The following is a 55,801-nucleotide window of genomic DNA, read 5'->3' on the forward strand; positions in this document are numbered from 1 at the left end:
CTGTAAATCGCTGATAACATATCGGTTCACAAATCTCGATGGAAAATGTGATTGCTTTGGGTTGGCCTTATTTCTTTTAAAAACATGCTGTTCAGAGAGATAGTAAGCCTGACTAAAATTCTATTTTACTCTGTTGAGGAAAATCCAAGAAAAAGGAAAATGGTACAACAATAAAGGATCACAAGTTTCACTTGCACAAGGGAAAACCGATTTGAAACGGCGTTGGGACACAAACAGCAGGGATATGAATTTTGAAATGAGTGATAGTGAAGACATCAGGGTCCATACAGGCAACTGCTTACTAAGAAATAACTTATAACTTATACGGTGCACCATATAAGTGACCCAGTCATCTGTATTGGTCTTTCCACTCCCGTGCTTCCATGAATTTCTGTAGTGTAGTAAAATACTGCTCTTGAGTTGGCAAGTCTATGCAAACAGCTTACTCAGTGTTTATGTATACAGGGCAGTAGCTTACTACTTTTTAAAAGGTTAATCTACATTCATCCTCTTTTTTAAAGGGTGGGGCAGATTCTCATTCAAGTGCAAAGGCCCACTCATATAAACACAACTACCAACTTAACATCCAGCCAACCAGGGATCCTGGCTGCCCCTCCATTCTGTCACATTCGCTCAAAAGTTGTGAGATCTAGAACTTCATCTGCCACTTACTTCCACAAGAGATAAGACGAGCCAGCTCTCTTGGAAGTTTTCAGAAGGGGTACAGTTGTCTTTTCACTTGCAATGCAGTCCACTCGGATGTGCTTTTCTTGTGTTGGGACTTTTAATATAGTACAGTATTGTGTCGTTTCAATGGCGAACCACCTCTGTTTCTCACTTGCCTTGGAAGCCCTGTGCTGGGGTCACTATAAGTCGGTTTCAACTTAACAGCTTACACATATATACGTATTGTGTGGTTTTATTGTTAGGATTAATTGCACACTCACCCTTCTCTCTCACACACGCATGCAGCCACAAAATGGTGGAGGCGAGCCTTGCCGGAATGGTCCGCAATCCCCCACACTGAAAAGCCACACCGGGCACCAAAAATCATGGTCACCGGCACTCCTGGCTCTCTGAAGGAGGGAGGAGTCCCAAGGATGCCAGCACAGGGGGCAATGAATGGGAGTGCTAAAAGGCGCATCCCTCAGCTTGCCATGTTCCACCGGAAGTCTATTGTTAGGATTCACTGAATGTATTGGCTCAGTGGTTCTTCATGTATTAATATTTGTAAACCATTTTGATTCTAAGAAAGACAATACATAAATAATTAAACAAATACATGTGGAATCTCTGTGCGTTAAGTGCCGTCGCTTCCGACTTATGGCGACCCTATGAATTAATGACCTCCAAAACATCCTATCATTAAGAGTCTCGCTCAGGTCTTGCAAACTGAGGGCCGTGGCTTCTTTATTGAGTCAATCCATCTCGGGTTGGGTCCTCCTCTTTTCCTAGCATCCTCTTTTCCAGTGACTCTTGCCTTCTCGTAATGTAAAACACAGTGCCTCAAAGCAGTCAAAACAACCATGATTCTTGTAGCCCTTTAAAAACTAACACATTTTCTTGCAGAAAGAGTCAACTTCATCAGAGCGTGAAGTGTTACATTCACAGGCCACATATACACTCACGGAGGCAGTGATGTTGTGAAAAACCTGCCCGACGGCCCTGCCATCTAAGACATAGGTGTGCTATTTTAACTGGCAAGGGACCAGAGGGGGGATTACTTTAAATTGTGAGATATCCACTCCCGGTCCCTATTGAGACCAGTTTTGATAGCGTGAGCCTCTGCATAGCTATTCAAACATACCAACACAAAGATATATTTCAAAGGCATTTATCATGGTCCTTTTTGTCTTCTGTGTTCCGACAGTAACCACTTATCAAGACAGATCAGTCTAGGTTTGCCAACTCCAGTCTAGGGTTGTTGGAAAATTCCTGGAGATTTAGGGGCAGAGCCTGGGAAGGGTGGGACGGTAGCTGCTTCTAATGCTACAGAGTCCACCCTCCAAAGCAGCCCTTCTCTCCAGGGGAGCTGATTTTCGTCCCCTGGAGATGAGCTAGAGGTTGGCCATCACGGGTCAGTCACACAGCGTCTTGCTTTTAAACAAAGGGATTTGGGCTTCTGAAATACCGACTTAGTAAACAGACCCATTGAAATGTCTGCAAGAGCACAGAGTTAGAAAGAAAGGCGGTGCGCCGGAAGAGTAAGCACCTGATCTAAAAGCCTGGCCCTCCTCCCCTTGTGAACTGCTTTTTGGGCCTGGGCCGGGTGCGGGAATTCATGAATTCATTTCCTTGTGCAGCCGAGAGGGAACGGCATTCCTGCGTCCGGACCCTCCGCAATGCTTTCACGCCAGGCAGCGCCGATGCCCCCCGAGGGCCGCGCCCTTCTCCCCCACCCCACTACCACACCGTGCCGCCGGTGGCTTGCGCCTGGCCCGCGGGCAGTGCCAGATTTCGATGAAGAGAGGCCCTAGGCTATTCCATTTGTGACTGGGAGGCCCCTCCCAACCCCCCACCCTCACGGCTAGAGGAAGATGGAAAGAGGGTTTTTAACAAAATTCAGTGAAGCCGAGGATGATGGCGGGTGTTTAAAACCCCACACTTCACAACTCCTCCTCTAAAGGACATAAGATGTCATTGTTAAATACTGTAGCGATGGGGGGGGGGGAGCAGAAATGTTAAAATTAACACTGTGAAAAACTTTTGCCATAACTGAACTTTGTAAACCTTTTGTGGAAGCAGGAATGTTTCGGGAAATGAAATTATTCTGAAATGGAGTGCAAGGAACCTTACTGAAGGGCCATTTAGAGACTACAGTGTGTTATGACAGCATGTGTAAGAAAGAAGAGTTGGTTTTTATATGCCGACTTTCTCTACCACTTAAGGGAGACTCAAACCGGCTTACAATCGCCTTCCCCTCCCCTCCCCACAACAGACACCCTGTGAGGTCGGTGGGGCTGAGAGAGCTGTGACTGGCCCGAAGTCACCCAGCTGGCTTTGTGTATAGGAGTGGGGAAACCAACCCGGTTCACCAGGTTAGCGTCCGCCGCTCAGGTGGAGGCGCGGGGAATCAACCCCACTTCTCCAGATCAGAGTCCACCGCTCCAAACCACCGCTCTTAACCACGACACCACCCTGGCTCTGACAGTGTAAATAATATTATTCGCCTTGGCCGGAGGCCCCCTAGATGATGAGGCCCTAGTAGGGTGGCCAACCTCCAGGTAGTAGCTAGAGATCTCCTGCTATTACAACTGATCTCCAGCCGATAGAAACCAATTCACAGTGGGTTGCCTTGTTAGTCTGCCTGCAGTAGTCGAAAAGGGCCAGAGTCCAGCAGCACCTTAAAGACGAACAGAACTATTTTCTGGCAGGGTAGGAGCTTTCGTGAGCCACAGCACACTTCTTCAGATGAAGAAGTGTGCTGTGGCTCACGAAAGCTCATACCCTTAAAGTTCGTCTTTAAGGTGCTGCCGGACTCTTGCTCTTTCCTACTCCCATAGAAATCAGTTCGCCTGGAGGAAAACGGCCGCTTTGGCCATTGGACTCTATGGCACTGAAGGCCCTCCCCTCCCCAAGCCACGCCCTCCTCGGGCTCCGCCCCCGAAACCACCTGCCGGTTGCAAAGAGGGACCGGGCAACCCGAGGCGTCAGCCTGCCACGCCTAGAGGCAACTCCGGCGCTGCCCGCGAGAGAGGGGGCAATTACACTCTGCACGGGCTCAGAGGTCGGAACCCCCGGGCGGATCCCGGGGCGCGAGGAGGAGCGGCCGTCCGGCTCGGTGGGAGGGGCGAGGGAGGGATCCCCCCCGCCCCCCCCCCCGCCGCCGCCGCCGCCCTTCGGCGGCTCCCCGCGGCCGCAGTCGGCCTGCGCCATCGCCGGCGGCCGGGCGGAGCGCGGCGTTGGGTAGGTGGCGGGGCGGGGGGTGAGGGAGGGGGCGGAGGGGCGCTGGGGGAGCGGGCTGGGGCAGCCCCTCCCCTCCCCTCTCCGCCCTGCCCGTCGGGGGCGCGCCCCCCGCCTCCGCAGCCGGTCCGGACCCCGCTGCGCCTCGGCGCTCCGACCAGGGGAAGGGAGGGGAGGGGAGGGGAGGGGGGGCGGCGGATCTGGGAAGCGCCCCCGCTTGCCCGGCCCGCCGGAGCGGCCGCCTTGCAGAAGGCGACAGAGGTAGGCGGGCAGGCTGGCCTCCTCCTGGGAAAGAGAGCAAGGAAGGAGAGATCTTCCATCCCTCCTTCCATCCCTCCCTTCATCCCTCCTTCCATCCCTCCATCCATCCCTCCTTCCATCCATCCCTCCATCCCTCCCTCCCTTCATCCCTCCTTCCATCCCTCCCTCCCTTCATCCCTCCATCCATCCCTCCCTCCCTTCATCCCTCCTTCCATCCCTCCATCCATCCCTCCCTTCATCCCTCCTTCCATCCCTCCCTTCATCCCTCCATCCATCCCTCCTTCCATCCATCCATCCCTCCCTTCATCCCTCCTTCCATCCCTCCCTTCATCCCTCCTTCCATCCCTCCATCCCTCCCTCCCTTCATCCCTCCTTCCATCCCTCCCTCCCTTCATCCCTCCATCCATCCCTCCCTCCCTTCATCCCTCCTTCCATCCCTCCATCCATCCCTCCCTTCATCCCTCCTTCCATCCCTCCCTTCATCCCTCCATCCATCCCTCCTTCCATCCATCCATCCCTCCCTTCATCCCTCCTTCCATCCCTCCCTCCCTTCATCCCTCCCTTCATCCCTCCTTCCATCCCTCCATCCATCCCTCCCTTCATCCCTCCTTCCATCCCTCCCTCCCTTCATCCCTCCCTTCATCCCTCCCTTCATCCCTCCCTCCATCCCTCCCTCCCTTCATCCCTCCATCCATCCATCCCTCCTTCCATCCATCCATCCCTCCCTTCTTCCCTCCATCCCTCCCTTCTTCCCTCCACCCCTTCATCCCTCCATCCCTCCATCCTTCACCTGCTCAGCCGCGATCCCGGCTTGTTTCTCCTCGATCCTCTTTTGTGTCTGGTGCTTGCAGCAGCCCGGGTAGAGCCCCCCCCCCATGCCCCCTCTTGGGGTGCGCGTCCTCCCCCCCTCCCCAGGCTGGGAGGGGGCTGTGCCCCAAAGAGAGGGTGCTCGAGGAGGAGGGGAGTGGTTTCTCCCCCTCCTGCACGGAAAACGGCGGGGAGCCTATGAGGGGAGGGGGGGTCGCGAGGCGGAGGGACGGAGCCGGCCAGCTAGCAGCCGGGCGGTGCGGGGGAACGGGTGGCGGCGACCCAGCCGGCTCCCATCCGTCCTCATTTGCCCTCTTTCCCCTTCCAGGAACCCCTGCATCACTGGAGGACCGGACCAGGGCCAGGCTGCGGAAAACGGGGATGACAGCGCCTCCGCGGAGGGAAGGGAGGAGATCTCCAGAGCAGGCAGCGTCGCCAGCGTCTCGCCGCCCCCCACAGCTGGCTCAAAAACAGTGGCCTTTTAACCCAGCTCGGTTGGCATAGCCTTGTAGGAATACCCTCCTCCCCCGCCGCCAGCCCTGCCTTGGAACCGTCTGCGGGGCCCATCGGAGTTGAGGAATCGACCAGGGATTGCTTTTCAAGGCCGTGGGAGCCCCCCCTCTCCCGGCAGGAGCTTGGCCAGCGGCTCCCCCCACCCCTGCAGCGGGACTTCTGTTTCCTGCAGTGGAACCTCCTTTCGATAACCCGAGGCCAGGCTGTGGGGTTGTGGAGGTTTCTATGCAAAGGGAACGGTGCTGTTGGAAAGGCAGGCTGGAATTGGTGGGCGCTTGGGGAAGACTTTTTGGGAGGCCTTGAATGAGACAATGCCACCCCACACACACACACACACAATTTGACAACCAGGAACACTGAGCATTTTTGCTGAGAATTTCTCCCGTTCCCTTTTGGCTTCCTCCTGCATTTAGGAAGATTACCGGCACATCGGCAACAGGGCTTTGCTTTGTTTCTCCCCAGGCAAGCCCTTTCTGGGACATGTAATGTCTGCTGGTTGGCATTGTTGTTTTGGGGAGGTTAGTGAGTATTTTTCTCTGAACCTCAAAGGCCAAATAGTAATGGGGCGTGCCTCTAAAACCTGTTTCCGCCGTTCTGCTCTTAAAAGACTGGCCGGTCCGGCAAATGTATAAACTCTTGCGTTCTGCGAGAACAGTGGGGCTACTTGCCTCCTCAGCTGATTGAGAAACTGTCTCTCTTCTCTGCCTTCCTCAGTCCGTAAAGCTAGAATTTCCTTGTGGGGCTCAGGATGTGGGGAAGAGGCTGTCTCCTTTTCGAAGCGCCCTGAAAGGGTGAGCCCCATGGGTGCTCCAGAGCCTATGGAGAGGACACCGCCTGGTGACCCAGCCTGCCTTGACTCTTCCATGCCCAGTCGCCAAGAGCTGGCACTATGGCACGGCACAGCACGGGGACGCTGGTCTTGGCCAACGGACTGGGCTTCCCACCCAATAACGTGGCCCGCGTGGTGGTGTGGGAGTGGTTGAACGAGCATGGGCGCTGGCGGCCCTACACCGCGGCCGTCTGCCACCACATCGAGAACGTCCTGAAAGAGGATGCCCGTGGGAGTGTGGTCCTGGGGCAGGTGGATGCCCAGCTGTCTCCGTACATCATTGACCTGCAATCCATGCATCAGTTCCGTCAGGATACAGGTAGGGAGAGGCGGAGTGCTTGCCTAGCAGAGACGAAGAGGTAGCCCCATCCCTGTTGGGCACTGATCCCGGTTTATAAAACTGTTTGGGCTGCATGTACCGGTGTGTGTTTGTGTGTTGCTTTGCGTGAATGCCCCCTCCATTGGGGAAAAAATGTCTGCCTGGACATAGAAAAGCAGGACATTGTAGATCTTACTCCCTGACATTCTAGATTTCTGCATGCAGGGAGGGTCCTTCATGGGAAGCATTCAGCATATTCTGTCCCCTACTGGCATTATAGGAGAATATCAGTGGAATCCGCTGGAAGTGTAAGCACTGGGAACTTGGGCTGCTGTGTGGGGCTGGAAGCTCTCCAGATATCTGAAGAGGGAGACTGAGTAGTTTTTCAGCTGTTTAACTCTGGAATCTGGTTAAATGCTAAGGCTATGAGAGCCAGCGTGGTGTAGTGGTTGAGCGGTAGTTTGGGGTGGTGAACCTGTTCGATTCCCCTCTCCTCCACATGAGCGGTGGAGGCTAATCTGGTGAACCAAGTTGGTTTCCCCGCTCCCACACATGAAGCCAGCTGGGTGACCTTGGGCAAGTCACACCTCTCTCAGCCCCACCTACCTCACAGGGTGTCTGATGTGGGAAGGGAAGGTGATTGTAAGTCGGTTTGATTCTTCTTAAGTGGTGGAGAAAGTCGGCATATAAAACCCAACTCCTCTTCTTCTTCTATCTCCCCTGGAGAACACATGAATTGGTATTTTAATTTATTTCACAATATTTATAGTTCACAGCTTTGCATCAGACGATGGCTCAAGGCAGCAATGGAAATAATCATAAATGTAACAATAAAAATGTAAAAAACTTGAAAAGGTGATAACCAAAATGTAAAACCAGGGATAAGATTCTTCTGAAAGGGCTTTTGGAAAATTTTTTTAAAAGGTCTTTAGTTGGTACTGGGAGACCATCAGTGAGGAAACCAAATGTGACTCCTCCTCTGGGTAAGCACAGAGCACTGATCTTTCCCTGCTATAGCTAGTCTCCCTGGGCCTGGAGTCGGAGAGAAATGAGCAAATTGTTTGCATTCAAGGAAAGCCTTCTTCCCCCACCCCTTCTCTTTTGAGAAATCAGCCCTTGCAAATGCCCTCAGGGATATCTGTGGGGACTTAAGAAGGGGTTTTGACTTGGCAGCGAGGATACTAGCATGTCTGCCTTTTCCCATTCATAAACTAAAATCAAAGGAAAATCAGATTTTTTTTTTTAACCACAGCAAAAAGCACCTTAAAGACTGACAGATTTATTGTGGCATCAGTTTTTGTGGAGTAGAGCCCATTTTGTCGAAGGCATCTGTTGTTGTTTGCGTTGAAACAGACTAACACTGCAATCCTAATCAGAGTCACACCCTTCTCAACCCGTTGACTTCAACGGATTGAGAAGGGTCTAACTGTGTTTAGGATTGCACTGTAGCATCCCTCCAAAACAGATCTTCTAGATCTTACGATTGCTGGAAAGAAAGGCCGAGATCAAAATTACATGCACCTCTGTGTACAGGGCGGCTGTAATGGCCGCTGTCTCTCTGCCCTCTCTTTCCCGCTCTCCTCCCAATTGTAAAATATATAACTGTGTGTAAAATATATAACTGTGCAGGAGTTGATGTGATGTGGCACATCATCAGGGTTTAGCGCCAGCATCTGTTTTTAGTACCAGCATTAAAGGTCAGGGTGGCTCTGGGCACGTGCAGAGTGTCTTCTGTTCACCATTGGACGCACGCATCTAGCTGGCACACACATCAGGGGTTAGAGATAACAGTCTGGGACCTACAGTTCACACAGGGGAGGGGGCTGTGGCTCAGTGGTAGAGCATCTGCTTGGCATGCAGAAGGTCCCAGGTTAATTCCTTGGCATCTCCAGTTAAAGGGACTAGGCAAGTAGGTGAATGTGAAAGTCCTCTGCCTGAGACCTTGGAGAGCCACTGCCGGTCTGAGTAGACAATACTGACTTTGATGGACCAAGGGTCTGATTCAGTATAAGGCCGCTTCATGTGTTCAATAGCCTTGACCCCAGCACCGCAGAGCTCTGTTATCTGCCCTTGTTGACTGGGCCAAGCCGACACTGTGCTCTATGGCTGCGCGGGCACTTTAGTCTTTTGATACATGATTGTGGAGGTGGTTGATTGTTTTCTAGGACACTGAAAGGATAAAGGGAGTGCTTTCCTTGGTGCTTGCCCCAAGTCGTGACCAGCAGTGCAAATGCACTTTCACTCATGGCTCGAGCACATCAGGCTGCCTTCACACGATAGCAGGCAATGCATACTCCTGGACTGAATAGAGAACTGGGGTTCCTGTCTCATTACCGTTGCTGATTTCTCCGTGCCTACTACCCCTCTGCATATCACAGCTGATCCAATCACATCAGCTAATGTCATTTACTTGCTTTTGATGTTTACATTGCCATTGTGTGTCTAATTCACTCTACTTAAAGATAGATGGACTCACATTCTAGCTGTATCTGAAGAAGTGAGCTTTGGCTCATGAAAGCTCGTACCCTGCCAGAAATTTTGTTAGTCTTTAAGGTGCTACTGGACTCTTGCTCTTTCACACGATTGGTCTCTCAAGGTCCTTGTTGTCTACACTGACAGGCATCAGGTCAAGCGGTTTTCCCGGGGTCTTTCATATCACCTGCTATCCAGTCCTTTTAACTCTGGATTGAACCTGGGGCCTTCTTCACGTAAAGTCCCACTGAGCAATGGCCCCCACCTCACAGCCTGCCAAATTCTTGCAGATTTCCAAGAGTGGGAAGGAAAATCTGGTTTCTGGAGCCCCTTGTGACTCTGGCTGGTGGCTGTTGCACAGAGAGACCTTTCATCCCAGGTTTTGCAGGTTTTTAAAAGTCTTGTTAACAGTGGTTTAGAGACAGCTGCAAATCCTGATGCTCCCCATTCAAATCTTGCCTCTGTCCCAAAGGGCTGAGGAGGAAGTAGGAAAGCTGCTATTGTTGCTAAGCCTCACCTGTCCCATCTTCAGAGGTTTCTTGGTAGGCAAGCCCATAAGAAAAGTATGTCTTTATTTTGAAATATCTGTCTCTCGCCTCTCCATAATAGATGTTCAAGGCAGCTCACATTGTGTTGGATCCTGCATATCTGTTCCACTAATGGGGGTGCTTCCAGCTTGGTGTAGTGGTTAAGAGCGGTGGTTTGGAGCAGTGGACTCTGATCTGGAGAACCGGGTTTGATTCCCCACTCCTCCACATGAGCAGCTGAGGCTAAACTGGTGAACTGGATTTATTTCCCCACTCCTACGCATGAAGCCGCTGAGTGACCTTGGGCTGGTCACAGCTCTCTCAGCCCCACCTACCTCACAGGGTGTCTGTTGTGGGGAGGGTGAGGGAAGGTGATTGTAAGCCAGTTTGAGTCTTCCTTAAGTGGTAGAGAAAGTCGGCATATAAATAGCAACTCTTCTTCTTCCCCTGGTCCAAGGACCTTTCTTCTCTCATAAGAGGCTGTTGCAAAGGAGAAGGCGCCCTGCCCAATGGTAAAGCACCCCCATTAGCGGAATAGATCCACAGGAGTGGACATGTTTATGAAGGAGAGGAGTATTCATGGCTACTAGTAAAAATAGATACTAGTCATGATGCATAGTCATGATGCATAGCTATTCTTTCCAGGATCAGAGGAGCATGCCTATTATATTAGGTGCTTTGGAACACAGGCAGGATAATGCTGCTGTGGTCTTGTTTGTGGGCTTCCTGGAGGCACCTGGTTGGCCACTGTGTGAACAGGCTGCTGGACTTGATGGGCCTTGGTCCGATCCAGCATGGCCTTTCTTATGTTCTTATGATCCAATCCAATATTATTATATTAATAATACCCACATTTATGCTACTGTACTATTCTGCACACTAAAACACCAATCACATCAAAAGGATTCCATTTTGAAATATTCTAGATATCAGTTCCAGCAACCAAGAAGTAAAGTCCATATTTGTTAGATTCAAGTCCGGTAGCATCTTAGAGACCAACGAGATTTTTGAGGTATGAGCTTTCAAGAGTCCAAGCTCACTTTGTCAGCTACAAGTAGGAATGGAGATTTCTGTGTCCCTATATCCCAGCTACCTTCTGAAACTATCTCAATATTTGTTGGAAATTAACTGAAGAGTTCCTACATTTTTTAAAAAAATGTTTCTGTAAGTTTGTCCGTGGCCTGACCTGGATGGCCCAGGCTAGCTTGATCTCCTCAGATCTCAGAAGCTAAGCAGGGTCAGCCCTGGTTAGTACTTGGATGGGAGACCAGGGTCATTGTCCAGAGGAAGGCAATGGTAGTACACCACCTCTGTTAGTCTCTTGCCTCAAAAACCCTACTGGGTTGCCATAAGTCAGCTGCGACTTGACGGCACTTTACGCTCAAGCATGTTTGTCCATATATGTTTGTTTAAAATATTTATATGCCTGCCTTTCTCCTGTAGGAGCCCCGTGGCGCAGAGTGTTACGCTGCAGTACTGCAGTCAAAAGTTCTGCTCACGACCTGAGTTCGATCCCAAAGGAAGTCGGTGTAGCCGACTCAAGGTTGACTCAGCCTTCCATCCTTCCGAGGTTGGTGAAATGAGTACCCAGCTTGCTGGGGGTAAAGGGAAGCTGACTGGGGAAGGCACTGGCAAACCGCCCCGTAAACAAAGTCTGCCTAGAAAACGTCGGGATGTGACCTCACCCCATGGGTCAGGAATGACCCGGTGCTTGCACAGGGGACCTTTACCTTTTTACCTTTCTCCTGAGCATCTCAGGACGTCTTCGCAATGTCCAAAGTCTTATTGTACCATTCCTGAGTTGTAGGTACATACAATTTTTCCAGTATTTTGCTCAAACTACTTTAGCAGTTAATAATACCTGTTATTGATATTAAGTTGCACATCCACATAGATTCAGTGCAGCAGAATATTGCTACTATGATGTGACAATTTAGAATAAACAACTAATTGGAAGCAGCAGTATCAATCAAAATGTTTATTTGATGTCATTTAAACTCCACTTTTCTCTCTAGTGGGGATCCAAAGTGATTTACAACATTCTCCTCTTCTCCACTTTATCTTCTGTCGGACCAGAACCAACGGCTTGAAATTAACTCGAAAGAGTTTTAGGCTAAACGTTAGAAAGAACTTTCTGATAGAGCAGTTCCTCAGTGGAACAGGCTTCCTCAGGAGGTGGTGGGCTCTCCTTTGGAGGTATTTAAACAGAGGCTAGATGGCCATTTGTCCGCAATGCTGATTCTGTGAACTTAGGCAGATCATGAGAGGGAGGTCAGGAAGGGCTATGTCAGTGTTTGGCTCTGGTGGCCCTTTCTTGCATGCCCAGGGTAACGCTGATTTCCACTTTGGGGTCAGGAAGCAATTTTCCTCCAGGCCAGATTGGCCAGGGATCCTGAAGGGTTTCCCCCTCCCATCTTCTGGGCATGGAGCAGGTGTCACTGTGGGTGTGCGGGGGGAGGTAGTTTGTGAATTTTCTGCGTTGTGCAGGGGGTTGAACTAGATGGCCCTGGTGGTCCCTTCCAACTCTATGATTCTAACCTTGTGATGGTAGGTTAGTCTTAGAGTCTGTGAGTAGCCTAAGCTTCCATGACGAGGTGAGGATTTGAAGGTGGGTTCCCCTGATACTAGTCCAACACGCTAACCACTACACTGCGCTGACACTTATACAGGCTTCCATCACACGCAGTCAGATCAGATGAATCCTGGCTCTCAGTGGTAGTATAGCCTTTTGACCTATACAAAGGCCAATTGAAACAGAAAAGTTTTTTCCCCTGACATCAAAAAGGCCATTTTGTTTATATCCTGCCTTGGGTCCATCCTCAAACTCCAGGTGGTGTCCATAGGGTTTCCAGAACATCTTTCATCCAGGACCTGGCCACACCCAGATCTGTTCAGCTTCAGCAAACTGACTGCATCACGTGCCCTTTTGATCCTGTTCTGGAGATGATAAAAGATAATCAAGGCAGTGCCAGAAAACATGTGTCATGAAGGGGGAGGGGAGGGGCTGCGGCTCAGTGGCAGAGCATCTGCTTGGCATGCAGAAGGTCCCAGGCTCAATCCCCGGCATCTCCAGTTAAAGGGACTAGGCAAGCGGGTGATGTGAAAGACCCCTGCCAGAGACCCTGGAGAGCCACTGCCGGTCTGAGTAGACAATACTGACTTTGATGGACCGAGGGTCTGATTCAGTAGAAGGCAGCTTCATGTGTTCATGTGAAGGCTGTTCCACAAACATGGTGCCACCCCAGCAAAGACCCCTTTCCCCGGTTAGGGTGTCTGGAAAACCCCTGCTCTCAAAGTGTTGTTTTTGATTCGGTTGTGTCGTCCCCCAGGCTGTCTCAATTACATGGCCTCATTAAGCACCTTCCTCATGAGACTGCTGAGTGGTTTTCCTCCTTGAAGTTCTCTGTTAAAACGATCTCCCTGCGTAGCAGCCCAAGTGCTGTTTGAGTCTCTGCAATCCTCATTTGGGGCGGCGATGCTCACTCTACAATTTCATAACCGAGCATAAGTGTGCTGTGTAATAAGAAGCTCCTTTGGATGCAAACAAATTTATTGTAACAATTGCATTTCTATTTGGAGCCGAAAGCTCTCCAAGGGAAAGAGCCATTTTGTCTGAAAGGGGGAAAAAATGTGCCCAATTATTATTTTTTCCTTTCGTGGTTTTAATGACCTGTTTCACCTCAAAGTAGACCATTCCTTTGAAAAACTGTCAAGACTTGAACTGATTGTAAATAATTCCTGCAATCTCATAGGAGATTGTGGTTGCATATTGTATCTGAGTGTTGCTAGATGTGATCTGAGAGTAGCAGACTGGCTTTTGGGGTGGGAGATCCAGGTTCAAATTCCTCTTAGACTACAAAAACCTGAACAAGTCATGACCCTCTTGCTTAGCTCAACCCTGGCTCAAAAGAGAAAATTTGCAGAGTGTTTAAGTGCTCTTCTGTACTGAAAAGGAAGCTCCTCTTGCACATACCCATAGGGTCTCCAGGTCCCTCTTTGCAACTGGCGGAGGTTTTGGGGCGGAGCCTGAGGAGAGCGGGGGTTGGGGAGGGGAGGGGCTTCAATGCCATAGAGTCCAATGGCCAAAGCGGCTATTTTCTCTAGGTGAACTGATCTCTATTGGCTGGAGATCAGTTGTAATAGGAGGAGATTTCTAGCTAGTACCTGGAGGTTGGCAACCCTATATATTCAGTATAATAGATACTTGCGCAGGGGTTTCATGGCTACACTGTTTAACTGAAAACTTGTTGAATTCAATACATTAACAATGTTTTGGTCGATTAAAATGTGTGCCTTCCTCAGCTTCTTGAGCAGCACATTTTTGTAAAACTATTTTTGATGTAAGCATTTGAAAAACCATTTGTGGCAGGCGCTTTCTTAGAGACATCCTTCCTTTTTCTATCTAATTTTGCCCACCTTTCCAAGGAATTCAGGGCAGCGTACATGATTTATGCTTCATTTTATCCTCACACCAGTGTGGTGAGCTGAGCGAGACTGAGAAAACGACTGGCTGAAGCTCTGGGCATTGTTGGAATCTGAATTCATACCTTAATGCATCATCTAATAACAAAGCAGTAATGGTTTCCCCCCCCCCCTTCAAAACGTTTGTGCAATTCATACGTAAAATGTTGCAGATTTAACCAAGTAAGCAACCTCACGCAATTTATTATTTATTCATTTGCAAAATTAATATCCTGCCTTTCTGCCCAGTCAGGGCCACAGGGTGGGTAACAATTAAAAACAGAGCATTATACCCATACATCACAGAGCCCGTTACAACCAACACAAAACTACCTATCTGAAAACACTGAAACAGCAATTACAACATTAAAACGCCAGACCAAACAGAAAATCTATACCTGGGGAGGGAGTTAACCGACTAGAATGTCTTTCATCAAGTTTCAGCTCAAGTCATAGTTAACCATGAAATGGACAAGAGTCCAGTAGCACCTTAAAGACTAACAAAATATCTGGCAGGGTATGAGCTTTCGTGAGCCACAGCTGATAAAAGCTCATACTTCACCCCAAAAGCTCATACCCCGCCAGAAATTTTGTTAGTCTTTAAGGTGCTACTGGCAAGGCTTCTTTTGTAGGCCTCGGCATTTTGGAAAGATCCATAACGGAGGAGGTGCCTTCCATAAAGATGCGGGATTCAGGTGCTACATATAGGGTTGCCAACTCCAAGGCAGGGGCTAGAGATATTCCAGAATTACAGTGGTCTCCAGATGACAGAGACCACATCCCCTGGAGGAAATGGTTGCTTTGGAGGGTGGACTGTATGGCACTGTGCCCTGCTGAGGTTCCTCCCTAAACCCTGCCCTCCCCAGGCTCGACCCCCAAATTTCAGGGAATCTCCCAACCTGGAGCTGGCAACCCTAGCTACATAGCTTTTGGCGAATGTTGTCATAACCATTTACAATACTCCACATTTTTCCTGGCCCCTGTTCAATATATGGTATTTATAAATCAAATTACAAAAAAGCAGGACATTTTAAAAGCATTTGTTAGAGTTATTTTTAATATGCTTCATAAAGATATCATCATATTAATGCAAGTGGAACAGCTGTTTGATTGCCTTCTGTTTATAAAATGGATTTGGGTAGTACCAAGAGGCCCATTTTGGTCACATTATGAGAAGACAAGAGTCACTGGAAAAGACAGTCATGCTAGGAAAAGTTGAGGGCAGCAGGAAAAGAGGATGACCCAACAGGAGATGGACTCAATAAAGGAAGCCACAGCCTTCAATTTGCAAGATCTGAGCAAGGCTGTCAAAGACAGGACATTTTGGAGTACTTTCATTCATAGGGTCGCCATGAGTCGGAAGCGACTTGACGGCCCTTAACACACACACAAGAGGCCCATTTAGGCAAATTCTGTGCATGTACCAAAACAGGATCCAGGTTCCTTTGCAGCTTATACATGTCCCATTGTTGTCAAATGTACTGCTCCCTATTGATCCTGTGCGACATGCATGCACCCGTGTTTTCTGGGACTGGTTTGTATGGACACCGTTTTTCTTGCCGTTGGTTGTATTTGAAACGTTCTCTAAATAAAAGTCAATCTCTTCTTAAGGGCAAAGCTGAGGGGATCCAAAGTTTGGAAGCTGAAAGTACTGTGAAAATGCTGACTGGCTGTTTGCCTGCCACAAACCACCCTCCCTGGTGCAGTTTCTCCGCTTAGAAACCAGCAGGTTGTAAGGGGGGGGGGAATCAGGTGTAATGTGGTTGTTTAAATATCCCGATAAATCACTGTCTCTTTTTTGTCTCTGTTTTCCCCCATGGAGTATGCCTAATTAAACTGTTGTTAGAGAGGTGCTAGAATGGTTTCTTCTCAAGGTTCAGTCAGCTCTCTTCCTTGGGTCTCTAGCAGGATAAAATGGAAGGCAGATGCCCTGTGCTTCTTTTGCCCATGCATATAAACACACGGATGTGAACGTGAAGCCCCGGGAGGGGTGTTGTCTGCCACTTTGCACACAGCAGCTGCTGATGTGCAAAGTTGCACTTTTGACAAAAGATTGTAAGACAATTTTTTTGGGGTAGTGTATCTTTAAGCCAACAACCACCCACTCTCTAGGCGTTGAAAGTATTGGAGAACAGGGTACGGCAAAGTCAATGAATACAGCAGGCAGTGTGTTTATTTTAAAAAAAAATATATTTCACACTGTCAGCACTTCGGGAGGTGGCTCACGGTCATAAAGCATAAAAATACAACATAGTAAAAAGGCAAGAGTATATATAATATAAAAACTCATCGATAAAACACCTGGCACTTAAAGTAGGAGTCCCGTGGCGCAGAGTGGTAAGCAGCAGTACTGCAGTCCAAGCTCTGCTCACGACCTGAGTTCGATCCCAACGGAAGTCAGTTTCAGGTAGCCGGCTCAAGGTTGACTCAGCCTTCCATCCTTCCGAGGTCGGTAAAATGAGTACCCAGCTTGCTGGGGGTAAAGGGAAGATGACTGGGGAAGGCATTGGCAAACCACCCCGTCAACAAAAGTCTGCCTAAAAAACGTTGGGATGTGACGTCACCCCATGGGTCAGGAATGACCCGGTGCTTGCACAGGGGACCTTTACCTTTTTAAAGTGAGATGGGGTTGCCAGAAGAATCTCGATAGGGAGGTTTGAGTCCGGTAGCACCTTAGACACCAACAAGATATTTTGGATAGAAGTTTTTTTCTTGAAAGATTACACCCAAAATATCTTGTTGGTCTCTTAGGTACTACCGGACTCAAATCCCACTGTTGTACTGCAGACTGATGTGGCTCCTCTCTGAAACTAACTCCATTCGGAAGGAGTTCCGTAAATAGTAAGCCGTTACCGAAAAGGCCCTACCCCTTATGACAGACTCCGGTAGTTATACAGACAGGAGCACATGGAGAAAGGCTTGTCTTAGGATAGTAACTGTCAAGACGAATAGTATGAGGAAGGCGAGAGCCCAGCCCATTTTAGTCCCTAAAGCTAATGACTGATGTCTTGGATTGGGCCTGAAGCAACGAAAGGGGAGGGGCCGTGGCTCAGTGGTAGAGCATCTGCTTGGCATGCAGAAGGTCCCAGGTTCAATCCCCGGCATCTCCAGTTAGAGGGACTAGGCAGGTAGGTGATGTGAAAGACCTCTGCCTGAGACCCTGGAGAGCTGCTGGGTCTGGTTCACTATAAGGCAGCTTTATGTGTTCATGTGAAAGAGCCACTTCTTTCCTCCCCCCCCATCCCCCACCAATGGTGTGATGTGTCCTCTGTCGCCAGCCAGAGATAGCAATCTGGCCGCATCATTTTGTACCAAATAAAGCTTGAAATTTTGAAACTGTTGTGGAGCGAAAACATCTGCCTACAGTCACCGGGGGAGACCATTGGGGTGAGGATAAGGATATGAGTAGGGTTGCCAACGTCCAGGTGGTAGTTGGAGATCTCCCACTATTACAACTGATCTCCAGCCAATAGAGATCAGTTCACCTGGAGAAAATGGCCGCTTTGACAATTGGACTCTATGGCCTTGAAGCCCCTCCCCAAACCCCACCCTCTTCAGGCTCCCTGTCGGTGGTGAAGAGGGACCTGGCAACCCTAGGTGTGAGTGACAGGTGCCTCTCGCTGTTCCTCCTTGGAAATCCCTGCGGTGATTCCCTTCCCTTGTGGACTTTGGAACATGTGTTTTGGGACCTCTCTTTTAAGAGCAGCCCTGCGTCGGAGTGGTAAGCTGATTTTACAGCAGTAGACATCCATTGACTCTGCTGGCTGGAAGTTTTGATCCATATTGCCTTCTGTGCTTCATTTTAAGAGTTTTTTTTTTTAATTGTTTGTATTTTAGTGCTTTTATCCACTTAAACTGTTGCAAGATATCTTTGGGGGCTAAATACAGTGATACAAGTTTTAGAGATTGAGGCATTGTTAGATCTGAGTAATAAAAAATAGCAAGGAAATTGTGAGATGCTGTAAAAAGAAAATCCAGCATGAAAGAAGAACTATGTTAATTTCTCATTGTTGTCAAATATCAAATAACCTTTTCTGGGAACAGCAAAAATCCTCCCCCCAAGTGGATTGTACAACAGTTGTTTTTACACACCCACACCGAGACTATATCAATCATATTTTTCAAGCTTTACCGCTCAGCCCTCATTGAGGGACCTTTGAGAAAAAAGGCAGAATAATTTCAAAAGTTTAGCAAGTGAGATATTTTTTGCTGATGTTAAAAAAACAACAACTACTCTTTTGAAAACTGGTCATTCAGCTTGTTCATTAAATGTCACGTTGTAATATGCTCCTCGATCCAAAAGTTATTCTGTTGGGTTCTGTAAAAGAGCACGCCCCTCTTTTCAGATGAAGCATTGGTCTCTTGAGTTTACTTTCCACTATTAAACTGACAATAGCATCACAATGGGAAAAATGAGAATCTCCTTTGGAGGGTGAATGGTTCCACTCTGTGGAATACTGCCTTATTAACTAAATTAACATATTATCAAAGAGCCTAGATAAATTAATTTCAGTGTTCAGATATATATTTATTGAGTGTTGTATATTATTTATGTTTTGGAATATGTATTTATTGGGTGTTGTATATTATTTATGTTTTGGAATAGCAAGGTAAGAGAAAGCGTTTCATACATTGTATGATTATGAGTTATTATAATGCGTCTTTCTGTAGTCAGCGTGGTGTAGTGGTTAAGAGCTGTGGTTTAGAGCGGTGGAGTCTGATCTGGAGAACTGGGTTTGATTCCCCACTCCTCCACATGAGCGGCAGAGGCTAATCTGATGAACTGGATTTGTTTCCCCACTCCTACGCACGAAGCCAGCTGGGTGACCTTGGGCCAGTCACACACTCTCAGCCCCACCTACCTCACGGGGTGTCTGTTGTGGGGAGGGGAAGGGAAGCTGACTATAAGCCGGTTTGAGTCTCCCTTAAGTGGTAGAGAAAGTCGGCATATAAAAACCAACTCTTCTTCTGGTTCAGAGGATGAAAAATGTTATATATGTTGTGTTTGTATTTTCTGTTACAACCTAATTTTAAAACAGTTTTGCAAGGGGTAAACATGATCCATCTAGAAATCAGATGCGTAGACACAGGCTTAATTCCAGCAATAAGCCTGCTATGGAAACACGGTGCCACTGCATTTCTAACACACATTTTCCTGGGAGTAAGCCCTATTGAATTGACCCGAGTGGGATTCTGAGTAGAGTTGCTTAGGATCGCTCTCATACTCCCTTCTTGCATGCCTTGATCTCTGGGAGAACCTGTTGTTACGGCTTGAAACAGAAGCTGGATTTGCATTGTGCTGAAGCAACTCCTCCAACTCTTCCCCCCCGAAAAAAATTATTATGGGTTGTTTAGCCTTTAAAAGCAACTGTGGGTTGGATATGGTGGATATGTGGGTGTGGACTGTGGTGCTGAAAGGAGATTAACTAGGTAACTTTTCTTCCATCAAAACCTGCCCTTCCTGGGTTGCTTTTCCCCAGATGAGAAAAAGACAAGCTAAGAGAGAATGCCTGTCTTTTTTCTGCCTGCCAACACTAAAAAGCAGCGATGAAGGAGGGGGGCAGTTTTAATGGGTGGAAATAGTGTCAGTGGAAAGAGTCCTTTCTCCAGCACTGCTGCCATGATAAATAGCGATTCTCTGTCCCCTCCTCTCCAATGGCTGCTTTTAAAAGGCTTAACTACATACCTGGGGAATCTGATTACAGATCTCCATTTTAATCTGTTTTTGGCTTCAGAAACAGGTCGCTGGACTAAATGGATTGGTCTGATCCACCTTGGCTACTTTTACGTTCTGATGATTAATTGTACAAGTTTTAGCCAATTAATTTATTGATTACGGTAAAATTTTGTGCATGAGTCAGACCTATAGTTCTGAAGCAGAAAGCAGGTTTCTTTTTTTTTTCAGATGATACATGTGCCTGTTTGGGGAAATAGTTAACTCTTCCTTCTCCAGCACCTCAAAAGAGGATTTCCCTTCCCATGCAAGACAGAAGAGGAAAGCTTTTTGTAAGGCGCCCTTGGAGGTTTTAAAATGTATTTATATTTAATTACAACGTTTATAAACGTTCCTTTCTCCCAGACAACTGGGACCCAAGATGGGTTTTTATTAATTTTTAAAAAGAAACATTTTTTGGTTAATCTGCTGTATGGTGAATTGGAAACACTTTTTTAGCCTAACTAATTACTCAGTTAAATGTTGCTGCCTGTGGCCCAAATTCCATGTGGGGGGAAAACTGGTTTCCGTGTAAATATTTCTGGCAATCATACAGATTTTGCATTTACTTTCAATCATGGAATGGAGAGGGTCTTGTATCAGGATCCTATCCCCCCCATAACTATGTCCCCCCCTCTATCCCCCTGACGAGCACCATGCTTTAAAAATAGTATGACATTAATTGCATGTAAATAAGGAAACAATCATGTAAGGTAAGTCAGGGTCTAACTCAGGGGTCCCCAACATGCCACCCATGTTGGCCATGGCACCCACCGACACCTTTCCTTGTGCCCACCAAAGGTTTTTAGAAAGTGGCCAAAGCCAGGTGGGTCTTTTGCCTAGCAAATCTTCTGATTGGCAATTGCAGACTTGATTAGCAGAGCCAGTTATGAAATGGAAGGGCCGTGGCTCAGTGGTAGAGCATCTGCTTGGCATGCAGAAGGTCCCAGGTTCAATCCCTAGCATCTCCAGTTAAAGGGACTGGGCAGGTAGGTGATGTGAGACCCTGCCTGAGACCCTGGAGAGCCGCTGCCAGTTTGAGTAGACAATGCTGACTTTGATGGCCCAAGGGTCTGATTCAGTATAAGGCAGCTTCATGTGTTCATGGCTGCTGTAGCTTATCTTCACACTCACACTAAAAATCCTTATGCTGTAGTGGCAGATTTTTGAAAATGTATTGGCAGCAGGTGCTACTACAGTACAAGGATCTTTACAGTATGAGTGTGAAGATAAGCTGCCGCAGCCATTTCAAAACTGGTTCAGCCATTTTGGGGCTGCACCTACTGCACTGTGTCAGATTTCCGAAGGAGCCCCCAGGCTGAAGAAGGTTGAAAGCCCCTGGTCTAACCAAACCTCACACTGTTTGCAGATGTCCACCCTGGGTCCTTTCAAGCAGAAGTGCTGCAGGAGTTCTCTGTTAAAACTCAGATTGTCAGGTGCATGGGAACCTGGTTTGGATTGGGACCGTAGTGTGCAAGGGGAGGGGGCTGAAGCCTCCAATGTTACTTTACTTACTGGACCATTGGGGGAAACAAATGTGTGCAGTTGTGCTTCATGTATACCAACAATGGGCTACACCTAAGTTTCTCCAACAGGGTGCAACAGGGTGTGGGTGTGGGTGTTTGTGAGTATGTATATTAATATTGCCATCAAGTCACAGCTGACTTAGGTGACCCCGTAGGGTTTTCAAGGCAAGAGATGTTGGGAGATGGTTTGCCATTACCTCCCTCCATGTCAGGACCCTGGTATTCCTTGGAGGCCTCCCATCCAAATACTAGCCAGGGTCAGGGCTGAGAGTGTGTGACTGGCCCAAGGTGACCCAGCAGTAGGGTCTTTGCAACCGGCGGGAGGTTTTGGGGGCAGAACCTGGGCGGGGTTTTGGGAGGGGAGGGGACTTCAATGCCATAGAGTCCAATTGCCAAAGCGGCCATTTTTCTCCAGGTGAACTGATCCCTATTGGCTGGAGATCAATTGTAATAGCAGGAGATCTCCAGCTACCACCTGGAAGTTGGCAACCCTACCCAGCAAGCTTCTATGGCATGAGTGGGGTTTTCAACCCGGGTTTCCCAGGTCCTAGTCCAACACCTTAACCACTACACCATGCTGGTTCACATTATATATATTATATATTTTATACACACAGAGAGAAGAGTCCCCAGCTATGCATAAATGTATCTATACTAACATAAATAGCCCCCTCCCCCTTCTGATAAAGTTTGATACTCCAGGAACAGTTTTATCACAGGGTCTGCCATTTATTTACAGAACTTCTGAGACACAAGATAGATTCCTCCCACTTTCCACTGCCAGGTATTAGGCTGCACATTGAACTTGCAGCCTGGATTGGGTCAGTTTGTCTATTTATTCAATGAAGTTGAGTCGCTTTTCTGTTAATATTAATATACAAAGTGCCATAGAGACTCTCGATGATGCTGTTAAAATAGTGAAAAACAGTTTAAAAACAACAACTCTTTATTTTTTAAAGAGAGAAAACTGTTTAAAGCATGGCAAAATATTGCAGTAACCTTAATCATTGGGAAGAGCTCTTGAAAACCAAAACACACAAAAGACATTGTGCTAAAAAAGCTGAATGCCTTGGGATACTTATAAATTGTACAGGTAATTGTTGCATAATTTATTCCTCTTCTACTAACCATGGGGTGGGATACACAGCTATGTGGGACTCTGACGTTGTACCCTCTGACTACCGAAAATCCAATTCAGCAATTCCATGTTCAGATTTCACCAGACGTTGCTTACATATTTGTAATCCTGTCTTCACACCGATATGGGCTGGAACTAGGGCTGCCAGCATCCAGGTGGCACCTGGAGATTTCCAGCTATTACAGTTGATCTCCAGACCCCCAAGATCAGTTCCCCTGGAGACCATGGCTGCTCTATGACATTATACCCCACTGAGTTCCCTCCCCAAACCCTGCCCTCCCCAGGCTAGACCCCCAAAACCTCCAGGTAGTTCCCTATCCATCGCTGGCAACCCTCGCTAGAACAGGATTGCCCAGTGTGGTGGTGTGGGTGCCATGGCGCCCACCAGTACTTCCCTTGGTTCCTGTCAAGCATTTCAGAATGAGTGTGGGGCCATTGTAAGGCGGTGTTTGTTATTTTCTGCCTTCATTCAAATGAAAGGGTTTTCCACTGGAGGATCAAGAGGACTAGTAAGCCCTTGGCCTTTCTTTAGCACATGTGTGGTTTAATTCCATCCTTCCTTCTTCCCAGGAGGTGTGAGGACGGAAATATTCCATTTGGCTCTGCTTCCTGTGGCTGCCATTTTGCGTTTGGCGTCCACTCCTGTGGGCGGCCCTTTTTGGATGGCGCTCAGTGCCCTCCTCAAAACGTCAAAGGTGCCCACAGGCTCAAAAACGTTAGGGATCCCTGGGCTAGAAACTTGATTGAATATAAAATCGTCTTAGCGAACTGAATTCTGCCGCCAGTATATCTGTGACATACACAGCACCTTCATCCCGAGCTAGGGTTGATGACCTCCAAGCGGTGACTGGAGATCTCCTGGGATTACAACGGATCTCCAGGTGACAGAGATCTGTTTTCATAAGAACATAACATAAGAACATAAGAAAGGCCCTGCTGGATCAGACCAAGGCCCATCAAGTCCAGCAGTCCGTTCACACAGTGGCCAACCAGGGGCCTCTAGGAAGCCCCCAAACAAGACGACTGCAGCAGCACCATCCTGCCTGTGTTCCACCGCACCCAAAATAATAGGCATACTCCTCTGATACTAGAGAGAATAGGTATGCAGCATGACTAGAATCCATTCTAACTGACAGCCATGAATACCCCTCTCCTCCATGAATATGTCCACTCCCCTCTTAAAGCCCTCCAAGCTGGCAGCTATCATCACATCCTGGGGCAGGGAGTTCCACAATGTAACTATGCGTTGTGTGAAAAAATACTTCCTGGATAAAATGTCCGCTTTGGAGGGTGAACTGTATGGCATGATACCCCATTGAAGTCTATCCCACCCCCTCCCCAAGCTCCCCCCCCCCAAATCTTCAGGTATTTCCCAACCTGGAGCTGGCAACCCTATCCTAAGCCCCTGCCGGCTACATAACTGCGTTGCCTGAAGGAACCTGCTGACAAAATCTTTGGTGTCTGTCATGGCTGATTTGGTCCGAAGAACTGCATCCAGGCAGAAACATCTCTCTTGGCAATGGTGCAGGCAGCATTTGCCAAGGAGGAGAGGTTGGGTTAATGTGAGGCCTTCCGCTGCCTTCCGCCTCCCCGGGCCTGCCTTCTCCAGGGGAGCAGAATCGCTGCCTCAGCAAAAGCTCCCAGGCTTAATTCAATTCCTTCCCTTCTGCCAGCCCTCTCAGGAGGCAGTTGATTAATTACCATAATTATGGCAATTAATCGGGCTGGACAAACAGACACAGGGAGGTTTTTGTGGGATTGGTTCTGCCAGGCCATGGGCAAGAGGGAGGCAAAGCTCTGTAAAGTTAGGGAGGGGGATGGAGCCAGGTGAACTGGCTCAACTTTGTGACACGAATCCTTTGTTGCAAAGCCAAGCCAAGCAATGGCTCAATGGCTGAGCAGTGGCCTGGCATGCAGGAAGTCCCCGGTTCAAGCCCCCTGGTATCTCCAGTTATCCGTTCATTGGTGACGTGGAAGACCTCTGCATGAGACCCAGAAAAGCTGCTGCCCCCCTGGACTAGACAAGTCTGACCACGATCGACCTGCGTATAGGGTAGCTTCATGTGATGCCTCCTTTTCCCCACCTCTCAGTTCTTATCCATATCAGCCCCCTCCTCCAGCTGCTTACTTAACAGGGCAATTACATGCACCCCAGAGCTGTTTTAGGTCAGGAAAATGACACAGGGTGAAAGGTCTAAGTGGCTTCTCCCCAACTTGGGAACCCTAAGCACTCTAGTCCAGGGATGTCAAACATAAGGCCCATGGGCCGGATCCAACCCCTTGAGGATGCCAGCCAAGGCAGCCACCACCATCCCCGTTCCCAGTCTGGGCTGGTGAGGCATGTCCCAGCCCAACCAAGTGACATTTATGTCATATCCAGCCCTCGTAACAATTGAGTTTGACACCCCTGCCATAGTCCTTAATTGAATTGGGTTTGACTCCTTAATTGAATTGGGTTTGACTCCCTATGATTCAGTCCTGAGGATGGACTGAGTGAAAATGACTGGACCAAAGTCACGCAGTGGGCATCAGGTCCTGTTCTTCTCATTCCAGATCCATCTCTCTAACCGGTGTACCACAAAAGGCAGACTGCCTGCCTGACTTCCAGACTGTGCTGGGTGTGTCTGACTGACTGAATGGCTAATGAGTTGGGCTAGGCTGTAATGGGCTGGGCTTGTTGATGGGCTGGGCCGACAGGTTGACTGATTGGCTCTGTAAGTATTAATGTCAAAATATGTAGGCTTGGCTGGGCCGTCCAACAGAACGGCTCATGGGCTCGGCTGCCACGGGATGGACTTGCGGATGGGCTTACTGATCAGCCATATAATAACTTCAAAATCTACAGGCTGTGATGGGCTGTCCAACAGAATGGCTGATGGGCTGGGCCAGGCAGAGGTAGGCTGGGTTTGCTGATAGGCTGAGCTGACAGGCTGGCTGACTAGCTCTTTAATTATTAACTTCCAAGTACATGGACACCCCCCCCATTCCTGAAGGAGGGGGCGAAGCTCATTTGGATCTGACATGACCCCGCGCTGGCATAGGTGCCATCTTGCCATGAAGTAAGGTGGCATCTACACTGGTGCGGGCACAAACATGGTGTCCAGGCGCCGCCTGTACCTGCCGCTGGCACAGCTGCCCTGGCAGGGCTTTCCCCAAAGGGAAAGCTCGCGCTGGTGTGCGGGGGCTTTTCTGGAGGTTTCTGGGGGTGGAACTGCCTTTAAGCAGCTTCTACAGCCCTTTTGCCCTGGGTACGCCCCCTTGAGCGGCAGCAGGGCTGCACCACCTTTTTTGGTGGCACAGCCTCGTGGTTTTCAATGGACATTTCCCCCCTTTTTTTCCTTTTTTATTTTTTAAAAACACTTTTTTAGGCTCCAAGTTGGCCAGTAAGCCTCTGAAGAGGCGGCACGGCTCCCCCACTCCCCCATGGATCTACCCCCCCTTTAAGGTTGCACTCATATTCTTATAACCTAAAAAACACAGTTTTAAGCATAGACATTCCTGTTCTGCTTTGTCTTAATCTGGGCCACCCATATAGGCAGGCCAGTGGTGCCATTTGGATTTTCTCCTACAAACCCCCCCCCCCCAAAGCTAGACTGAGTATGGAAATGTCATAGAATGCATAATACAATTGGTGACAATTCACAGCAAGGACTTCTTGCTGATGGAGCTGAGCACAAAAATACCACCCTTCCCCCCAAAACAAGGAGAGATGCTAACATTAAAGTGTGGACCATTTCCACCTTGCGCATCGTTTGAAAACAATGTTTCTTACAGGAGAAACTGCAAGCAAAATGGGTAGCCGGTTTTCATTCAGATTTGGTAGGGCAACCAGACAAAATAGCTTCCCACCGGCACTGCCAGGTAACCATCCCGGTGCAGGGGTTCAGCTGCCAACTCTGGGTCCGTGTCACGAAAAAGCCCAAAGTATAACGGCAAGCGCATGACGGCATTTCGCTGTCGCAGAGCTGCAGTTCTAGTTTAAGACTGCAAGAACGTCTGACCCAAGGAGACAGAGGCAACGGAGGGGAGCTGCTCGGGCCTCTTGCTGGGGGAATAAAACGCTAGTCCTTGATATGCCTTACCGGCAATTACTTGCACAGCGGCGGGGCGGCATGGCAAGGAAGCAGGATGGCTGCCAAGCCAGCCTCGCTGAAAACAAACACCACGGAAACCGCTGGCGCGCAGCCATTTAGCTTTATGAGTCTCCAGGGAGGGATGCATAGTTAACGTAACACTTCAAACATCATTATTGACTGCATACACAGCCTGCTGTTCCGGCTGCACCATCAGCAGGCGGAGGCCGAGCTCGGAGGCCGAGCATGGAAGACCCTGTTTCTTTATCTCTCTGACCCTGGCAGGGCCTGCCCTACTCTGAGGAGTCCCACTGCAGGCGTGCGGTGCAGCAAGGGGCCAAGAGAGGAGACACACAGAGTGCGATGTGGGTGGGCTTTTGTGCACTGACTGGTGGTCTCTCTGGAAACCCCTTGTCCGTCTTTGGCGCAGGACAAGTTTGAGTTAAAGGCGAAACTCCCTCCCTCCCAAACCTCTGGGAATGCTGGTTTTGACTGTCCTTTAGGTCTTCTCTGATGATTCTCTGCAAACGTTTTACTGACTTATTGTAAACTTTTTAATCACCCGTTTTTAATAAGGTTGACAGTAGAAATCCGTTTCCTTAAATTTAGCTGCTCGGGACTAAACACAAATATTAAAAGGAAAATTGGAGGGCGGGAAGAATTACCAACCTGGTAAGGTAGGCTGGCGGTATTCTCCCCCTGTGTTGCATACAGGGAACTGGGGGTGGGAGAAAATGTCTTGCCTAAGCCCCTTGTGGGTTTGTAACAGAAGAAATTTTGAACTGGTGACCTTTTAGTTCATATCTCGTCCTCTTAGCCTTTATGCTACATCACCTTGGCTAAAGAAAGATGGTTACAGTGTTCTCATACAATATTATTCTTTATCTGTGTAAGTTAAGAAAATGTTCTATTTTTTATCTATGTAAGTTAAGAAAATGATCCATTTGCGCATAAGATGATTTGCACATAAAACATTTACCATTCCTTTTGTCCTTTGTTAGTATTTTGCCCCTTCCACGCCAAACATGGATAGGACATATTATGTTTATATTTGACATCAGTATTAGACATGAGGCAGTATTTAAAAGATTACATATGCCGATACTTAGGAATTCACAGCATTTGACGGTTTATGAGATTTCCTGTGTGATTTCATCTAGAAGATACCAGAGATACTGATGATAGTCAAGTTTCATGTCCAAACAATGCATTAAAAATGTGAATGCAAACTTCTGTAAATTGTGAGTGATGAAATGTGATATGCATGTACATTTTTTAAAATATTTGTTTGCATTCCAGTCCACATGTTTCAGGGAGGCTGTATGGCATTCTTCTGGCCAGAGCGGAGGAAAATGGGTACAGTTTCTGACTGCTTTTTAGATTTTAATTCGTAAAAAAAAAAAAAAAATCAGGTGTGATATTTCTCATCTCCTTGCTTCATGATCATCTGCAGATTTATAGCTCTGGGCATTCGTGTGGACCAAAAGGTCTTGCAAGATCGGCTTTTAGCACCTTTGCTCAGTTTAGTCCAGTGCACTCTGGGAATATCTTCGCTGATCTCCAGTGCTTTTCTAGCTCTGACTGTCAGCTGCTAAGCAAGCATAAATTGTGCTAAGTCAGGTTCCACCCAATCCGAACACCCTCCCTCAGCACAAGCCGCCAAGCCAATTTGGACCGGGCCATGGTTAGTCACACGCTGCTTCTTTCCAACCGTCCAGCCTTGCTTGTCCAATCCAGCCATTGTTCTTACTGTGTTTCCCCTCGGAACGCCAGGAAACCCCCTGAAGCTGCGGGTGAGTCGACATTTTCCTGTGCACATTTCCACAGCCACGATAGAGGGAGCAGCCCTTGCCCTCCATTCGGATGTTCCCAGCTGATGTCATCCTTCTGTTGGCTACCTTTTCCAATTTGTGTCTCTCCCCTCCGAGCATATTCCATCGGAGATCACAGCTGGTTTGATTTTGGTTTTTTTGTAGGGAAAGGTTCCCTCTCCAACCTTTTCCTCCTGCTAATAAAGTTCCAATCCAAATGTGGACAAGAGGATGTTCCAGTTCAGATACAGGACATATATGGCAGCATTAATTCATTCAGAGAGGCGCTGAAGCACTTGGAACCCCTGATCTTCTAGGGCAGTAGCACTGTCAGACTTTCTATTTTCATAGAAACCTTCCCAAACAAAGAACCCACGGCATACCTTCCAGGGATCCTTTCCTTGGAGCAGAGGATTCTGGGAAGGGTACAAGGCTGTAGACTCAATTCACAGGGAGGACAGGCCAGTCCTGTTGAGCTTCACCATCATTCTGAATGAACTGAGTATACTGAAGAACACACAAAACTTGCCTGCAGCCGTACACTGCAGTAGCAGCTGGCAGAACTGTCTTTATGGACCACTTGGTGATCTTCTCACTCTGGAAGGCAGGCTTTCCTAAACAGAACAACGATGCTAGGATTGCAAACCAGGGTTACCATCTTTAGGAGACTCTGGATGAACGGCCAAGAAACTCTGATGCTAAACTTAGATAGCAGTGGATGGGCACTGGATGATGGGAGTGAAGAGCTAGCTGTAGACCGTGTAGCTTTAGATTTAGGAAGGTTAGTACTTAATGAGCAATTCTCCTAAAAGTCCCCAAGTTAAATTTGTTCATTGCTGATAATCTGCTTGGTAGCCTTAGCCAAGTCTCTGTCCACACCCTAGCTTCAGCAGCCCATTTCCAGTATGGATCCAATAATAATGGTGTCCTTCTTAAGTCTGTTTTAAGGTTTAGAAGAAGAGTTGGTTTTTATATGCCGACTTCTCAACCACTTAAGGGAAACCCAAACCAGCTTACAATCACCTTCCCTTCCCCTCCCCACAACAGACACCCTGTGAGGTAGGTGGGGCTGAGAGAGCTCGTAATAGAACTGTAACTTGCCCAAGGTCACCCAGCTGGCTTCATGTGTAGGAGTGGGGAAACAAATCCAGTTCATTAGATTAGCCTTCGCGGCTCATGTGGAGGAGTGGGGAATCAAACCTGGTTCTCCAGATCAGAGTCCACCACTCCAAACCACCTCTCCTAACCACTACACCATGCTGGCTCCACACTGGTTTAGTGAAATAATCTGTGGGAAGCACTTTAAATGCTGAAAGCTCTATCTTTACTCCCCCACCAGGGAAGCTTTAGCCTCCCAGGGAAACTTTCCCACAGCAACTTGACGTTGAATTGCAAATTGAACATTAATTGTGTTTAGAAAAAAAAAATTATTGTTTAGTTATTTATTTAGAAAATTTCTACGCCACCTCTCCAAGGAACCTGCCCAAGGCAGTTTGCAGAAGTAAAACTTAATAAAAACATAAAACACCATAAAAGTTAACGATGACAACCCAGCAGTAGAAAACCCAGACTGAGCTCAAAGCAACATCAAGCACTGAGCAGATTGAGTTATCAATTTTGAAAATCATGTTGTGAAGAAGAGTTGGTTTTTATGCCCCACTTCTCTGTACTGTAAGGAGCTGCAAAGCGACTTACAATCACCTTCCTTCCCCCCCCCAAATGGCACATCGAGAGGTAGGTGGGGCTGAGAGAGTTCTGAGAGAACTGTGACTAGCCCAAGATCACCCAGCAGGCTTCATGTGGAAGAGCAGGGAATCAAACCCAGTTCTCCAGATTAGTCTGCCGCTCTTAACCACTACACCACGCTGGCTTTGTGGCAGAATGCTGTGATTCAATATATTGGCTTTAATTAGCATAGCGGGCCATGGGGTTTGAATCTCAGACTGGAGGCTGCTTCCATTCAGTACCTTACCTTGACAGCCAGTCTTTGGCACAGTGGACAGAAGTCCAAATAGGATATCCTGTGCACTATCAGGTAGATCTTCCATTGTGTCATGCCTTTATTCCACACTAGTAGTCAGTAATTTGGTTGTGTCATGGCTCGGTGGTGGAGCATTTGCTTTGCAAGAAGAACATCCCAAATTGAATCCCGGGCATCTCCAGGTAAAAAGAACAGGTAACAGAAGACTCCTGCCAGAGACCACAGCCAGTCATAGTAGACAATACTGACCTTGACAAACGACTGACGTGACTCATTATAAGGCGCCTTCAAATATACATATATGTAGAATGAAGGCAGGGAAACGAAGGATTATCACATTACAAATTTCAGTACCCATTAGGGTGTTCAGAGGTGTATTTATCACGATGTCTCTACCTTTCTTCATTACGGCATGTCATGCCTCAGAGAGTTTTTGCTGCCTCAGGTTGTTCTCTGTTTGCTTTGTTTTCCAGTTCGGTAATTCTTTTCCGACCGCCTTGTTTATTGGAGGCCTTTGCCGCCTGATTGAATTGCTTTTCATATTTTGTCATCCACCTTCAGCCTCGGTGAGAAAGGCAGGCTATAAATGATGTTACTAATAATGTCTATTGTGGCTCTGCCTTCCTGGGTCATCTTGGTCTTCTCTCTGGCTTCTAGCCCTGGGAATACTGTGCTGGGACTGGAAACTATCAAGCAAGGACCCTTTAATTTATAGAATCATAGAGGTGGAAGGGACCACCAGGGTCATCTAGTCCAACCCCCTGAACAATGCAGGAATTTCACAACTACCTCCCCCCCCACACCCCCAGTGACCCCTACTCCATGCCCAGAAGATGGCCAAGATACCCTCCCTCTCATGAACTGCCTAAGGTCATAGAATCAGCATTGCTGATAGATGGCCTTCTAGCCTCTGCTTAAAAACCTCCAGGGAAGGAGCACTTAGCACCTCCCGAGGAAGCCTGTTCCACTGAATATCGGTTGCCGTGGGCAAGCTGAGTGAGACCTGGGCCTTTGCGATGATGACGGTGGGTATATGCCTGCCGTCCTTGTCACCGTGGCCCCATTCGGTGCTAAGTGGACTCAACAGCTCAGGCACTGCTTGGCTCATCTGGCACCAGGTCTGTTTGTACCTCCTAGTCTGGGCCTGTCATCAACAGGTTCTCTTTTGCCTTTGGTCGTTCGCGTTCTGCTCTTTTAAGTGATTGTTGCTGGGACCAAGCCTGTAATAACACCCCCCCTGCAAAGCCAGGGCAGAGACACAAAGGCATTTGAGATGACCCATGTTGACTGGTCTTTTCATTCTGACACTTCTTGCCATTTCAAAAAAGGCCCTCCGGGAGATCTTTGATAAGTGCTGCAACTGAACTGGGAAGATCAATAACTGGCGAACAGAACAGCAGCAGGGGAAATATCCATACTGTATTATGAAGAACAGGCTCTGAGGCTGCATCTCCACATCTCTGGATGTTCCTTTGCACTCTAGCAGTCCTTTGCAACAGGATTTTCCTGCTTCTGCTGCAAACTGTTGCTATAGCTAGGGGTGTACAACATTGGCAGCACAATCCTGAGGGCAGAGGCTGATGGGGCGGGGGCAGCTGGCCGCCAGGTTACTCTGGCACTGCTGGATTGTTCCCTAAAGGAAAACTGGATGGAAGCTGTGGAGGTCTTGCTGAGATGGGTAAACCTATGGACACAAACGCTGACCATACTCCCAGGCCTTCCCCTTCCACTGGTGTAGGGATTTGTGCCAGCAGTGCTCTGGTAATAGGGTTGCCAGGTCCCTTTTCACAACCCATGGGAGATTTTTGGGACGGAGCTTGAGGAGGGCAGGGTTTGGGGAGGGGAGGGGACTTCAGTGCCATAGAGTCCAATGGCCAAAGCGGCCATTTCCTCCAGGGGAACTGATCTCTATCGGCTGGAGATCAGTTGTAATAGCAGGAGATCTCCAGCTAGTACCTGGAGGTTGGCAACCCTATCTGGTAGAGGGCCACAGAGTTGCTGCACCAGCTCTTGGCCATGGTGCAGCGGTAGCGGGCCACTTGAGGCTATGCCAGCATAGCCGCTGGTTGCCTTCCTGAGCGTTTTCAGTCCCCCCTCGCCCCCCTGATTGTGCTGTAAATGTTTATACAATTAGATTATAAGCATTCGTGTACCTTTTATAGCTTTGATTTATTTATTAAATCATTTATCCTATACAGAACTGTCTCTGCTTTATGCAGGCTGCCCCTTTCTCCAGCTGTTCCCTTCAGTCCCCTTACAACTCAGGCGAAGAACAGATATTGGCACCCCTAGATGGCAGAGGTGCTGAAAGAGATCATTAGCTTCCCTCTCTATAGAAAACTACAGCTCCCATGGTTCCTGGGGGGGGGGAGATGACTGTTAAACCAGCAAAAGCCTGTAATGTCATTGCTATTTTGAAAAATTAACCCTGCCTTTCCATCATATATGGCTTTCAGAATCCATTAAAATGCAACAAACTAGATTTACACATATAGAAAAGCTGGTGGACAGATATAGTTTCAGTGTCTTTGACCCTCTCCTTAAAATCTTCTTGCCACTCTGGGTATTGTTCTGTCTTTGGGTCATGGTGGCTGTATGGTATAAAAACCTCTGATGCAGATTGCTGAGTTTGCTTTTGGCCAGATGTTGTCATTCTCTGAAGGATCAGGACTTCTCCTTCTCATTATCCATCTTCTATATAACCCAGCTGTTCCTTTCTGGTGGCAGCTGTAGGCAAAGAGGTTTTGGGGGGCTGGTGTTGCTTCAGTGACCCAAAACAGCACCTCTGGCTATGTTCCCGAGCTGTTTTCTTCTGTAGCAAAATAAAACAGAAGTCTGGTGTCAACTTAAAAGACTAACAACATTTATTCCAGCACCAGCTTTTGTGAGCCAGAGCTCACTTCCTCAGATGCAATGAAGAGAAAATCATTATCCTCATATTTATCCAGGAAGTTATAAAAGGGAAAGGGGGAAATGGAGCAGTTGGGGTCAGAGAAAAGCCTGACATCATTGCTTTGCTACACTGACTAAGCCCTTCTTTACCTTTATTCTTTTCCCAGGGACGATGCGTCCGGTGCGAAGGAACTTTTATGACCCTTCCTCTGCTCCTGGGAAGGGGATTGTGTGGGAATGGGAAAACGATAACAACTCGTGGACACCCTACGACATGGACATCTGCATCACCATCCAGAATGCTTATGAGAAGCAGCATCCGTGGCTAGATCTGTCCTCTCTGGGATTTTGCTACTTGATCTACTTCAATAGCATGTCTCAGGTGAACCGCCAGACGCAACGGAAGCGGCGGCTCCGGCGGCGCATGGACTTGGCTTATCCACTGACCATGGGCTCTATCCCCAAGTCCCAGTCCTGGCCCGTGGGTACCAACTCCGGGCATCCTTGTTCATGCCAGCAGTGCCTGCTGGTCAACAGCACCCGAGCAGCCTCTAACGCCATCCTTGCCTCACAGCGGAGGAAGGTGTATTCAGGCAACAGCAATGGGACACTGGCCGTCCGTCAGAGCAATACGTTCAACGGGACTGCGCTGTGGTCTTTGGGCACTGCTCCGGGCAGTGGGACGGCCAAGATCGAACAGGTCCGCTCAGCTAATGGTGTGCAAGTGACCACCTTCTCACGCAGTCAAAGTGCTCCCAGCCACACACAGCTTCCTGGTCAGAACAACCTGAACCGGCCTGGCACACAACGTGTGGCCATCCTGAGTACCCGGACATCCATCCCTCCAGGGTAGGCATTTTTAGTTTCCTTTCAAACACCCTGTTCCGTCGCAAAATGTTAATCCACAGTCATTCTGCACAAAATGTTCAGGAGTGAGCCTTGTAGATCAGTGTAGTTCAGTTGTTAGACAGCTGGCCGAGGATTAGGGAGAGCCGCGTTGAAATCCCATCAGCCATGAAGCTCATTGGGCGAGCCTGAGCCAGTCTCTTTCTGTCCAACTAGCCCACCTCACAGAATTGTTGTAAAGATAATATGGAGGCAGTGAGAACCATGTGTGCTGCTCTGATCTTCTACAAGGAAGGATAACATTAAAATGGGATAGGTCATGAGAAGAAAGATTTTTGAGAGCCCTGAATGTTCACTGAACCTCCCCCAAGACTAGTTTATCATTCTTCCATGTTTTTGCACTTCCCAGTATCTAGTTCAGCGAGCCCCGTGGAGCAGAGTGGTAAGCTGCAGCACTGCAGTCAAAGCTCTGCTCACAACCTGAGTTTGATTCTGGCGGAAGTCGGTTTCAGGTAGCTGTCTCAAAGTTGACTCAGCCTTCCCTCCTTCCGAGGTTGGTAAAATGAGTACCCAGCTTGCTGGGGGTAAAGGGAAGATGACTGGGGAAGGCACTTGCAAACCACCCCGTAAACAAAGTCTGCCTAGAAAACGTCGTGATGTGATGTCACCCCATGGGTCAGTAATGACCTGGTGCTTGCACAGGGGACTACCTTTACCTTTAGTGGCTAGTTCAGCACCATGCTTTCTTTTCTCCCTTTCTCTGCTATTCCCAGTGGCCACATTGGTGTTGATATTTGTCCACACACACGTGGATAGAATAAAAAAATGTCAGGGCATGTTATCAAATGTGGATGCTGCTGTGTAGGTTCCCTTGTGATAACCATGTTTTTAAAAAATGTATAACATTACAAAATATAAGATGGAGGAAGAGAACACAACGAAATAACAGTGATCCCTGTGTTCATGTTACAACAGTCTCAGGCATTAATAGAAATGTTAAAACAGCGTTACAAAGACATCAAACTAATAAACAGAAACATATACAGGGTGAATACAAATATTATCTTAGAATTATGTTGGAAAGTCAGTAGAGAAATAAAAATACCAAAAACATATCTAGATATTACACTAAATATAATCAACTTGCTAACATGAATTAGATGGGCTCAGACACTAAATAACAAGTTACGACACAGCAAAATAGAGAAAGCATTCAAAATACTGCACCAAAAATAATGTCAATATCCCTAAAATATGTCCACAAAACACGAACCATCCTTTAAAAAAATTTAAAAAAACAAAACAAAAAGAACTTTGCACCAAATGGGAGATAAGAAGAAAACAGTAACAGGTGGTGTAGAAGTCATAATAACAATAATAATATGATATTAAAACATCAGCAACAGGGCATTGCTCTGACCTGGATAGCCTGAGTCTACCCTGATCTTATCAGATCTCAGTACCTAAGAAGGGTTGGTCCTGGTTAGAATTTGGTTGGACAACCTCCAAGAATCGTGACACAGGGGCAGAGGCAATGGCAAACCACCTCCGAATGTCTCTTGCCTTGAAAACCCCACTGGGGGGGTCACCACAAGTCAGTGTGCCTGTGCGCACGCACACACACACACACACACACACACGAAACAGGGCATTATTATTTATCTACTGAACTTAGTCCCAGATTGCAGATTAAAAAATCTATGCCGTGGGGCCCTGATACATTATGGGGAAACGTTTCTACAGACCAGGGAGAACCCCTAGGTTTCTGGAAAATTCAAGATGGAGCAAAAAATGAGGACTTAACTCCCCAAATGGAGAAAAAGGGGCAAGGAGAGAGAGAAAAAGAAGAAAAAGAAATAGAGCTCAGACTAACTTTCTTTTGCAAGATGGCCCGGAGTAGGTTTGGGGGCTCTCACAGATTGCTACCATAAGGGAAGTGGATAGAGGGAGACCAATGTGTGGGCTGCCTAAAATACCTCTTGACGCTAGTGGAGGAGCTGGGCTACGTTAGACCTTTTTGCCCAGGAAGGAGCCTCAAGCTAGCTATGATGCTGGCTGCCGCCCCAGAGAGCAGACCTTGTGTTACCATGGCAACCAGGTACCGGTACTATAAAACACTGAGGATTCGCCAGGAATAATTGGAGCCTCGGCCGGCAGGCTTTCAGCAGCCACTCTTTCCTACCATTCGTTGCCTCCCGCTTTGCTTCCCCTGCTCTTGTTTCCAGCGTCCCTTCCTTTTAAAGGTGTCAGGCTTCTGATGCTGCGTTTGGTATTGGGGTCCAGATTCCTGGGTACAAATGACCCGTGAAGGCTGGACGCGGTGTATAAATTGCTGTTTTTCCCTTGAAAAGAGCCGGAAGGTTTCAAATCTTTCATAATTGCCGTGTCTATTTTAAAAACCTCCAGCAGTTTGCATGTATATTCATTATACAGTTTGCATGTATATTCTTTATACAGTTTGCATGTATATTCATTATACAGTTTGCATGTATATTCATTATAACAGGCATGGTGTACATTTATTTTTAAGTTGAGTATCTGTCAAATTAGGGGTGCTGTCTAGCCAGAATTTTACTAAATTCCTAAATTTATCCTCTTGCTGCTTGCTAACGTTATAGGATACAAAGCCAGAGAGAAATTTTAGCTGTCAAATCCTACAGTAACATCTCATGTTTCTTGAATGGTCCCAGCAAATTGCATTCCGGGATATATCATGTAGGAGCAAATCACCACCACCCTGATGTAAACACATCCTTTTACTATAGAAGAAGGAGAGTTGGTTTTTATATGTCGACTTTCTCTGCCTCTTAAGGAAGAATCAAACCAGCTTACAATCACCTTCCCTCCCTCTCCCCACAACAGACACCCTGTGAGGTAAGTGGGCCTGAGAGAGCTCTAAGAGAGCTGTGACTAGCCCAGGGTCACCCAGCTGGCTTCATGTGTAGGAGTGAGGAAACCAACCCGGTTCACCAGATTAGCCTCCGCCGCTCATGTGGAGGAGTGGGGAATCAAACCCGGTTCTCCAGATCAGAGTCCACTGCTCCAAACCACCGCTCTTAAACCACTACACCACGTTGGCTCCAGAACTACAAATGCCTTTAAAATGGCATCAGTGGTCATGGGATGGGCCCCTGCCCACTGTCACTTCTCGTTTGCCCTCACCAAGGGCCGGCTGCTTGCTGCTGTTCAACAGCAGACACTTCACAAAAGCTAGTGTGGTGTAGTAGTTAGTATTTCAGGCTAGGATCTGGGAGAACCAGGTTTGAATCCCCAATCTGCTGTGGAAGCTCATTGGGTGACCTTGGGCTAGTCACACATTCTCAACCTGACCTACCTCACAGGCTTGTGAGAATAAAATCCAGGAGAGGAGAATGATGTAAGGTGCTTAGAGAACCCATTGTGAAGAAAGTCGGGGTATAAATGAAGTAAATAAACAGAAGAAGAGTTGGTTTTTATATAGTGACTTTCTCTACCATTTAAGGAAGAATCAAACGGGCTTACAATCACCTTCCCTTTCCCCTCCCCACAACAGACACCCTGCGAGGTAGGTGAGGCTGAGTGAGCTCGAACAGAGCTGTGACTGGCCCAAGGTCACCCAGCTGGCTTCGTGTGTAGGAGTGGGGAAACAAATCCATTTCACCAGATGAGTGTCAGCCACTCATGTGGAGTTGTGGGGAATCAAACCCGGTTCTCCAGACCAGAGTCCACCACTCTTAACCACTACACCACGTTGGCTCCCCAGTATTATTTTTTTCTCCCTCTCCCATAATACTAGAAATCATTGGGAAATAGGTTCATGGCAGGCAATGAGTAATTGAACTGTGTAATTCATTGCTAGTGGACGTAGGGAGGTCCATGAGCATAGATGGCTTTAAAAGGGGGCTAGAGATTCATGGAGGAGAGGTCTGTCAGAGGCTACTAGCCATGGTGGCTGAAAGGACCCTCCATATACAGAGGCAGCAATCCTCTGAATACGAGTGGTAGGAGGCACTCTATGCCCTGTTTGTTTGGCCCTCCAGGGCAACTGCTTGGCTGCTCTGTGATACAGGATGCTGGACTGGATGGACCACTGGTCTGATCCAGCTGGCTTTACTTGTCTTCCTATAATATATGGAGGGCTTTACAAAAGAAGAAAAAGGAAAAGTCTCCATTGCTATTCATGTGGGGAAGGAGGAGGTTAAAGAGTGCTGTGCGTTGGCTCGTCAGGCAGTGAAATCAATGGGCAAGCTTTTCAGGTGATGTGAGTCAATGGTGGAGCATGTGCTTCGGATGCAGAAAGTCCCAGGTTCAATCCCTGACATCTCCAGTGAAAGCAGCAGTTTTGAGAAATGACTTTTCTCTGCCCAGGATCTTGGAGAGCTGCAGCCAGTCAGACTACTAGACAGTGCTGAGCTAAATGGACCTATTGCCTGATTTGTTGTGAAGCAGCATTCCATGTACAACCCTTGACCAGTAATAGGTTACCTAGTTGCTCACAATGTGACCTGTTAAATATAGCTTGCTAATCAGGTGTGTGCCCTGACCTGGATGGCCCAATCTCACCAGATCTTGGAAGTTAACCAGGGTTGGCCCTAGTTTATACTTGGATGGGAGTTGCCATCCCATTCCATTCCCAAGGAAGTCCAGGGTTGCTATACAGAGGCAGACCATGGCAAACCATCTCTGTTCATCTCTTGCTTTGAAATCCCTACAGGGTAGCCATAAGTCAGTTGAGACTTGATGGGACTTTTCACCACCAGCCTGGGGTGTATGTTTCCTGCATGCACAGTCGGGCACCTGCCTATTATGGGTTACAGCTTGCCTGCCAGTCGAAATGAAAGAGGAAGGCATCTGGCTTGCGGTACTGACCCCAGTCACGCCCAGGAACCAGCAGTTGAGCCTTTTGAGCACTGAGCTGTGACCACTGTCTGCAAGAGCTTCCTTCCTCCGCATCACTTTGTGTGTTGACTTTCTGGTTACTACCAGGGATCATTAAGGCTGCCTGTCAGGCAAGGTCTGTCCTATCTTGTAGAGGCCGTGCCACTCATGAACAGGTAAGACCATTGGTCCAGAGACCAGGGAGGCTGATATTATATATTAGAAATCTCCATCTAGAAAATAGGTTAATTGCTGAAGAGGTCCAGGGTCCATCTTGGAAGATTGCATTCTAATCCCAGGTGCCTGCATTGGGCTTCCTCAGTGATGGTGGGAAATATACTCTGCATGTGCTTTGAGCCATACCCTTATTTAGTATGACAAAGCAACTGACAATTGGTGGCTAAATCTTGCCTCCAGAAGGGCACTGCTTGGCACTTCCCCCAATTGAAAGAGATCTTGGGAAATCAGAGGCTTTCTCTGAAATAAAAAGGCATATTAAAGAGATTGAGTATGCTAGCACATTGTTTTATGCTTGTCACATTTGCTCATCTCAGTTTTTTTTTTAATTTCTCCCCCACGTTGCTGGCCTGCTTATACCTATTTCTTGACAACTTGTTTCTTAAGAGCTTTTTTTCTTGCTAGACCGAATGCTAACCCTTCTATGGTTATGCAAGGTAGATACATGAACCTACCATATTCGGAAAGGACCTGCCCGTGTTTGTCTGGTTGTTTTGATTCTCTACCACGCGTGCTCTTGAAATGTCATTTTTACAAGGATCTCAGATCAAGATATATTTATTCCTCTTCTATCAGCTCGGACTAGTAACTCAGTGTCTGAGCTAATACCCTGTTTATTAAGCGACAGCGCTCCTAAGGTTACATTGGCAGTTGCAAAGTTTATCTCAGTCCTTATATCCCTTAAACAATAGATTTAAAATTATGCTGCTCAAGATTTATGAATCAAGGTGCTTCTAAGGGGGAAAGGAAAGGAAAGGAAAAGGCAGCAACTGCTAAAAATGGGCTTTGCTGGAAGGTCGCTTTTCAGAGGTTAGGGTGGGATCAGAGCCGATGCTCTCTGTGCATTTCTGAAATTGGCTCTCTGGTGAAAGTACTTGCTGGCTAGAGCTCTGCTTGGATGACCTTCTGCAGATGCTGCCAAGGGCCCCGCTGAGAAGAAGGGGAGATTATGGCTGTTACCGCACTAGCGATGTAATAAGAGTTTGAAAATGTTATAAAAAATACTGGTCACACTTTCTATGTATTCCCACTGATGTATTAAGAGTTTGAAAATGTTATAAAAAATACTGGTCACACTTTCTATGTATTCCCACTGATGTATTAAGAGTTTGAAACTGTTATAAAAAATACTGTTCGCACTTTGTTTGGCCCCTTTAGCTGTGAAGAGGCCTTCCAACCATTTTTTAGCCGTGGCATCCAAAAACCCTTTTAAAGCGATGTTTTTTATAACATTTCCAAACTCTTGATACATCGCTGGGAATACCTAGGGCGGTAACAGCCATGTTGGATGCAGCTTGTCATTCAGGAGCGGGGAAAGTGGCATTTGCCCCAGCTCTCTCTTGTACATTTCAGATGTAGGTATTAAGTGCCTACAGCCTTTAAGCACCGCAGTAACAAGTGACTGGCTATGGCCCCTGTGCTCCCCCCCACCTGCAGATTCTCAGTTTAAAATGCAACATGGGAGGAAAATAAAAGCGGGAGGGTGAGAGAAATTAAAGATGGGGCATACAGTGGAATCTTAAGCATTAAAGACGGGACATACAGTGGAATCTTAAGTACTTTTTTGCCATCAAGTCACGACTGACGTATGGCAACCCTGTAGGGTTTTCAAGTCAAGAGATGTTCAGGGGTGGTTTGCCATTGCCTGCTTCTGTGTCACGACCCTGGTATTCCTTGGAAGTCTCCCGTCCATCTGACAAGATCATGCTGGCCTGGGGCTATCCAGGTCAGGGCACGCCAAAGTAAACACCATTGAAAATATTGTCGAAGGCTTTCACGGTCAGAGTTCATTGGTTCTTCTAGGTTATCCGGGCTGCGAAACGTCAGGAAAGAAAAGACCAAGACCACGGACACGCAGCCCGGATAACCTACAAGAACCAACAAAAATACCATTGAATTCGATGGTATTTATTCCCTAATGAATGTGAGGTTAAAGAATAGGGTTGCCACCAACCTGGAGGAAAAATATCCTGCCCCTTTAACAGGGGCTTGCTGGGAAGTTATTTACCAGCTGATGTTGCTGACCTCCGCTATGAAATGCTTCAGCTGCCTATTTCCATACATTAAGGCTCTGTTAAAGGGGCAAGACATTTTTTTCTCTAGGTTGTTGGCAGCTCTAATAAAGAACCAAGGGATGAGGGAAAAGCAGCGTATGTGTGTGTTTTGGGCTGAGGGAGTATTGTGATAGGAAGAGCATGAGGCAAGTGTGACGTTGTGAAAGCAAAGACGAATAAAGAGGGGGAAGGTGGAATGATCCAGACTTGTGCTGTGCAAAACCGTGAACAGAACAAACATCGATAGTTATATGTGAAGGAAACATTGCCAAAACTAATATTATTATTGTTAGATTTTTGAAGAAAAATAAGTAAAAAAAAAAAAAGGAAGCTGACAGGTATATTCCCCAACCCCAGGAAGTCCAGCGTACCCTCCAGTATTTTCCCAGCGATAATTCTGTAACAGTTCAGTTCTAACACCAGATATTACTTCCTAAATAGAAGTAGCTAGAAGGTTCTTTTATGCCTGCATTCTACTCTTCGCTCTGTAGGATCTAGGCCTAAACAAATTTAAAAGTCAAGGTGTTCTCTTGGTTAAAGTTACAATATAAAAACATAATTACATTACAGTATGGAATCACTTATTCCACCACCTTATCTGTTTGTGAAATGGCAAGCATTTCACACATAACACCTTATCTGTTTGTGAAATGGCATCATAATGCCATAGCATTCATGCATGAATTTGCACATTAGAGATAAAAAGTGTCCCCATTCTCCTCTACCACCAGATGTTATTGTTATTATTATTATTCCAGCGTTCTTACTGGGACTCAAGGTGGATTACACGTATGATTTTTAAAAACTTCTTTGTCATCAGTAAACCGATTATAAAATATGATAATATCAGTCAATCAGTAAGCCAATTACAAGACTCCTAGTAAAACAAAATAAGGCAGGTGGGCTGGGATTCTAGAACGGGGGGGACAAAAGAAAAACAACAATATAAGCAAATATATCTGTTTCAGGCAACAAAACCATCAGTGTAGGAAAATCTTTGTCCCTAATAAAAATCACCTCCTGAGCAGATCCATTACACTGCAGCTGTGTTCTATCTAATTGCTGAGATCCTAGGAGAATAGGGTTGCCAACCTCCAGGTACTAGCTGGAGATCTCCTGCTATTACAACTGATCTCCAGCCAATAGAGATCAGTTCACCTGGAGAAAAATGGCCACTTTGGGAATTGGATTCTATGGCATTGAAGTCCCTTCCCTCCCCAAACCCCGCCTTCCTCAGGCTCTGCCCCAAAAGCCTCCCGCCAATGGTGAAAAGGGACCTGGCAACCCTATAGGAGAAGGTGAGAGCTCTCAGGAACAATATTTTGAAATGTTCCCCCCAAAGGCAAAACAGGGGATCCCAAGTAGGGTGGGAAGGCTTCTTTAATATGTTTTCAATAAACAAAATAGGAACAATGATTTATCAGGAGCATGTTCCACAAAATACGCAGTGCCTTATCAGCGAGCTTAGACTAGAGCATGGCTCTGTACAGCTGGATGACTCCAAATTAATGGGACCTTTAGTATTTGGCTTACATTCACATTTACAGGCAGGTGAGATAAATAGCACTTACTAAAGGATTACACCAGAAGGGGAAACAGCCTGGGCTGAGCCATAAGATAGCGCTGAACAACGTTGATTTCACCCCCCTCCAGCTGCGTGTCCAAGGAGGAACAGACCTAGCGGGGAATGGAGAGCCGCATGAATTCCCAGATGTCCTTATTCACCAACTTTGTGTGGGTGACACTGCAAGAGCTGAGCCAATGGCTGGGGAAGTCTTACCGCAACATATTGAAGCCAGAGTTCTCAGAGCCAGTAGCAAACAGAGTTACAGAAACTGCAGCCTGCCTTTAACCTTAAAAGGTAAAGGTCCCCTGTGCAAGCACCAGGTCATTCCTGACCCATGGGGTGATGTCATATCCCGATGTTTCCTAGGCAGACTTTGTTTACAGGGTGGTTTGCCAGTGCCTTCCCCAGCCATCTTCCCTTTACCCCCAGTGAGCTGGGTACTCATTTGACCCACCTCGGAAGGATGGAAGGCTGAGTCAACCTTGAGCCGGCTACCCGAAACCGACTTCCGTTGGGATCGAACTCAGGTCGTGAGTAGAGCTTCAATTGCAGTACTGCAGCTTTCCACCCTGCACCACGGGGCTCTTGCTGCCTTTAATCTTAGTTTTTTTTCATCCTCCTTTGATTGAATGTTTTGGTTAGGCTGGGACGGATAAAAAGGCAAGCAAGCTATCTTTTCTGCAGATCTTTTGTGTTTTAGGCAAATATCTCATTTGCCTGCCTCCAGCCGTAGTAGATCCTAAAGGACTGTATGCAGCTGGTTGTGTCTTTGGTGATAGATAACAGAGACAAATTTTGCTTCCCACAAAGCTGTTTTGCATCTGTTCCGCCCCTCCCCACAAGTCCTAATCTCCCTGCTTACTCAGGGGGCAGGTGACTCGCTGCCCTTTCTCTGACGTGCCCCCACCCCCAGCTGCGAGAGTGACCTGCTGCCCTGGCACTTTCAGAAAAGAGATAATGCTCCTCCGTCAAGCCAGCTGACTTGGTAATCTAGACCCACAGCAATAGCACAGCCTGTGTTCCTCCTATCTGGAGCCTAGGTTTCTTTTCTGGAGGGTGGGAGACAGGCCAAGCCAGAGACAATGAAGATCAAGCTTGTAACTGGATGAGTTCATGCATGTGTCGAACTCAGTCACCCCAGCATGTGGGGAGGGGAGCCAAAGCATCAGTTCCCACCAGAGCTTCAGTGAAGACAAGATCTGGCCCTGCTGGAATAACCAAAGGGGACAAAGGTGCTGTTCCTGATAGTTTCCAGATTTTGTTTCTTAGTAGCTAGGCATCCATCTCCTTCTTTGGAGGATTTTAAGCAGAGGCTAGATGGCCATCTGACAGCAATGCTGCTTATGTGAACTTAGGCAGATCATGAGAGGGAGGCCAGGAAGGGTTGTGTCAGTGCTTGGTTCTCGCGGTCCTTTCTTACATGCCCAGGGAAATGCTGATAGCGTCTTTGGGGTCAGGAAGCAATTTTCCTCCAGGCCCGATTGGCCAGGGATCCTGAAGGGTTCTCCTCAGGCTCCACACCCACAATCCAGGTATTTCCCAACTTGGATCTGGCAACCCTACTGAAGGCCCAAACCCATTGCGGTGGCTGGAGAGCTTGGGTGTCTTTTGACACAGAGGCTTTTTCACAGTTTGGGTGCTGACCAGCAGCGGCCAACTTTCTTTTTTTCCATTTGTTGTCTTGCCCTGTTTTCTTTGCTGTTCCTCTGTGTCTTCTCAAACCACCTTTGATCTGATTTGGAAACACAGAGAAAAAAAACAAACGGACAAATGGAAGGACAACAGGATCCGAGGAGCATGCCTATTATCTTGGGTGCTGTGGAACACAGGCAGGATGGTGCTGCTGCAGTCGTCTTGTTTGGGGGCTTCCTAGAGGCACCTGGTTGGCCACTGTGTGAGCAGACTGCTGGACTTGATGGGCCTTGGTCTGATCCAGCAGGGCTTTTCTTATGTTCTTATGAGGAAGTGTGGAGAAAAACTGCTGCAGGTCAATACCCAAAGCACTGGAGAGCCTTTGTGTGAAAAGACCTTGGACTCCTCTGAAGTTTGTGTGATGGTTTTGGGGGCCAATGGCAGGCTGAGCTGGCCTCAGGCTAGAAACTGTTGTGGGAGCTCAGTTGCCTTGGATTCCCCTGAATCACAGACTAACCTAATCACGTGGAGATCCACTAAGGAATTGCAGGGGTGTATATGGATTTTTGGGAGGGAAGGCACATGGTATAGCCCGGACCCGCCAGACCTCGGAAGCTAAGCAGAGTCAGTACTTGGAAGGGAAACCACCAAAGAAGACTCTGCAGAGGGAGGCAATGACAAACCACCTCTGCTTCTCATTTGCCTTGAAAGCCCCTTGCTGGGGTCACCATAAGTCGGCTGCAGCTTGTCGGCACTTTACACACACACACACACACACACACACACACACACACACATTTGGATTTGTAGGAGCTTACTCTCAGCTTTTCTCAAGCATGCTGAGGGTTTTGTGTGTGAGTGAGTATAGTTGGTTGTCTCTGAAGTACTGGACACCCAACAATTCTCAGGGGAAAACTGGAGAAGAACCTATTGGTATTACACCTAGGATCTTACAGTAGCTGTTGGCTTTTCAATTTTTTTTATTCAACATCTCAACCTAAATTGGCTCCTAAAGTGGTTCACAGACATTTTAAAAAAGTACAAATGATGTTATAACTCGGTACAAATGTCTTTTGGAGAGGGGGTTCTTGGGTATACCTGGATAGTGCCTGTCTGCTTCCTGCCCTCCCTGTATGGTCCCATCAGTGACATTTAGAAACTGGTGGGTGACGGAATTTCCATTCCCTGGGGAGTCTATGACTTCACTGCTGGCAACTGTGCAAATTTTCTGTGACAATTTGTTTGGATTTAGTTCCTTCCTGTTCATAGTGCAAATATTGGGTTATCTTATTTGGATTACCCTTTCCGCCTTTGCTGATTTAGGGCATTGTCAACTCAGCGAGCATGAGTGTGCTTAGGTCTTTATGTTTTTCTGCAAATCTAGAGATTACCCTAGCATTGTATCACACTGTATCTAAGAACACCACACCCAGGTGTGCAAAGACCTATAGGTGCCACATCATGTGGATTTTATTATCCTTACCTGAAGACCACCCATACTGTTAGATATATGATTCCCCTCCCCTGAAAAAAACCCAGGATTGTTAAATTCTGGTTTAGAATTCTGACTTGTGTGAGGAAGCAAACTCCAGTTTGCCAAAGCACCTATGTTTGGACATCACTGCATAAAGTACTTAAGCATTGCATGCGAAAGGAGGGGGGAAGTGGGAGGAGCAAGAGGAATGAGCACACACTGCAAACCAACGGTGATTGTGTCCAACACCAGCAAACCATGGTTTGATTAGAGTGTTTCTGTCAGGATCAGGCGTCTGTCCCTAGCATCCTATAAGCAAACTCATCCAGGCAGGTAGCTCTGAAGCAGTAATACTTTATTAGGAGCGAAAAGACAGAAAAGACTGCCTACAGGCAGGTGAGGCTGGTAATGGTGAAACATAGGCAGGTTACATGTTTAAAAGCACTACAGGCTGTGAAGGTAAACATGGATAAGCAACCCCGAGATAAGCGATACCCAGGAAGGGGAAGACTAAACATTAGAGCGCAGCTGTGGAAAACAGGACGAGTGAAACTGTACACAGAGTTTACAGGCATGAGAACCAAGGACTTGCCGTGTAGCCAGAAACTGGCCTACTCATGTCAAGAGCCTTTACTCCTGCTAACAGCAAAGGCCTGACAGTTTCATGACATCTGAATGCAGCCACAGTGTGCATTGTGGTTTACACATGAGTTATTCCACTGGACCTATAGTTGAGGACAGCTATGGTGGGAGCCTGCACAAGATTTTTTTTAAAAATGTCTAATCTTAATTCAGAACCCTTCTGTTTTTCCTTGCAGGGTTCCTGCCCTCCCAGTCAAGAACTTGAATGGAACTGGTCCAGTCCACCCTGCCTTGGCAGGTACGGGTAACATAGCTGGTGCCACAAAGATGGCATCATTCTAGATATTTGGAGGTGGAGGAGCACTTGCTCAGCAGTGGGAATAGGAGATGGGATAGGCTTGGCGAAGCCCAATATGATTTAGGTTTTATCTATAATATGACAAGCTAGAGGACATACTTAGTGGATGTTTTGGTCAGATCACCAAACCAGAGCCTGAGGTCGAAGAGGACGCTGTAGCTGGAAATCCACGGCTCATGGTGAGCAAGTTGTGTATATCCTTTTTTGGATACTAGACACATATCTGGTCTTGCCTCTGAAGCAAACTAGTCTTGGAGCTTCCAAAATAAATCTGTAAAAATGAGCAAATTTCATAATCCTTGTTACTGGGCATAATGAGGCTGAGCCAGGAGGTGGGATTTGTGGTCTAGATTTCAGTCTAAATTCTGGAAAATCAAATTTTACCCAGTAAAATAAACTGGATTCTGTGACGGATTTATATGGTACAAATTAATTACACATTTCCTATTTGCATAATTTATTCTGTTTTGCAAGGCACGGGGAAGAACTGGACTGCTGAAATATCTTCCCTGTGCCCACTAGAAAATTTTATTCAGCCACCCATCTCGATTCTAATATTTTTAGCTGACATTGCCTCCATAATTTCAAACACATGTTTACATGCAAGTGGACTAGAAACTTCTGTTTTCAAAATGATGTGGAGGCCAATGTGGGTGTAGTGGTTAAGAGCAGTAGACTCTTATCTGGAGAAGCAGGGTTGATTCCCCACTTCTCCACATGAGCGGCGGACTGTAATCTGGTGAACCGGGTTGGTTTCCCCACTCCTCCAAATGAAGCCAGCTGGGTGACCTTGGGCTAGTCACAGCCCTCTTAGAGCTCTCTCAGCCCTAGCTACCTCACACAGTGTCTGTTGTGCGGAGAGGAAGGGAAGATGATTGTAAGCCGGTTTGAGGCTCCTTAAAGGTAGAGAAAATTTGGGTATAAAAACCAACTCTTCTAACATTCTCAGGGAGCAGAATTCTGCAGCCACTGTGAAAATTCTGCATCTTTTCTGAGTTTCATGCGTGGTCTCATGACTTTCATGTCGACCTTCTGTCTTGTTTCAATTGCTCTTCCCTTTCTCTGGCCATAGGAATGACAGGAATCTTGATGTGCGCTGCAGGTCTGCCCGTTTGCCTCACTCGAGCTCCAAAGCCCATCCTGCACCCACCACCTGTCAATAAGAGCGACATGAAGCCGGTGCCCGGTATCAACGGCATTTGTCGGAAGACCAAAAAGAAACATCTGAAAAAGAGTAAGAGACGCCTTTATCTGTGCTGCTCTCTCAGTAAGCTGCCTACCTTGGCTTTTAATAAAAACTCAGCTAAATGTGATTGCTAGCATTCCCTTGGGTTATGTCTGCCAGCAAAAGGGAAGTCTATATTTATTTTTAGGAGTCCATAAAATGTACCTGGGATGGTCGGCATTCTTTTCTTGATCCCATTTGAATGGAGAGCGGCTGCCAGTCAGAACAAATAGTACTGATCTTGACAGACCAATAGTCTGGCTCAGTCTAAGATCGCTTGATGTGTATTCGGTATATGTAGACTTTAACTTCTGACCCAAAAGGAGAAATGGACTTGCCCTAGAATGTGGGGCAATTATCATTCAAAGAATGGCATCTCCAGTTCTCTGAGGGTTGTGCCAAATTAAAAGGTATTAAAATTATTAAAATTAAAAGCACCGGGTCATTATTGACCGATAGTGTGACATCACATCACGACGTTTACTAGGCGGACTATGTTTACGGGGTGGTTTGCCATTGCCATCCCCAGTCATCTACACTTTATCCCCAGCAAGCTGGGTACTCAGGCTACTTTTCCAAGTTACTCTTTCCCTAAATGGACACCTCTGATGCTCCAGTGAGGAATTGTGCACCATAATCTAAGTTGAAGAGGGATGGCCCTTGTATATTCTCAGGGGAATACTGTATTCTGCAATCTGGGGACTGGAAGTACATTTTCCCTGCCAAGGATTAGTTGTCCTCAGACAAAGTCTCTGAGGGAGAAAGATGTATAGCAGTAGCTGAGGAAGAAAAATTGATTGGGCTTTTGACTGACTCTGAGGGGAGGCAGGCAGCAGGCCTTCCCAGTCTTCCCTTCTCCATGTTATTTGAAATGATAGGATATTCATAATGTCGCAAAGTTCATGTGTAGGTAGGGTTGCCAGGGTCCCTCTTCGCCACCGGCTGGAGATTTTTGGGGCGGAGCCTGAAGAGGACGGGGTTGGGTAGGGGAGGGACTTCAATGCCATAGAGCCCAATTGCCAAAGTGGCCATTTTCTCCAGGTGAACTGATCTCTATCGGCTGGAGATCAGTTGTAATAGCAGGAGATCTCCAGCTAGTACCTGGAGGTTGGCAACCCTATGTGTAGGGTGGAACCAAAGTGGGATGTAGAATTGACATTGTTGGGGGATGTCAAAAATGGAAGGGGTCTGGGGGCATGGGCATGTCTAGTTACAAGCTTGTTCTGCCTTGTCTAGGCAAGAACCCTGAGGATGTAGTGAGACGATATTTCCAGAAAGTGAAGAACCCCCCTGATGAGGTGAGTCTTTCTTCACACACACAACCCGGTCCCATGCTTAGTGGGAGGTACAGGAAGAGTGAGCAAGGGGCTAGAGACAGCTGTCTTAGACCGTGCAACCAAATTTGATCTCATGCTTCACTGTCTATAGGCAACAGCATATTGTTATGGCCGCATTACCATCCTTCTAAAGATGGGGAGAAAAGAAATATCTGTTTAGAAACTGTATGCGACTGAAAAATCTGATGTGCAAGTCACATGTTACGGTTGCCATGGGGATGTCATCCAAAATGGTCTCCCTGTTGCTTATCTTGGGGCAGCTATTTTCAGTGACATTCATGTGGCAGTTGAGCTGCCTCTTGGATGTTTTAATCTCTGCTGGCTACTGGTGCAGGTACAGAGGCTTTCAGTTGTGATGACACAGATCATGAATTTCTATAAGTTACAACTGGGGCAATCATTGCTTACTAGGAAGAGGCCATTTTTGTTGGCATACTTGTTGCTGCTGTGACGTGTGCTTAAGGACATCGCTAAGAAGCTCAGTATGTCACATGGAAAACTGTTCCACTACATACTACAGGAAGGGGATGGTATTATTGAATCCCCCTACAATAAACGTACACATTAAAAAAAAAAGACAAGACCTCTTCCCCTGATATCTAAGGGGCAAACTACCCAAGACTTTAATCCTGTTCACTTGTTACACGTTTTCATGCTTTTCTCTGAAGCCATAAGGACCAGAAACCTGTCAAATTATTTTTAAATGAGGAAGCCAGAATAAAAGGTACTCCATTCACCTGCTGTATTTACTTGCTCCCATCCCATATTATCTCCTCACAACAGGACTGCACAATCTGTATGGAGAGGCTGGTGTCTTCATCAGGCTATGAAGGCATTCTCAGGCACAAAGGCGTGAAACCAGAGCTGGTGGGGAAGTTGGGAAAATGTGGACACCTGTACCACCTTCTCTGCTTGGTTGCGATGTACAATAATGGCAATAAGGTAAGGAGATGGGGGAGGAGGAATGATTTGTCTTCTCCGTGCCAGCCAATGTGCATCTGTTTTAAGGGAAGTGCCTTCAGGGTGCTTTTTGGTGAGAACAGAGGCGACCGCAAGGATGAGAAGCTGTCTTATCCCAAGGTCAGACTAACATTCTGAGTCATCGATTGGCAAGTAATAACTTGCCCAGGCTCAAAACACACACACAGGGAGGCATAAAGATCATGCATGCTTTATAAAATGCAAAAGGCTAGCTTGTGAAGCCTCAGTTTGTCTTGGGGCTATACAGGAGAGAGGGAGGTTAACCCTTCAACTGCCACACTGTTTCACAATTCAAAATCAGATCACCCACACTAGCAATTTAAAGGAAAAGATTTGTTCAAGGACATAATCGCATGTGTTTAAAATACCAATAGTAGCTCAATGGAGCTGGTATCAGATTTTGTAACTTAATTGAGACTGATGGGATAAACCCCTTCTCTGCATAGCTCTGAGGCAAATTGAGACTGCACAAGCCAGCAGTTTGTATTTTGTAGATGGACCAAGATGCATGATCTGAGACAGACCAAGGCCTTTCTTGGTCAGCCTCTTGAAAGCTACACCAGCGCTGAGGATAGAACATGAGCTTTCTAGATGGATGGCGTGTACTCAGTCACCAAGCCAGTAGTTTTCAAACTGTATTCCTGAAAAGCCTGGAGATCCCTTTGAAGTTATTTCAGGCCTTTCATCTGTAAGATCAATAGACCAGTTTTCCTGGAAGACAGCTTGACCAATGCCTATCATTATAGATTTTGCTCTGAAATGTACAGCCAAAGAGAAGTGTTGTGTGTCTTCCAGAGTCCACATGGATCAGTGGTGAGATTCCCCCTGGTGCTCCTTAGGACATAGTCCAGAATCTTCTGCAGTTCAGAGGGGTTCCTTAGCTAAAGTTATTGCAGAAAGGGTTTCCTGAAACCCTTGGGCTCTCTCATCAAAGCTATCTCATTGCATTGATGGTGGATGTTAGTAGCCAATGGTAGGAAGATGTAGTCCATGTTCAGTTCTTTCATCCGTTCCTAATCCCTCTTTTCTCTTTCTTTGTGAAATGGGTCAGATGCTAGCCTCTTACAGAAGCCCCTTGAGGTCCCCAAGGAATCAGCTTGCCTCCTTCTCTGTATTTCTCCCATTCTTTCAACAGGATGGCAGTCTGCAGTGCCCCACCTGCAAAGCCATCTATGGGGAGAAGACTGGGACTCAACCGCCAGGGAAAATGGAATTCCATATTATCCCACATTCCCTCCCTGGCTACCTGGACTGCAAAACCATCCGCATTGTGTATGATGTTCCCGCAGGAATCCAGGTGAGAGAGGAAAAGGGCTGCGGAACAAAGGGAGGATCAGAAATGTCTGTCTGTGTGTGTACGGGGGTGGGGAGATGCCTACGAAGTTGCATTTTAGATCTTTTTCTATTTGGGGGAGTGCCGGAACCCTCTGAAGGACAGTGACCAGGTTCAGATGTCACAGCCAGGCTGCTGGAGCTGTGCGCTGGTATGCATCTGGGAGGCACAAAGCTCCCATTGCACATCTGATAGAAAGTCCTCGTGTCATCTAGCAACATACGCAAAGACTTGTGTAATGTGTCGCAGTTCAGCAGGAAGTGGGACAGGCCCTTCTTCTTTTACAGGAGTAGTCAAGCCACAGAGCCCTTGACTTGGTGATCAGTACAGCCTGAATCAATACTCACCTGCATAATACATTCATTTGCTTTGCTTCATCTTTTCTCTCCTCCTTCCTTTCCCATACTGTGTTCCTTAGTCCTTACTGCCTAGGCTGGCTTCTGCTCCGGCCTTGTCAGACCCCAACAGAGATGGGCATATGGTTGGATTCTGTTGAAGAGTCACTGGGGGGAATACCTTTTGGCCTCCCAAACCATCTCATGGGCTCTGTTTGCAGCTCTGGCTCCTTCTTTCACCAATTTTCAGACCTTGTAAATTCTGCACACTTATGAGCCCCGTGGCGCAGAGTGGTAAGCTGCAGTACTGCAGTCCAAGCTCTGCTCACGACCTGAGTTCGATCCCAACGGAAGTTGGTTTCAGGTAGCCAGCTCAAGGTAGACTCAGCCATCCATCCTTCTGAAGTGGGTAAAATGAGTACCCAGCTTGCTGGGGGTAAAGGGGAGATGACTGGGAAAGGTACTGCCAAACCACCCCGTAAACATAGTCTACCTAGGAAACATCGGGATGACGTCACCCCATGGGTCAGGAATGACCAGGTGCTTGCACAGGGGACCTTTACCTTTTTAAATTCTGCACAAGGTCTGCTTTAACAATCCCAAGAAGGAAGTCCCTGGGCTTGGTGGTCAAAAAGAAAAATAATTACTACAGTGTATGGGTTTTGTGTGGCTTGTAGAATGTGGGTAAAAGGAGAGGGCAGCCGCTATAGCCTTATTAGCTGCTTCATTGTGGATTTGAAAAGTATAACATTAACTTCTGGGGGATAATCCCGTGTCAGTGCGGTGGGGGATTCTTATGATCCCTGTTGGTGAAGCACTTAATTCTCTGAGCTCTCTCTTAACCAGGGCCCAGAGCATCCCAATCCTGGGAAGAAGTTCACAGCGCGAGGCTTCCCACGACACTGCTACCTTCCTGACAACGAGAAAGGCAGAAAGGTAGGTGGTCACCTCCCCCCTGTCCTTTCACCCCATGCAATTTTCATTTGCCTTGCAGTACAGCTTTTCTAGGCTTGCTGTGAAAATCCTGCTTAGCCTCACAATGGGATTTCTGAGAGTTTACCACATGTTTGGAAGCATATGTCCAAAGCCCAAAAGAACTAGAACCTTGCAAGCTTTTTTTTAAAAAGGCAGTCTAATCCTAAACAGAGTTACAAGAGCCCCATGGTGCAGGGTGGTAAGCTGCAAAACTGCAGTCAAAAGCCCTGCTCACGACCTGAGTTTGATCCCAATGAGAGTCAGTTTCAGGTAGCTGGCTCAAGGTCGACTCAGCTTTCCATCCTTCCAAGGTCAGTAAAATGAGTACCCAGCTTGCTGGGGGTAAAGTGTGGATGACTGGGGAAGGCACTGGCAAACCACCCTGTAAAACATAGTCTGCCTAGTAAACGTTGGGATGTGACTTCACCCCATGGGTCAGGAATGACCCAGTGCTTGCACAGGGGACTACCTTTTCCTAACTCTGTTTAGGGTTGCACTGTAAGATACTCAGGATGCTTGATATGGGATTTTGCTCCTACTTGGTGTGATTTGGAAAGCACATAATACATACATAGTTGGAGTAGTGTTCCATCAGAATAGAAGTGAGATGGCAAAAGGATTGGGGGACCAATCTGTCCCTCTGGTTAAGCATGCCCCAGTTCTTTTGCCTCTCCAAGACAGAAGTTTGGCAATGTAACTTCTATTTCATAGCAAGGCTGGGCCTAAGACATGTTGGTACCCTAGACATAAAATCTCAGTGGCACCCAACTTCCAATACAATTCCCCTCTAAGCCAGAGATAGCCTTTATAGATAGATGGGAGATATGGTTCAGTGATAGAGCGTCTACTTTGAGTGCAGAAGGTCCCATTCTCAACCCCCAGCATCTCCAGTTAAAAAGATCCAGGTACTAGGTGATGTGAAAGACCTCTGTGACCCCAGAGAGCCCCTGCCAGCCTGACTAGAAAATTCTGGCCTTGATAGAACAAGTTCTGTCTCCAGTATAAGGCAGCTTCCTGTGTATGTATCACCTATTAACAGTTTTTATTTGAATAGGTCTACCAAAAAAAACCCAGTTAATACGAGTTCAAAAGATAGTGTCCAAGATCAAAGAGTTCAAGATATAGTATTTCTAGATTCTGTATGTCAGAGCTTACGTTTATGGCATGGGTTTGCAGCTATCTGGTTACCGAAGAATAAGGTCTGCCAGAAGGGTCCAAATTTTCCTTTTTTCAACACACGTTGACATCTGTTTGATCTCTTACATAAATGCTTCAGTTCAATGACCTCTGCACCATAAACAAAAGCCTTAGTAAGGGATAAATAAATGCTCTATTTATTCATTAACAATATATTTTTTTCTCCTAAAGAAGGCTTGCGGCAGCTTACAAGAAGTGTCCTACAAAAATATTTTTTAAAACATGCAAATGCTAAAAACAGAGCCTATAATCATAATTGCAAATTATGTTGCATAGCAGGAATCAGACTTGACCGAACCTTTGGATAGCATTCAGATTTCCAGAAAGTGTTTATTTGCTATACTTTGGGAAATGCTTCATCATTTAAAATCAGGGCATTAGACAAGAACTGGTCACGCTAACAGTACCTCATGAAATGTCTGGCAAAACTCGTCCATCAGTAGTGGTGTAGAGCAGTGGTTCCCAAACCTTTCGGGCCACCGCCCCCTTGGTTCCACAAACTCAACCCCAGTGCCCCCTACCCTATCCAACACCACCGTTGAAGGGGGCCCGCCTCTAGCACCCCCCTGCTGCCCCCTTGCCTCTTAGTGCCCCCCAAGGTAATCTCACTGCCCCCCAGGGGGTGATACTGCCCACTTTGGGAACAACTGGTGTAGAGTGAGGGGCCTCCTGATGGATCAGATTTACCATCAGAGTCCACCTCTGTTTCAGAGGGCTTTTTGATTTTCTGTCTTTTGCTCAGGCTCTAAAACTCTTGATAGTCGCATGGGAACGCCGACTCATCTTTACCATCGGGACATCCAACACAACAGGTGAATCCGACACGGTGGTGTGGAACGAGATCCATCACAAGACCGAGTTTGGCTCCAACCTCACTGGCCATGGCTACCCTGACCCCAACTACCTGGACAACGTCCTGGCTGAACTGATGGCCCAAGGGGTCTCCGAAGCCAGCCTGAAGGACTGAGGAAGCATCTCGGCTCACTCCTCCCCCCACACTCTGCCATCTTCTGGGTGGAAGTGTGGACACTGCCTGCGTCCGTCTGCCTGTGTGTGTCTGTCCGTCTCTCCGCCTCTCCACCAGCACTTGGAATAGATCCCCGTCACTTCTCACGTTGCTTCCGCTGCCTTGACTTCAGATGACCTTCGCACAGCAACGCCAGGCTTACTAGCCACAGGAGACCCCGGGGGATGCACCTCTCCTCCTGGATCAGAGTTGCCATTCTTATCTCTAGGTTTTCCCACTGAAGGGACAGTAAAGGGAGACCGCAGGGAACTGTGCAAGTGAGCAACCAATGCAAATGCTCAGCTGTTTCGTTTTTTTTTTATATATATATATCCTTGGCAAACTGCAATATTCCTTCTGCCCCAAATGTAATATAGCACAAAAATGTGCACACAGATGCTCTATATTACATATATTCACTTCTTGTATAGGATATCCTATGTAATAGAAGAGGCGTATGAAACCAGTCGCGTGACTGTCGGCGTCCCGGCCTTCGCTGTCTCACCCTGCTCTTCTCCCGTGGCTCGTTCCTTGTGGCTCCTCATTTCTTTGTGTGACGATGCCATTGTCACTTTGCAG

The 55,801-nt window shown here is 47.2% G+C and overlaps 1 protein-coding gene across 1 annotated transcript; it reads left to right on the top strand.

The window, feature by feature from the left end:
* The first annotated feature begins 6,361 nt into the window (after positions 1 to 6,361).
* DTX1 (deltex E3 ubiquitin ligase 1) lies at positions 6,362 to 55,198 on the top strand. Its single transcript, XM_056859286.1, has 9 exons — positions 6,362 to 6,632; positions 33,394 to 34,075; positions 46,712 to 46,773; positions 47,906 to 48,067; positions 49,295 to 49,356; positions 50,179 to 50,337; positions 51,512 to 51,673; positions 52,891 to 52,980; positions 54,959 to 55,198. The coding sequence occupies exons 1-9, from the start codon at positions 6,374 to 6,376 to the stop codon at positions 55,181 to 55,183; spliced, it is 1,863 nt and encodes a 620-aa protein (XP_056715264.1). The 5' UTR covers positions 6,362 to 6,373; the 3' UTR covers positions 55,184 to 55,198.
* The last annotated feature ends 603 nt before the right edge of the window (positions 55,199 to 55,801 follow it).

The sequence above is a fragment of the Euleptes europaea genome, chromosome 13 (assembly GCF_029931775.1).
Source record: "Euleptes europaea isolate rEulEur1 chromosome 13, rEulEur1.hap1, whole genome shotgun sequence".
NCBI lineage: Eukaryota > Metazoa > Chordata > Lepidosauria > Squamata > Sphaerodactylidae > Euleptes > Euleptes europaea.

What these genes read in the sequence shown, in the direction of transcription:
- DTX1 (XM_056859286.1), top strand. Translation starts at nt 6,374, where the DNA reads ATGGCACGGCACAGCACGGGGACGCTGGTCTTGGCCAACGGACTGGGC. An exon ending in AGTCCACCCTGCCTTGGCAG is followed by an intron (nt 46,774 to 47,905) that starts GTACGGGTAACA and finishes CTCTGGCCATAG; the next exon opens with GAATGACAGGAATCTTGATG. An exon ending in ATGTTCCCGCAGGAATCCAG is followed by an intron (nt 51,674 to 52,890) that starts GTGAGAGAGGAA and finishes TCTCTTAACCAG; the next exon opens with GGCCCAGAGCATCCCAATCC.